Source organism: Oenanthe melanoleuca, chromosome 13 (genome assembly GCF_029582105.1).
Source record: "Oenanthe melanoleuca isolate GR-GAL-2019-014 chromosome 13, OMel1.0, whole genome shotgun sequence".
In the NCBI taxonomy this organism is placed as follows: domain Eukaryota; kingdom Metazoa; phylum Chordata; class Aves; order Passeriformes; family Muscicapidae; genus Oenanthe; species Oenanthe melanoleuca.
This window is the reverse complement of record NC_079347.1, coordinates 3,186,505-3,255,534: the sequence shown is the minus strand read 5'-3', so window position 1 is coordinate 3,255,534 and position 69,030 is coordinate 3,186,505. Positions and strand designations below refer to the sequence as shown.

Here is a 69,030-nt window from a genome sequence, read left to right as displayed (position 1 = left end):
CCCTTGGATCCCTGGCAGTGCCCAAGACTGGACACTGGGCTGGGAGCACCCTGGGACACTTGGAAGGGGATAGATCTGGGTGAGCTTTTCCAACCCAAACCATTCTGGGATTCTAGAATTTTAGTACAGTATCAGTCAATTATGATAGTAGAAAGCCCCCTCAAAATTAACTCTGTGCATATGAAATTTCAAAGCAGTGAGAAAAAGAACTGTGCTAAGCTGTTTCTGTTCAGTCCCTAAATTCACAGAGCCAAGAGAAATCATTTTCTTGTACTTGTAAAATCCTAATTTGCATCTTCAATAATAATTACTTTTAGACTTTACAGGTGCTGGGACCTGTCAGATTCAGAGCTGGCTGAAAACAAACCTGAGATTGCTCTTGGAGTCTATGTATTCAAAAGCTGTTAATTAATTTAGAGGTAAAGGCAGGATTCACCCTCCTTTCCCCCATGAAGCCATTGATAATTAATTCTTGCCCTAACTGAAGTTCCTGTCATTGTGGACACTGCTAAAGGCCTAGGCAAAATCTGCCAGGTCTTTTTTCTCAAGTTCTAAGTATTTTTCTCAGGCAGTGAAACTTTCTCAGCTCCAGCCAAGATTTTTCCCAAGCTACAGCCTTTTCCTTTACTGTAAACATAACAAAAAAAAAATCATAACAAAGATAAACACCTGCATGGTCCATGGAAAAACCTAAGACAAAAGGTGTCTCTTTTCTCTGACTAATGATCTGTCTGTATTTTGTTTTGCACTAACTGCCTTATTTAAGGCAATGGCTCCTTTCAATAAATTGCTCTTTCAACAGCAAGCAGAGTGTGGCTGTTGTTTCGCAGCTCTGTGACCCTTTTCCCTGTGACACTCCAGCTCCACAGAGCCAGAGCAGAGGGAGCTGCTGTCAGTGACCCCCGGGAGCAGGGGCAGCCCAGCAGGGCACTTACTGCAGGGAGAAGAGGATGGCGAAGGAGGAGAGCAGGATCATGGGCAGCAGGCAGTAGCCCAGCACGCTGGCCACGCAGCCGAAGGACACGCCCGTCACACTCATCAGGTTCAGCAGGCAGAACATGGCCAGGCAGCCGATGGCGCTGATCCCGTACACGTACCCGAACTGCATCTTGCCAGCCTGGGCAGGGAGGGTGGGGGCAGGCATGGGGCAGGCATGGGGCAGGGCATGGGGCAGGGATGGGGCAGGGCATGGGGCAGGAGGGATGGCATGGGGCAGGGCATGGGGCAGGGCATGGGGCAGGAGGGATGGGGCAGGCATGGGGCAGGGCATGGGGCAGGGCATGGGGCAGGGCATGGGGCAGCAGGGATGGATGGGGCAGGGCATGGGGCAGGGCATGGGGCAGGGCATGGGGCAGCAGGGATGGGATGGGGCAGCAGGGAGGGATGGGGCAGGAGGGATGGAGCAGGGGCAGCAGGGATGGGGCAGGATGGGATGGGGCAGGGGCAGCAGGGATGGGGCAGGAGGGATGGATGGGGCAGGATGGGATGGGGCAGGGGCAGGAAGGGAGGGATGGAGCAGGGGCAGCAGGGATGGGGCAGGATGGGATGGGGCAGGGGCAGCAGGGATGGTTCAGGAGGGATGGGGCAGCATGGCACAGGTCAGGGGGGGACCAGAAAGAGATGGGGCAGGATGGGATGGGGTCAGGATGGATAGGGAAGGATGGATGGGCAGGATGGGATGGGGCAGGATGGGATGGGGTCAGCATGGTACAGGTCAGGGGGGCAGGATGGGATGGGGCAGGGGGGGCAGGAGACAGGGGGCACACAGACATTGTCCCCCAGCCCCAGCTCCCTCACTCCCACCCCACAGGGAGTGTTTCCCCCCAGAGTCCCAGGACATCTCATGCTCCTGGAGCCTGGAATTCCTCCTGACTGTGGATGTTAATGAACAGGTGCTGATCTGATTCTCTCTGATCTCAGCCCAGGAACTGTTTAGGGTTCAATCAAGGACTTCTCATGCTAATTGGTCACTTGCACTAATGACCTTCACAGAACTGGTGTGTAAAGACAACAAAACTCTAATTCAGGAACTTCTTGACAAACCCAGAGCTGAAGTTCTTTAATTTGTGATAGAGTGCATGAAGTTATGGCACAAGGAAGATTATTTTCAAAATCCCAGGAACAGCTGAGGCTGAGCTGTTGTCCCTCTTCAACAACCTGGATGTGCTTAGATCCAAGCAGCACAGGAAACAATCATGCTGTGACCTCTGTGCCAGGCTCAGCCCACTTCCTTTCACACATTCCATGGATTTTTTTCAAAAGCACACAGGAGAAATTGATTTTTAGGAAAATAAAATTCAACTGTATCTATTACAAAGATGTTAATTAATTTGACTGGCCTACTTTCCATAAATAAAAGTTACTTACTAAAGTAGGCTTGAAGTCCCCTTGGTACCAAAGTGTGTTTTAACTGTCACAGCAATGTGAAATTTGAGGCAGAAATGAAAAGCAGTGCCTGAAGCACTTAAAGCTGAGACAGACTAAAATCCTGAAGCTTTCAATGCCAAGGAACACTGCTTGCTGTCATCTCCTCACTGCCACCCATGAGTCACTACATCACAGTCCTGTTCCAGCTAAGCTCAGTTCAAAGCTGCCCAGGCTGCAGCAGTGCCAGGCCCAGGGAGCAGTGCACACAGGGGGAAAGCAGGTTTGTTCCACAGAGAGCTGCAATCCCACCGATGTACAGCTCACCCCTCCCATCAGAGCCCAGTGCCTCTTCCATTCACACACCAGTTTCTGTCCTGTCCCTGGGGGTTCCCTGCCACTCAGGACACCCCATGAGAAGGATGAGCTGTCCTGGGCTCTGTGCCCCTCCCAGCTGCCCAGCAGCCCCAGTGCCTCACCAGCAGCAGGGTGGCCCCAAAGGCCAGGCAGAACACCATGGGCCCAGCCAGGTCTGTCTCGTTCATGATGTTGCCATCAGCCACCTTCAGGGGGTGCAGCACCGTTAGTGTTTTCTGCCAGATGTGGTCAAAATTGATCCCCAATTCTGCAAGTGAACACAACATGGACTTCATTTCTTCCCTTCCTGGCTGCTCCACCCTTTGTCTTCCCTTCTCCACCTCCCATCTCCCCCAGATCCATGATGGGCACCAGGGAACTGAGCCCTCCCCTCTTCCCTCCTGCTCCCCCACACATTCCAGGTGCTGGGAAGTGCCCAGGTGGTTTCTGAAGGATCCAAGCACAGAGTTCTGGGTTCATAAAGGTCCCTTCAGCCCAGTTCCCTAATCCTGTTTTATAGCTGTAAATAAAGTAATATTTTTAATAAAAAAGCCCAGGGGGTAGAAGGTATCATGCCTGGGGACAGGTGACAGATTCCTGTCTCTCCACCCAGTAACAGTGAGGTTTATTCAGTTGTGAATAATAAAAGAAACTGAAAAATAACAGAAGTAAGCTGGAAACTGATCCCAGCAAGCCAGACTTGGGTAAATATCCAGCCTGGCACTCTGCACAGGCTGTACTCCACACAGGCATTTCTGCAGAGTTTAGCATTCCTTGTGAGCAATGAAACATTCCTGTTCTAACCAAGAACAACTCAAAGGACCTGCAGCTACTTATTTCACAAAATGGGCAGTCCCAATTATTATTTGCAACAAGAGCAATATCAAGTGTTTTGTCACAAAGTCAGGTCTCCCACTGAACTGATTTAATCTGCCACAGAGCAGCTGGTGTGAAGCAAGAAAACACAAACTTCCAACTGCAGCAGTTCAAACAGGAACAGGGATTTCACATGCCAAAATAGAGGTTTAAAAAAAAATCAATGAGAATTTGAAACAGACTGAGCACTCCCAGCAGCAGGGAATCCACACTGCTACCAACTTATCCCCAAACTAGGAGGAGTTCTGGATTAAGGCCACAGCAAAGTTTTACCTTCTAGTAGTGGAGGCTCATCCTCAAAGTTGCTTCCATAAAAAGACTGTGCAGAGGCTGGAGTGTAGCCCTGGGTGGGCTGGTAGATCTGCCCTGTGTAGGGCTGCTGCTGCTGCATCATGTCAGGGGGCACAAAGCCAGCCTGCTGGGGGTACTCATAGCCCCCATAGTGCCTGCAAAGCACAACTCTGGGTTAGGGCACAGCCAGAGCTGTGCTGAAACCCCTCCTGCAGGCAGAGCTGCCTCCAGCCAGGACACCACAGCAAACCCTTCCTTCTCCTTACGGTCCCACAGATTGTCCACAAAATCCCCAAGCAAAGCCACCCTCTGCCCTAAACAAACTCTTCAGGTATTCTTGCCATTAATCTAACCCATGTCTAACCACAGAGATTTCCATAAACATTTCCAGAATCTTTAGCTATGGAAACAGAAAGGAGGAAAATGCAGAACTCCTGGTGTTAGCAGAGCCCAGCCCCAGCACAGCCCTGTGCTCCTGTTCAGGTCACAAATGGCACTGACCTGCTCCATCCATCTCAGGGAGCACACAGAGGGACCAAAGCCCTCAGCCCGAGGCTGGGTGTTCACACAGGGCTGCCAGGATCCCCCCTGGCCCAGGAACACCCCCACACCTCCCTGCTGCAGCCTGGCAGTCACCAGGACATCACAGGCTCACTTAGGTGACACTAATTTCTAGTTCCCAAGGGAGTGACTGGAGATGCAGCTGCAGAAGAACTGTATTTCTTCTCCCAAGGACATGCAGATCACTCATATAATTAAGATAATTCATATAACCTGTCCTTCAATCTTCTAACACTTGCTCTGAAATCTACCAGGCAGAGAACTCAACACAAAAATTCCTCCAGATCTCCATTTACAGAGAGTTCAGCTCTCCATCATACAGAGCAACCAGGACTCATTTCCAGAAACCAGCAGCTGGCTGGAGTGCCAAAGCCTTCCTGGAGACACAGACTGTCCCAGAAGTGCCCTAAGCAAACCCAGAGCTGGAGAGGGACTTTGAACAAGGGCCCGGAGGGGCAGGACACAGGGAATGGCTCCCAGTGCCAGAGGGCAGGGCTGGATGGGATACTGGGATGGAATTGTTCCCTGGGAGGTGGGCAGGGCTGGCACAGGGGCCCAGAGCAGCTGTGGCTGCCCCTGGATCCCTGCAGTGCCCCGGCCAGGCCGGACAAGCTTGGGCACCGTGGGACAGTGGGAGGTGTCCCTGCCATGGAGGGGTGGGACGGGCGGAGATCTGGGGCTCCACACGAGTTACTTGCTGTACGGCTGCCTGCTGTAGTCGTAGGGCTGCGCCTGGTCCTCGATGCTGTAACTGGTCTGGAAGAAGTCGGTGTTGAAGCCGTCGAACCCGGACATGGCCCCTGTGCGAGAGAACAGCGAGGCGGGTCCGCACCGCTCCCGAGGCCGCTCTGCCGCTGGCCCTGCGGCCTCTCGGCCCCGCTCGGCCCCGCCGGGGGCTCGGCCCGGCCCTTCCCCCGTAACCGGGGCCGAGTGTGCCCCGGGATCACGGCCGCTCCCTCCCCATGACCCCGCTCCCTCCCCATGACCCCGCTCCCTCCCCGGGATCCCGCTCCATCCCCATGATCCCGCTCTCTCCCCGGGATCCCGCTCCATCCCCATGATCCCGCTCTCTCCCCGGGATCCCGCTCTCTCCCCGGGATCCCGCTCCATCCCCATAACCCCGCTCTATCCCCGGGCCCGGCCCCACCTGCGGCCCCGGCCCGGCCCCGCTCCCGCCGCCGCGGCCCCTGCGACGTGTCACGGCCGCGCCTCCACTTCCGGGACAGCGCGCGCCGCTGCGCGCATGCGCAGGACGGGAAGGGGCGGCCCCGGCTCCGGCCCCGGCTCCTCCCTCGGCTCCTCCCTCAGCCCTCCCTCAGTCCCTCCCTCAGGCCCCCCTCAGCCCTCCCTCAGTCCCTCCTCAGCCCGTCCCTCAGCCCCGGCCCCGGCTCCTCCCTCAGCCCTCCCTCAGTCCCTCCCTCAGGCTCCCCTCAGCCTGTCCCTCCCTCAGTCCCCCCTCAGCCCTCCCTCAGTCCCTCCCTCAGTCCCTCCTCAGCCCGTCCCTCAGCCCTGGCTCCGGCTCCTCCCTCAGCCCGTCCCTCAGTCCCTTCCCTCCCTCAGTCCCTCCTCAGCCCGTCCCTCAGCCCCGGCTCCGGCTCCTCCCTCAGCCCGTCCCTCAGTCCCTCCCTCAGGCCCCCCTCAGCCCCGGCTCCGGCTCCTCCCTCAGCCCGTCCCTCAGTCCCTTCCCTCCCTCAGTCCCCCCTCAGCCCGTCCCTCAACCCCAGCTCCGGCTCCGCCCTCAGTCCCTCCTCAGCCCGTCCCTCCTCACTTTGTTCCCTCCCTCATCCCCGGCCCCTCCTCAGCCCTTCCCTCCCTCAGCCCGTCCCTCAGTCCCTCCTCAGCCCTTCCCTCCCTCAGCCCGTCCCTCTCTCGAGGCCAGCTTTAGCCACACGGTGTCGGTGTGGCTCCAGTGCAGCCCATTCACTCCCTTTCACACATCCACAATAAATATTTTCCTGTGGCCGCACGAAAGCTTTGCTGGAGCTGTGAATCTTCTTGTCGTTCTTACAGCCCGGCTGTTGGCCCGCCCCTCCCAAGTTAGCTGCAGAATTACCTGGGGATACGGGGGAAGTGAGGAAAACATGACTGGCACTGCGAAGACACTCATGTGAAGAAGCTTTTAGTGTCACTCACTGCTTACCCCAGGGCTGGGGAAAAGGATTTTAGCAGCCTTTAGAAGCCTGTTAGCTAGAATTTGATTTTATTTACTCTCTCATGTCCCAGAGCTGAACACCATGCTTTGCTTTGGGTTTTGAGGCGACAGGGAAAACCCCGGCTGAGGAATTGTAGCTGAAACTCCGGAATGACCGAGTCAGGACTGCTGCTTTCTCCTGTTTTACACCCCGCTGAAGGGATGTGATCAGGTTCAGGATTACAGCAGAACCCATTTCCATCCCCTGCATGGTGTACTCTGAGCTCTGCAGCCTCCTGGAACCCAGCACCAGCCGTGGGGGCGCAGGAGATTCTGCATGTGTGGGTTTCTCCTTTCTTTCTTTTAATTATTTTGGCTCAGGACACAGCACACTCATTTTGTGACAAACTGGTGTATGTAATATTCTGCTGGTGAAATGGCTGTATTTAAATCCCAGCCCTGTTCCAAGCTCACCTGCAAAGCAGATCTGACGTGCAGAGCCCACCGTACGAGATGTGCCACTTTGCAGAGCTGAAGGGAGCAGCAGTGGAGAATTACAGCCTGGGTAACAGAGATCAGTCCCTGTGCCCTGAGCTGCTTCATGCAAATCTGCACTTCAGGAGAATTAGTGTTTGAAGGCTGAGAAGGTGCCGGCGTTCAGGCAAGACCTGCACAGTGTGCGGGCTGCACCTGCTGAGCTGCAGCTCACTGGGCAGGGACAGGAGCCCCAGAGCCCGGGCACCGGGCTGTGCAGTTGGGATCTGCTCTTTGCAATTGGGATTTCTCTCTTTGGTGAGAAATCTGTTTGGGTTTGTTTAGATTCTCAGGATTTCCTGAGCTTAGGTCGAGCTTTCATTGATGAGCTCTCCCATCTCAGCCCTGCTGTAGGGAATCGTGTGGGATGGATTCCCACCCTCCGGGGTGCTCTGGCACTGCCCGTGGGCTCGAGGGGAGGGCACACACTGCAGCTGCTCCTTCCTGACGTTTGGGAAGGGCTGCAGCCTGCAAAGCACCAAACTGCAGCTGCACTGGGGGCTAGGGCACAATGCCAGAATCCCACACTGCTTTGGGGTGGAAAGCACCTTGAAACTCAACCCATCCACAGCCCAGATTGCTCCAGGCCCCACCTGGCCTTGAACACCACCTGGACAAGGAATTTGTGTTTGCAAGAGACCTTGAAGTGGCTCCAGCCTGGGAAGAGTAAGAGTACTCACAAAAGTACTCACATAGTACACGGGTTACACAGTGCTGGTGGCATGATAATGCTGCCAAAGCTTTGTTTTAGCTGTAATGTTAAAAAACACGCTATAATTACACCAGTGTTAATAACAGGATCATTTGAATCAGGCTGAGAGTAAAAGTATTACTCAAAGAACTTTGGAGGAATGGGAGGATGAGGAAAGGCAGAGGAGGAAGATATCTGCTGAAAAGGGCCTTGTTATGGCAGAACTCTAAAGGGAGGAAGGAAGTACCTTGCAGAGGGGAGACTGAAAACAATTTTTATTTGGTTTTAATCCTTGGCTACTGATGTATCCATGAGGTCTCTCTTGCAGGTCAGGGCTGTTTGTGCAGCAGATTGCTTTGTTGAACAGTGGCCATGGAATTCCAAAGGAGTTGTCAGCACACACATATCAATCATTCTCCAGAATGTTCTCTGCTGTGCAGTGGCTGTATGGAGATCACTGGAACATGATTCCCTGGCACTGTCAGCTTTTGGAAGGCTCAGACCCTGTGTGTGGGTTTGGTGTTCACCAGAAGGAACAAAGGGTTCCTGTGCAGGAGCTGTGAGCCCTCTCTGTGACACATGATGGCAAAAAGCCATGTGGTGTCTCCACTGGAGCCTTGCCCCGAGCCTGTACTCATCCTGAGCAGCTGGGAAACAGCTCTTCCCCTTTGCTTGTTTGGGATGAAAATACACTATGCACTGGAGTTATGAATAAAAGATCAAGGGCAAATCTGTGTAATGCTTTACTGTGTGAATAAACTCGCCTTCATGGCACTGACACTCTTTGCTGGAAGATCCTTTTTCAGGGACACTCAGCCATTTAGTGCTGCTTTACGCTTTTTCTTCAAAGTGAAAGATTTGTTAGGGCTTCCCATTCACACAGGAATGGATTGGAGCAGATGAGAATTTCCCTGTGTGTAATTCACATTGCTGGATCAGGGGATAATCTCTGATTTAGCTCGGTATCACTTTTTCTTGCCTGGCTCCCCTTGCAGGGAGCTCATGTCTGGGTGAGGGAGAGGTGTCTGGGTCAGAGGGAATTGCAGGGGTTGGCTCATCCCAGGCTCTGTTCCTGCCGTGGGTTGGTTCACAGTCCTGTCTGTGAGCACCAGTGCAGGACAGTTTCTGCCCCTCTGGGGAACCACTGCCCTCCTCTAGACCCAGTCAGACATTCCCTTGTCCCTCTGCCATGCCACCTTTGCAGACTCTGCCCTGAGGGAGCCCTGGGCTCAGCACTCGGACAGGAGCCTGCTGAGAAGCACAGAATGTTACAGGGAGCAGGGCTGGAGGATCCTTGGGTGGCACCTTGAACTTGTTCCTGAATCAAAGTGCAAGCCTGGAACTGGAAGTGCTGTTCTTCTTTCTTCCTTTCTTATTTTAACTATTGTGTGTAAAGATCACACAGAGAGATGAAAGTTCTCATGTGGCTTTTAGGTGGAATCTTCTGTCTGAAATCCAACTTGGATGTATTTTTTCCTCAGAATTACTACTTCAGTTTCTGCTACCTTCAGTTGCTCCTTCTCCAAGCACCTGAAAGCTCTTGTGTGGTTGCTGATAAACAAATTCCACGTTTCTCACTATGTGTGGGTGACTTGATTCGAATTTGCAGCCTGTGTGTTTCCTCTGGAGATGGGAGGTGATGCACACACACAGAAACACACACACTGCTATTCCAGCACAGGTAACACTGCTCTTCCTTTCCAGCACTCATTGCTGCTGCTTGTCAGACACCTATTTCCAGCACCCACCAAATTCCATAAAGTCACTTGTTCCCTGAGTTCCTGAAATGCTGATTTAGCACTTTGTCATGAGGAACGACCTCAAACCTGTGAATGATGTCACAGCATTCATGGACTGGCTTTCAGCACAGCTATGCTGGGACTTTGGAACACACACTTTAATCTCAGGGTTAATTTTGGCTTGCCTGTGCTGAAGGTTATGAAGGCATCTGTCAGAAGTGAGAAGTGCTTCATTCTCCTCCCTTTGATGGATGCTGCTTTTCTCTTCCATCAGAACTGTAGTTGCTCCTTGGTGTGGTCCTGACACATATTTTCCGTTTAGGTCACCATGTATTTGGCCCAGATTTTAAGTTTCACTCTCTCAGGCTGCATTTTGATGGATTTGGCCCATGGTTTGTATTTAGCTGGGGAGCAGTACGTGATGCTTTTACTACTGAAGTCATTTCATCAAAGGAAATTGTGTTACAGTGAAATGATTGGAATGTCCCGTGTAAAGAAATAAAAGCAGGTGCTGAATCGCTTTCATTATTATTTGAAAAGTGCAGATGCATTTCTAAAGCTGTTGTGATTAAAATTCTAAGGTTTTTGTTCTTTTCAAAGGGCAATTCTGATGATGATGTTTCAAAAAGACTCCGAGCTTAGAGCTGTCTGTACCGGCTAATCACACGGAATCCGTGCCTGGTGCTCGGCAGAGCTTGTCAGGAGTCCCAGGTGTGGGTGGAGAGCTCTGTCCCTGCTCACTGAGCACCTGCACACCCTCTGGGGTGTCCTGGCCCCCAGAGCTGGGCTGGGCTCCACCCCCAGTGTCCCCTTTGGCTGTGGTCACGGGGACACCACCAGCGCTCCCGTGCTGGTTTGACACCGTCAGTCCTTACTGGGGAGCCAAGCCAATATGGCAGCCCTGCCTTCGTGGAAATGGATTTTAATTAGATTGCAGCGTTCAGCTAGCATGGACAACTGAAACATTTGCAAAAGCTGATGCAATTCTGCCTGCCTGGAGCAGGGACAGCGCTGTCGCTCCCAGAGGCAGCTGCCGTTCCCTCTGGCTGCTGTGCACATGTTAAATCCTGTCTGCACCGACCGCACCAGCCTCTTAAAAAAGTAATGAAGACATTTAAGTGAGCATGATCTCACATCCCACCTTTAAATCCTCTGAGCAGGGGTTATGGAGCACTCGACCTGCACTGCTTCAGCTGCTCTGCAGAGCCACAAGGGCAGGACCCAGGACCTGGGCTTTTCTCTGAGGCACAGCCAGCACACCCAGATTCTGCTGCTTTGAAAGGAAGGATCCTGAAGTGAGAGACAGACTCTGTTCAGGAGTGTGGCAGTTGCTTCAGAATAAATGAATTAAGGAAAAAAATCAAGGCTTTGATTAACTCAGCTCTCAGACTTAATTTGTAAATTCTGTAGGTACACAAATAATGATTTTCTGTCTTAGCCTTGAAAATTATTCTTTTTGGCTATTTTGTTTTAAATTATAGCCATGTTTTCAGAACAATCTCGCTGAAGTACCTGCAGCCTCAGCTGCAGAGCATGGTGCTAATACACCAAGGTTGTGGATTCAATCCGTGTGTGGTCTGTGCTGGACTCCCTGATCCTTGACCCTTCCAGCTCAGAATATTCTGTGAATCTGTGAGCTTAAGTACAGTAAGCAAAATCTACCCTGCATGGTGACTCCATCACAGAGACTTCACTCTAAAGCTTTTGGTCAACGTTGGAGTAAAAGGCTTTCTTTCCTCATATGTTTATCATTCCGAGTAGAGTATTTTTGCCCAGAAGAGGTGTGAGCTGGCACAGGGTGTTCCTGCTGTGCTCCAGGGCCCCGCTCCCGCCGCTCCTCCGCTGGGTTTGGGGTACGGGCGGGATCCCGGCTCCGCTCTGGGTGCCGAGCAGCGGGGACGGACACGAGGTGGCGGTGCCGGCCCGCCCGCGGCTCCCCCTTTACAAACCCACAAGTAGAGCGGGTCCTCCGCACCGCCGGAGCCGCCCCCGGACCCTCCTCCTTCCTCCTCCTCCTCCTCCTCCCTGCCGGCTCCGGGGAGATGAGGAGCGGCGGCGGCGGGAGCGAGACCCGGGAGGAGCCGCGGAGCCGGGACAGGCACGTTGGGGGCGGGCAGCGGACGGGGAGGGAGGGAGTGCGGGCGGTGGGCAGAGGGCAGTGGGCACAGATCGGTGAGCAGAGAGCAGCGGGCAGCGGTCGGTGAACAACGGGCGGTGAGCAGTGGGCAGTGAACAGCGGGCGGTGAGCAGCGGGCAGTGAACAGCGGGCAGCGAGCAGCGGGCAGCGGGCAGCGGTCGGTGAACAGCGGGCAGAGAGCAGCGGGCAGCGAGCAGCGGGCAGAGAGCAGCGGGCAGAGAGCAGCGGGCAGCGAGCAGCGGGCAGTGAGCAGCGGGCAGAGGGCAGTGGGCAGAGAGCAGCGGGCAGAGAGCAGCGGGCAGTGAGCAGCGGGCAGTGAGCAGCGGGCAGAGAGCAGCGGGCAGAGAGCAGCGGGCAGTGAGCAGCGGGCAGAGAGCAGCGGGCAGAGGGCAGTGGGCAGAGATCGGTGAGCAGAGAGCAGCGGGCAGAGAGCAGCGGGCAGTGAGCAGCGGGCAGAGAGCAGCGGGCAGAGAGCAGCGGTCTGCGGCGCTGCCCGGGCCGCGGAGCCGGAGAGGCGGCGACCGGCGCTGCCCGCGGTGCTGCCGCTGCCCGCGGTGCTGCCGCTGCCCGCGGTGCTGCCGCTGCCCGCGGTGCTGCCGCTGCCCGCGGTGCTGCCGCTGCCCGCGGTGCTGCCGCTGCCCGCGGTGCTGCCGCTGCCCGCGGTGCTGCCGCTGCCCGCGGTGCTGCCGCTGCCCGGAGCTCTCCGTGTGCGCCGGTGCTCGTGTCCCCCTGCGCTGTGCCCTGCTGTGCCCTGCTTTGCCCGTGTCCGGCCGTGCCCGAGTCTGGCTGTGCCCTGCTGTGTCCTGCTGTGTCCTGCTGTGTCCAGCTGTGCCCAGCTGTGCCCAGCTGTGCCGGTGTCCAGCGGTGCCCGGCCGTGCCCGTGTCCAGCTGTACCAGTGCCCAGCCATGCCCGTGTCTGCCTGTACCAGTGTCCAGCCGTGCCCGCTCGCGGCGCTGCCCGGTGCCAGAGGCGGGACACGGGCGCCCATCCCGGCCCGACTCCTTTAAGATGATGCAATCGGCATCGCCGCCCGCGCTGCCGGCCCCGCGCCGCTGAGCGGAGCCCGGAGCGCGGAGCCCGGAGCTCAGAGCCCGGAGCACGGAGAGCAGCGGGGCGGAGCGCAGAGCGCGGAGCTCAGAGCCCGGAGCGCAGAGCGCGGAGCTCGGAGCGCAGCGGGGCGGAGCGCAGAGCGCGGAGCCCGGAGCGCAGAGCGCGGAGCTCAGAGCCCGGAGCGCAGAGCGCGGAGCTCGGAGCGCAGAGCGCGAAGCCCGGAGTGCAGAGCGCGGAGCTCGGAGCGCAGAGCGCGAAGCCCGGAGTGCAGAGCGCGGAGCTCGGAGCGCAGAGCGCGGAGCCCGGAGCCCGGGGCGCAGAGCGCGGAGCTCGGAGCCCGGAGCCGGGGCGCAGCGGGGCGGAGCGCAGAGCGCGAAGCCCGGAGCGCAGAGCGCGGAGCCCGGAGCGCAGAGCGCGGAGCCCGGAGCCCGGAGCCCGGAGCCCGGAGCCCGGGGCGCAGCGGGGCGGAGCGCAGAGCGCGGCGGGGCGGCCCCGCGGTGCCCGCGCTCCCTGGGGCCATGGGGGAGCCACCGGAGCCCGGCAGTGCCTAGCGCAGGCTGCGGGCTTTCTGCAAGTCATCGGGGCTGGCGGATGCGCCCTATGAGCCCTCCCGCTCCCCTGGCCCAGCGCATCCACTCGGGAATTATTTTATTTATTTATCTATGTGTTTATTTATTTATTTATTTTCCTGCACCGTGCTGTATGTACTGGTTTCCTCGTCACCCTCCACGGTTAACTTCCCTGTGACTCGGTTTAACACTTGAGACCTCCGTGGATGCTGCTAAGAGCACTTCTCTTGCCTTTGCTGTCCCTTGCTGGGATCGGATTCACACTACCCGGACCCTGTGTGCCTGTTTGTGTGTTCTGAGTGTCTTGACATTTCGGTTTTCTTTACAAGAGCTGTGCATTAATTGTAACCAAGGTAAGACTTCTTGTTCCCTCATGTGCATGTCTAATTTAGATGTTTCTTTAGAGATAAAGTACTCAGTTTCTTTTAAACAGTGAAGTCATATGTAGCCCTTTCATTGATGAATACTTGTGAACTAGAAGAGTAGAATTTGCCAAAAACAAAAAAAAAAAAAAAAAAAAAAAAAAAATAAAAAAAGAGACCTATTTAGCAGATTAGCTTCGTTCTACAAACTGCTCTGCTTTCCTCTGTTGCAGCAGCTGTGGTGCTTAGAAGAGTAATTCGTGCCTTGTTTTGTTTCCCTTTTCTCAGACCTGTGAATGACCATAGGCTTGGCTTGACCTTGATTTTGATGGCTTTGTTGGAAGATCTGATGATGTGATTGCATGACATGAGGTGATTGCTCTCCAGCCTCCTTGGCTCAGCGTATAAACCACTTCTGCCACACTGTCACTCATGGACAATTCAGATTTTTCTTTTAAACAATCCAACAATCCTTTTGGCTATTTTTATTTTCTCACTTCTCCTTTCCCCCTTGTTTCTCCTTAATGTTGGGAGCCTTATTCTTCCCTCCCATGTGATTGATAGTCCTGCTTCTCCACGGTGCCGATTTCCAGTTTAAACTACAATGGCTCTTAGTGGCAACTGCAGGACTTACCTTCCTGCTCGGGAGCAGGGCACGGGGCTGCACTCCTTCCCCGAGGTGGTGGAGCTCAACGTGGGCGGCCAGGTTTACTTCACTCGCCACTCCACCTTGGTTGGCACCCCCCACTCCCTGCTCTGGAAAATGTTCACCCCAAAGAGAGACACAGCCAACGATCTGGCCAAGGACTCCAAGGGAAGATTCTTCATCGACAGAGATGGTTTCCTTTTCCGCTACATTCTGGACTATCTCAGGGACAAGCAAGTGGTTCTGCCCGACCACTTCCCAGAGAAGGGAAGGCTCAAGAGGGAGGCTGAGTACTTCCAGCTCCCGGACTTGGTCAAGCTCCTGACTCCCGACGACAGCAAGCAAAGCCCCGACGATTATTGCCACAGCGACTACGAAGAGGTGTCCCAGGGCAGTGACACCAGAATCTGCGCGCCCTCGCTCCTGCCGCCGGACCGCAAGTGGGGATTCATCACCATCGGCTACCGCGGCTCCTGCACTATCGGCAGGGAGAGCCAAGCAGATGCCAAATTCAGGAGGGTCCCGAGGATTTTGGTTTGTGGAAGGATTTCTTTGGTCAAAGAGGTTTTTGGAGAAAGTTTGAATGAAAGCAGAGACCCGGACAGGGCTCCAGAAAGGTACACCTCCAGGTTTTATCTCAAGTTCAAGCACCTGGAGAGGGCTTTTGACATGTTGTCCGAGTGTGGATTCCACATGGTGGCCTGTAACTCCTCGGTGACGGCTTCCTTCGTCAACCAGTACACAGACGACAAGGTCTGGTCCAGCTACACCGAATACGTCTTCTACCGTAAGTACGAGCGGCGCAGGGGCAGCGGAGCCCCGAGCTGCGGCTGCCGCCGTGACCGGGCGGGCCGGGCCGGGTTCCGAGCTGGGGGACCCGTTTCTGTGAGAGCTGAGCCGGGCTGAGCTCGGGGCCGGGCCGGGCTAGGTGGCAGCACAGACTGCCGAAAGCGCCGTGCCCGCAGGACGCGCCTCGCCCGCTCCCCGGGACGTGCGGGACACAACCCGAGGGTGCAAACCCTGGGAAATGCATCACAGAAAACCTTCCGCCGGGGTTCGCTTTGCAAAGGTAATAGCGGCTCGCTAATCGCCAGGCGCAGCGGCCGAGCCATCTGTCGGCAGCCCTGACACGCTGCCACGCAGGGAGGGGAAAGCACAGCTCCGTCCCTCTGGCCGCGTTTCAGCTGCTGCGCTCCGGAACGAGGGCTCGGGGCAGAGAGGGGCCCTGTTACACAACACGGCCGTGCAAGGGCGGTGTTCTCTCCAGGAGAGTGTGCCCCGCTCCCCGCGGTCACATCGCGGCCGCGCTGCTCCGCCGCTCCGAGCCGCCGGCGCTCCGGGGCTCGTTAACTCGGGAGGATGGCCAGGTACGGCCTGGGTACCCACGGTAACACCGGGTAATCCGGATCCTGGCAGTCTGGGTCAGGAAATCACTCCAACTGCTGTGCCAAAACCTCGGAGAGGTTCACGGGGCTGCTTGCCTCCATTTTCATTTGAGGAGGATGAAGGATGGAACAATTGCTCCATCCATCAGTGCAGCCAGCTGCTGGTGGCCTGGGGACAGACGGACAGAGGGACAGAGGGATACAGGGACAGAGGGATAACGCCAAGCTGCTGCCCTGGGTGTGGTGCTCACAGTGAGCAGGCTCCCGGTGTGGGGAGCTGACAAAAGTTTCCCATGGAAGGTGCATCAGGAAGTGAAGAGTTTGGGTGTAATTCCGTGGATCCAGCACCATCTACTCTTGTGTGGGGCTCAACAGGCAGCCCTAATCTGCTTATGCAATGAAGCTTAAGTTAGCATCCTGAAAAGCCATCTGGGTTTTTGACATCTGTAGATTTACTTAAAATTAGTTTTCTAGCTGGATTTCATAGCAAAACAGTTCTAAGGTCATGGATCCGCTTATATTCCAACAGGGATAGATGATTTGTGTCATTAAGAAGCTTCTGCATGAAATTACAGTGCCTTGTACATGTTCTAGGAGGAGAATTAATGTAGGTAAAGGAATGGATTAGAGCAAATTGTAATGGCATTTATACCTAAAATAAGGAAAAATGTAAGTTCTTTATAGGCACAATGGTCCCTGCTAATTGAAGAGAGGAGGAACACAGGTTTTCCCTCAATTAAAAAACACAGACTCCTGATTTTCACATTCTCAAATTTTTACCTCCAAGGATTGCTCACTGCTCCCACATCACTATAGCCAGGGTGGGGCCCAAGAGGGGAGGAATCATGGAAACTTTGGTGAATGAAAGTCTATAGCAAGTCACAAAATCTCTTCTCAGTTAAATCCAAGTTCCTGGAAAGATTTCTGTGCAGTTCAGAGCTTTGGATTTGGCTCTGATGGGTTTTGTGGGGTTTTGAGACTGGCACAGTTCCAGAGGTGGATTTTTCAGATGGTCCCTCCCCAGGCAGAATCCAAAGCCATGGCTGTGGTGCCAGATGAGCCTTTCTTGTCCCAGCCCGAGTTCTGCCAGTGCTGCTCCTGCCATGGAGCTCTGGCTGCAGATCCCCCCTGGCCCCACACTCAGGGCTGGCTGCAGCTGATGCACCTGACAGCAGCTCCAGAGTGCACCTGGAGCAAAGCAATTCACTCTCCAAATCTCCTGAAATTATTTCATTCCAAGTGCCCCAAAGCCATTTCATCTGAAACTTTGAGGACAGATAAAATTGACATCTGGCTTTGCAGTGGAACACGGCATCTCCTCTGCAGCTGCTTTGCCATAATTATTTATTTAGATGCTGCCAACTGTGTCTGTGTAAGCATTAATCCATCAGGCTGCTGTGAGCAGGTTAATGGGCCTGAACCTGGGAGGTGTCTCACAGCTGGGGAGGCAGAGGCAGAGCTGGTCCTGCAGGGCTGCTCAGGAACTCCTGTTGGAGGAAATCTTCCTGGCTGGAAAAGGATGATTAGTTCCAAAGAAGGAGCAGTACAGGCAGCAATGGTGCTTCAATACACCCAAGACATTGTAAACTCCAAATTCCACTGGGAAGGTAAATGCCTGTGGCTGGCACCAAGATAAAGAACATTTTTCATGTGCAAATCCATCTGAAAGTGGCTGAGATGGAGCGGAGGGGGTGGGAGCTGAGCAGCTGTACGGGTACAGCGTGTGCTGGCTGAGCACTGCCCATCAGTATTGCACAGCCCCACCAGTATCACACAGCCCCACCAGTATGGCACAGCCCCACCAGTATGGCACACCCCACCAGTATCACACAGCCCCACCAGTATTGCACAGCCCCACCAGTATGGCACAGCCCCACCAGTATCACACAGCCCCATCACTATCACACAGCCCCACCAGTATGGCACAGCCCCACCAGTATCACACAGCCCCACCAGTATCACACAGCCCCACCAGTATCACACAGCCCCACCAGTATCACACAGCCCCACCAATATTGCACAGCCCCACCAGTATGGCACAGCCCCACCAGTATGGCACAGCCCCATCAGTATCGCACAGCCCCACCAGTATCGCACAGCCCCACCAGTATCACACAGCCCCACCAGTATCACACACCCCACCAGTATCACACAGCCCCACCAATATTGCACAGCCCCACCAGTATGGCACAGCCCCACCAGTATGGCACAGCCCCACCAATATCCCACAGCCCCACCAGTATCACACAGCCCCACCAGTATCACACAGCCCCACCAGTATCCCACAGCCCCACCAGTATCACACAGCCCCACCAGTATCACACAGCCCCACCAGTATCACACAGCCCCACCACTATCACACAGCCCCACCAGTATCCCACAGCCCCATCAATATCACACAGCCCCACCAGTATCACACAGCCCCATCAATATCACACAGCCCCATCACTATCACACAGCCCCACCAGTATCACACAGCCCCATCACTATCGCACAGCCCCACCAGTATTGCACAGCCCCACCAATATTGCACAGCCCCACCAGTATCACAGGGTGATATTCAGCACAGGGATGGCACAGGGATGGCACAGGGTGACACAGGGTGGCACAGAGGTGACACAGGGTGGCACAGGGTGGCACAGGGTGGCACAGGGGTGGGGATGTGCAGCAGGAAGGAGCAATGTCTCTGATATTCCCTGGTGCCTGTCCACTGGGTTCCCTGGGATATTCCTGGTGTCTGTTTTACAAGAGGATCCATTTGGGGTTGCTGCAGCCAGCTGGGCCTGTCACTGTGCACGTGTGGCTGAGCTAAGGGATCCCACACTGATGTGCCCACCTCTGACTCAGGAATTCATTGTGTGGCAGCAATTTGACTCACAAAACGGAGCAGTGCTTGCACAGTGACACCCACAGCTGTGCTGTCAAACGGGCACCATGTGGGAGAGGAACATCACCCAGTTCTCTTTAAACCAGCACTGTCACATGGTCCAGGAGCTGCTGCTGGCTGCTTTTAAATCAGTGAAGATCAAAATGACCCCAAAGCCAGCAAAATGAAGTCTAATCCAATGAATAATGCAAGATTCCTCCCCGCTGACAGGAGATGTTTCTGTTCCCAGGTAATTATTGTCATCATTTGCCAAAGCAAACTCTCACCAGGTGATCACCTGCAGGTGCTGGGGCTGCAGCCAGGTCTGCTCACGGCTGAAGGACCTTGCTCCGAGCTCTCTGCTCCCCCAGTTTGTCAGGGCAGCCTGAAAAACCAGCAGAGCTGTTGGTTAGAGTTACTCCATAGATGGGAAACGCTGTTATTCACTGGGAACCAGTAATGTCAAATCTCACTGTCAGATCAGGCCAAGGATCTGCTGCTGAGCAGGCAAAGCAAAACTTGCTGGAAGAGTTGGTTGGATTTAGAGCTCAGAGTTTGTTCTAACAGCCTGTGGAGCGATGCTGAGGGAGCAGAGGGGGCTCTCTCTGCACAGTAGCCACTGCCTGCTGTCCCCCGTCCCTCTGTCCCCTTGTCCCTCTGTCCCTCTGTTCGCCTGTCCCTCTGTCCCCTTGTCCCTCTGTCCCTCTGTCCCCTTGTCCTTCTGTCCCCTTGTCCCCTTGTCCCTCTGTCCCTCTGTTCCCCTGTCCCCTTGTCCCCTGTCACTCTGTCCCCTTGTTCCTCTGTCCCCCTTGTGTCCCTCTGTCCCCCTGTCCCTCTTTCCCCTGTCCCCTGTCCCCTGTCCCTCTGTCCCCTGTCCCCTGTCCCTCTCCCGGTCCCCTGTCCCCTGTCCCTCAGTGACTCTGGGGGAGGCAGGGCTTTGTGCCTGAGATTGCCCAGCTCAGCTCAGCTCGGCCCAGCCCGGCCCAGCCCAGCCCAGCCCAGCCCAGCCCAGCCCGGCCCAGCCCAGCTCAGCTCGGCCCAGCCCAGCCCAGCCCAGCCCAGCCCAGCCCAGCCCAGCCCAGCCCAGCCCAGCCCAGCCCAGCCCGGCCCAGCCCTGCCCAGCCCGGCCCAGCCCAGCTCAGCTCGGCCCAGCCCGGCCCAGCCCGGCCCAGCCCAGCCCAGCCCAGCCCGGCCCAGCCCAGCTCAGCTCGGCCCAGCCCAGCCCAGCTCGGCCCAGCCCAGCCCAGCCCAGCCCAGCCCAGCCCAGCCCGGCCCAGCTCAGCCCAGCCCGGCCCAGCCCAGCCCAGCCCGGCCCAGCCCAGCCCGGCCCAGCCCAGCCCAGCCCGGCCCAGCCCAGCCCAGCCCAGCTCAGCCCAGCCCAGCCCAGCCCAGCCCAGCCCAGCCCAGCCCAGCTCAGCCCAGCCCGGCCCAGCCCAGCCCAGCAGGGAGGGGCTGCAGGCACTGGCAGTGCTGCTGCTGCTCTGTGATCCAGAAAAATTGACTAAAATGACTAAAGCATTAACCAAGGACAGCTGGCATTTCGGGGGTGTGCTGCTTTTGTGTCAGAAGAAGAAAGAGTAATCTAAAAATCTTATTCTGAATTTCTTATTTTCTCTCTGTTATTAATAAATTTCTTCTCTATACCGTATTAAGTTTTAAACCTACCTTGTTTTTGCTCCTAAATCCTACCTCAAAGAAAAATTAGGTACAATAAAATTAACAAACCAAATCAAACCAAAACAGGGAGGAAAAAAAAAATCCATGTATTTGGAAGTGCAACCTTGATGTGGGTGTGTGCCCCTCCCTGCAGCTCCCTCAGCCTGGAGCCCCCAGAGTTTGTGAGGTGTTGCTGTGGTTCAGGAATTCCCAGAGTTTGTGAGGTGTTGCTGTGGGTTCAGGAATTCCCAGAGTTTGTGAGGTGTTGCTGTGGGTTCAGGAATTCCCAGAGTTTGTGAGGTGTTGCTGTGTGCTCAGGAGAACAGGATCACAAAGAGAGAAGGAGTGTAAATAAAAAACACAACCCAAGATTTGCCATTCAATAAATACCACAACATATTGTGCACACAGACAAACACTTCTTGCAGCAGGTTGGGATTTTTCTACCCAGCCATCCTGGATTTGTTTAATTTTGTAACCACAATATTTTCTCAGTTTCTCCTTTTTTTTTTTTTCCGGCTTTTCAAGTTCAAGGCTAACATACAATAAATATGGGACACAAAGCAAGATCTAAATTACATCTTTGCACACAGAGAGAAAACCCTTTATACTTCAAGCTTCCTGGCTCAAAATTGTATTTTTTGTGAAGGAAGGAAATAGATTAAGGTGCTTTAGGCTTGGTGAAATCACTTCAATTGTCACTGAGGTGTAATGCTGCTTGTGTCCCTTGTGTCCATTGTGTCCCTGTGTCCCTGTGCCCTCTGCCTGTGTCCCTGTGTCCTGTGCCCTGTGTCCCTGTGTCCCTGTGTCCCTTTGTCCCTGTGTCCCTCTGTCCCTCTGTCCCTCTGTCCCTGTGTCCCTGTGTCCATTCCTGGCTCACTGCAGGGTCCTGCTGCTGTCCCAGCTCATGGACCTGGCTGAGCCTTCCCAGCACCTCAGGACTTTGGAGAGGGAATTTTTCCAGTGACATTGAAGTATTTCCAACCCAACCCATGCCATGTTCCATGTTGCATGTTCCATGTTCCATGTTCCATGTCCCATGTTCCATGTCCCATGTTCCATGACCTCTGGAGGGAATGCTCCTCGGAGTTCTTGTCCCTGGGCTTTGTCTCTGCTGCAGGGCTGAGGGAGTGAAGCAGAACTGCCCAGCAGAGCCTGGCTGGGCCCTTTCCCTCGCTGTGCCCAGAGCAGCTCGCTGAGCAGCTGTGGGACAGTGCTGGGAGGAGAGGGAGAGCCAGGAGCTGCTGAATTGCTCTGCACCCAGCAGCTGCTCCAAGCTGAGTGAAATGCCCACCAATGCAAACTGGTCACTGTGACCCCCCTCCATCCACTCCCAGCCGTGCCCTCCCCCAGGAGCTGCTCCTCCATCACTTGTGCTGCAGATTCCCTGCACTGCCCCTGGATCTCCTCAGGAGTGATTCACCATTTCCAGGAGCTCCTTGATTTGCTGTTAGGGCAGCTGAAAAATTCCTCTTCAGAACCAAAGTGGGGAGAGCTGTGGCCATGCTGGGAGTCCTGCTGCTGGGAACTGAGCAAACATCCCCAAACTCTGCATTCCAAGCTGAGCTCTGGGGAGGGTTCCTGGAGCTGAGGGACACCCCCAGCCTGGCTCTGAGCAGGGAGCAGCCCCAGCACTGCCCTCCTGCCTTCAGGCCATGCCAGGCCCTCAAAGTCAAGTTTAGAGAAAGAAAAAACCACTCTGCATATTTTGGAGGAGACTCATTTCAGGACTTCAGATTGAATTTCCATCAAACTGAATCAGAGTGTATTTTTACAGCAGAATTAAATCAGGCTGAAATAGAACCCAGTGGAACATGCTGATTTTGACTGAATTTTGCACTTTGAATATTTTCAAAGCCAAAAACTCTGAGCAAATCTCGAGTGAGGAAAGACCACACCAGCAGGGAGCTTGGGAAGGTGTTTGTGCTCCTGCAGAGGGAATGGCTCTGGATTTCTCCCAGCTCAGAACTTTCACTGGTGTGGGCAGGCCCAGCCCTGCTCCCATGAAGGATCTGAGATGATCCCAAGGCTGGAGGTGAAAATGGCTTATTGCAAACCTGCCCCTTGATGGTCCTATAAAATGGGAATTTTGATCACCACTTCCACCAAATCTACCAGCAGGAGCCATGATGGGGCTTTCAAAAGAGCTGGAAGGGAATTTTCCTTCAGAGTGCCTCAGTGTGCTGTGGTGTGGCAGGAGAGCACAGGGAAACACTGAAAATCTCAAACCCCTGGTTCTAACGTGCCAAAATCGATATTGAGGAATTGGAGGAGTTACTGCTTGTTCTAAAAGTGTGCTGGCTCAGGTTTTCTTTGGTTTTCTGTCCTGACCATCAGTCAGTGCAGGGAACTGGGCCTCCAGAGGCCGCCTGGTGCTTTTTCCTTTGGCTTGATGCTGCAGCATAATTGTGGGGAAAATAAATGACCTCCTGTGGAATTGCAGAGGGAATTCTGTTTCTGAATTAATGGTCCATTGGTGGTCAGTGGTAACATAATCTTTATGCATAAATAATGCCATTTATTCTATTATGGATGCTCTATTTGCTGGTGCTGTGTTTGCAGGCAGAGGAGCAGCCCTGAGGAGCTGAGCTGAGCCCAGCAGAGCTGAGCAGCTGCCCCGGGGCAGGGCTGGCCCAGCTGTGTGCAGCTGTGCTCTCTGCCTGCCACTGCTGCTGCCTGGGAGGAGAGGCTGCCATGGCAGAGCTCTGCTTGTGACTCAGGGAAAGTGTTTAATGTGCTCTGGGGAGCTGCAGCTCGGGAGGTCACAGTCCCTGTCCTTCCCTGGAGGTCCCTGTCCCTGTCCTTCCCTGGGAGGTCACAGTCCTTCCCTGGGAGGTCACTGTCCCTGTCCTTCACTGGGAGGTCACTGTCCCTGTCCTTCCCTGGGAGGTCACAGTCCTTCCCTGGGAGGTCACTGTCCCTGTCCTTCCCTGGAGGTCCCTGTCCCTGTCCTTCCCTGGGAGGTCACTGTCCTTCCCTGGGAGGTCACTGTCCCTGTCCTTCCCTGGGAGGTCCCTGTCCTTCCCTGGAGGTCACTGTCCCTGTCCTTCACTGGGAGGTCACTGTCCTGTCCTTCCCTGGAGGTCACTGTCCTGTCCTTCACTGGAGGTCACAGTCCCTGTCCTTCCCTGGGAGGTCACTGTCCTGTCCTTGCCTGGGAGGTCACTGTCCTTCCCTGGAGGTCACTGTCCCTGTCCTTCACTGGGAGGTCACTGTCCTGTCCTTCCCTGGAGGTCACTGTCCTGTCCTTCACTGGGAGGTCACTGTCCTTCACTGGAGGTCACTGTCCCTGTCCTTCCCTGGAGGTCCCTGTCCTTCACTGGAGGTCACTGTCCCTGTCCTTCCCTTGGAGGTCACTGTCCTGTCCTTCCCTGGAGGTCACTGTCCTTCCCTGGAGGTCACTGTCCCTGTCCTTCCCTGGAGGTCACTGTCCCTGTCCTTCCCTGGAGGTCACAGTCCTTCCCTGGGAGGTCACTGTCCCTGTCCTTGCCTGGGAGGTCACTGTTCCTGTCCTTCCCTGGGAGGTCACTGTCCTTCCCTGGAGGTCACTGTCCCTGTCCTTCCCTGGGAGGTCACTGCCACAAAAACGCTGCTGAAAACTCCTTGGAAGCCGAGTTCCCTCTGCCTCAGGGGTTTGGCTGTGGCACACGGGGTCAGTGGGGCTGGAAAAGCCCCCCAGTCCCAGCTGTGCCTGATCCCCACCCTGTCCCCAGCCCAGAGCTCTCAGTGCCACCTCCAGGTGCCACCTCCAGGGATGGGGACCCGACCCTCCCTGGGCAGTTCAATCCCTGACCCCCCTTTCCATGGGGAATTCCTGCTGTGCCCACCCTGATCTCCCCTGCCCAGCCTGAGGCTGTTCCCTCTCCTCCTGCCCCTGTTCCTGGAGCAGAGCCCCCCCATCTGTCCCCTCCTGGCAGGGAGCTCTGCAGAGCCAGAAATTCCCCCTGAGCCTCCTTTTCTCCTTCTGAGCCCCTTCCCAGCTCCTCAGGGATTCTCCAGCCCCTCCCCAGCTCAGGGACAGGCACTGCCCTGCCCCTGCCCTGGGCTCTCTGACCCCTCTGCCAGCCCTGCACGATGATTTTGTCTCAATCCTGATGTCACCTCTGGAGCCACAGCCCCTCAGAGCCAGGCCCTGGGAAGTTCCCTGGGGCTCTGTTTAACCCAGCCCAGGGGTGGCTTCACTCTCCTGGCAGAGCCACAATTACCAGGATGCAAAACCTCTCCTTTCCAGCTGGGAGAAGAGCAGTTCCCAGGTACCCTTGATTTCATTAATTTGTGAGCATTCAGGAGAACAAACCCTCCATTCTCTCAAGTCAATGCACTTGTATTATGTGAGGATTAAATCATTCCCTTCCCTCAGAGCAGGGGCTGCAGAGAGAAACCTTCTGTGCTTCCCTTCCAGAGACAAAGGATAGTTAAATAGGGATGCTGATAAAAATGCTTTCACTGGGAAAGACTTGATTAAAGTCTCTGCTGCTTTAGAGCCCTGGAGGTGAAGGCAGAAGCCAAGAGGTGCCATTTTGTGCAGGGGGATTGAAAAGTTCATTTCAGTTTGGTCTGTGGGAAGAGTTTTCACAACTCAGTGACATCTCCAGCGCTGGGGAGAGCCCAGGTTCCAGTCTAGTGGAGGTCACTGCTGGGGAGGATCAACCCTGCTCCATCTTATTTCCATTTCTAAATCTTCAAAAGACTTGAATTCACCTAGGAAGCATCAGTGCTCACTCTGTACAGGTTGTCTGGTTGAAGAACCAGATAATCTCTGCAGTGCTGGAGCTGGAGCTGCTCCATCTGCAATGTCAGTAGCTGCATCCCTCCCCAGCAGCAGCCCACGGGGCCCTGGCAGCTGCAGCCAGGCAGGTGGCACTGGGGGAGGGTGGCAGCTCTGCCAGCCCTCCTGGGCACCAGCAGCTGAACAGGGCACCAGGGCTGCCTGAGGCTGCCCTGCTCCTGTCCTGGGACGGTTCCCATCCCTGGGAATGCCAGCTGAGGGCTGTGCCAGGCCAGGGAAATGCACTGGGGCACAGGGCCTGCGGGGGGATCCACAGGAGCAGGCTTGGGGTCAAAGCAAACCTGGCTGTGAGCAAGAGGAGCCCTGGCAGCACAGAATCCCTGATCTCACAGCATCCCTGACCCTGCAGCATCCCACAGAATCCCTGACCCTGCAGCATCCCACAGAATCCCTGACCCTGCAGCATCCCACAGAATCCCTGGTCCCACAGCATCCCACAGAATCTCACAGAATCCCTGCCCCACAGCATCCCTGGTCCCACAGCATCCCTGATCCCACAGCACCCTGCAGCATCCCACAGCATCCCTGGTCCCACAGCATCCCACAGAATCTCACAGAATCCCTGCCCCACAGCATCCCTGGTCCCACAGCATCCCTGGCTGGCAGCACAGCAGCCTGGGCTTTAGCAGAGCTCAGCTTTAGCTGCTTTTGCTGCTTTAGCTGCTTTTGCTGCTCTTGCTGCTCCTGCTGCTCTTGCCCGTGGCTTTGGCACAAACAGCAGCAGAGCTCCAGCCTGGAGCAGAGGAGCTTTGGGGTGACCCAGCACTGCCATGGCAGGGTGGCACTGGGTGCTTTAAGGGCCCCTCCAGCCCAAACCACCCACGGCTCTGTGACCCCACGAGACTGAAAACATCCCAGATTTTCTGTGAAGACAGCCAAGCCCCAGGCAGCGAGGGCAGAGCAGCCCCCAGAGCCTCTGGAGCAGCCTGTGCTGATGGAAATGCAGCAGAAATCCAACGTTCTCCCGAGGAGAGCTAAAAGCTGCATGGCAGACAGTAAATAAATAACTGCAGGGAAACATTGCACATGGATTTTTTAGGGAACAGAACTTAATTAAATTTTGTGAACATGCCTACATAGTTCCATTGATCAGGAAAAAATGGGAATGGGCTGTGTCTGTAAGATTTACTTGCTTGGTTGTGCTCTGCCTTTCTTCCCTCCCTCAGCTTCATTCACTTGATATCCTGCAGTGGTGAGGGAGAACATTTCTGGTTTTCCTCCGTGAAGAAATTGATTCTGAGCAGCACAGAACATGATGTATGGTTTGTAACTCTACAATATTGCTAAGCCAAAAAAAAATCACTGAAGAAGGCCATGCAGATATTATATTAATTTCCATTTTAAAATTGATTTCTTCCCACTAGGACCAATAAAAAATATGCAAAGAGTTTCAACAACCTCTCTAGTAATGATTAATTAAAAGATGGGGTAAATCTTGCTGGGCTAATTTAGCAAAGTAGGTTTTCCTAGACACTTCACAGGACATTTTTTGCCATTGAATGCAAACTTATACTTGATTTCACAGGGCTGATCCCTCTCTGGAATGGCTGATCCCCTCTGGAATGGCTGATCCCCTCTGGAAGGGCTGATCCCTCTGGAAGGGCTGATCCCCCTCTGGAAGGGCTGATCCCCTCTGGAATGGCTGATCCCCTCTGGAATGGCTGATCCCCTCTGGAAGGGCTGATCCCCTCTGGAAGGGCTGATCCCCTCTGGAAGGGTTGATCCCCTCTGGAAGGGCTGATCCCCTCTGGAAGGGCTGATCCCTCTCTGGAATGGCTGATCCCCCTCTGGAATGGCTGATCCCTCTCTGGAAGGGCTGATCCCTCTGGAAGGGCTGATCCCCCTCTGGAATGGCTGATCCCCCTCTGGAATGGCTGATCCCTCTCTGGAATGGCTGATCCCTCTCTGGAAGGGCTGATCCCCTCTGGAATGGCTGATCCCCTCTGGAATTACTGATCCCCTCTGGAATGGCTGATCCCCTCTGGAATGGCTGATCCCCCTCTGGAATGGCTGATCCCTCTCTGGAATGGCTGATCCCTCTCTGGAAGGGCTGATCCCCTCTGGAATGGCTGATCCCCTCTGGAATTACTGATCCCCCTCTGGAATGGCTGATCCCTCTCTGGAAGGGCTGATCCCCTCTGGAAGGGCTGATCCCCTCTGGAAGGGCTGATCCCTCTCTGGAAGGGCTGATCCCTCTCTGGAAGGGCTGATCCCTCTCTGGAATGGCTGATCCCCTCTGGAAGGGCTGATCCCCCTCTGGAATGGCTGATCCCTCTCTGGAAGGGCTGATCCCCCTCTGGAATTACTGATCCCCTCTGGAAGGCCCCACAAGCTGCTGACTCTGCAGGATGGCAATTGGGTGGAGCACAAACGATATTCCATGAGAGCCCAGAGGATTTTTTCTGTTCATATTTTGCTGTTCAGGTGCCCAGCAGGGCTGTGAGGGCTCCCAGGGCGCTGCAGGTGCTCTGGGGCTGTTTCCCCACCCCGGGAGGAGCAGCCCCTGCTTTGTGTGCCCTGGGTGGCCCCAGGCTGCCCTCCCAGTGGAGCTGCTGAGGGAGGGGCACTGGCCCTGCTGCAGGACTGGGGCTGGCATGTGCTGAGGCAGTCAAACTCCAGTGGAGCAGATGGTGTCAGGATTTCAGCTTGTGCTCATGAGATGCAGATGGTCCGAGGAGTGAACTTGTTCCCCAGTTATTTTTGTTTTGAACAGGTTGAGAACAAATTACTCTCTGTCTATTGTTGCTCCTGCTCTGCTTTGCATCTTTCCCTGAGTGTGTTCGTGTTGTGCACTCGTACAAGTCTCAGAGTCTCTTTTCCATGGAATGAGAGACTGAAACAGCCAAATTTCTCCCTAAAACTCCTCTGTCTATGTTTAATTTACCGTTCCCATGTGCTCAGCCCAAGCTCCTCAGGTAAAACTGTCCCTGTGCCCAGGCAGGTGGGTGCTGCAGGCTCGTGGGGAGCAGCTCTGGCTGCCAGCCCTGCCCTGACTGCACCCCGAGGCAGGCTGCACATCTGGGGGTGAGGGTGGCAGGGCTGCACATCTGGGGCAGTGATGGTGTCAGGGCTGCACATCTGGGGAGTGCAGTGAGGGTGGCAGGGCTGCACATCTGGGGAGGGCAGTGAGGGTGGCAGGGCTGCACATCTGGGGCAGTGAGGGTGGCAGGGCTGCACATCTGGGGCAGGTTTCTGCTCCTGGTTGCACTGGAATAAACCCAGGTCGACCCCCCTCCTACACCAGCCAAGATGTGATTATCTAACCCTTCATGAAACACAGGCTTGTATTTTTGTCATAATTTATAAGCTCGTTTAATATTTTATAGGAAGAAAATACATGTACTGCTACAAATTATTAATGTCCACCTGAATATTTTACACCCAGCACACGGCACTAATTGTGGTGCCAAGGCCCCTGTGTTTGGCACAAAGCACCCGTGTCCCAGGGAGGACCCAGGATCTCCATTCCTGCCCCATCCCCTGTGCAGCCTGGGCTGTGCTGGGCTCTGTCCCTGCTGGGCTGAGGCTGGTGGCACCTCTGGGAGGGCTGGGTGTGACCTGGCACAGGAGCTGCCCCTGGCAGGAGGCTGGTGAGCGCAGCTGGGCACGGGCAGCAGGTGCCAGCTGCTGCTGGGGTTTAGTTTAGAGCCCAACCAGGATCAGCAGAGTCCCAGAGCTCTCCGCGGGTGGAACAAGCTGGAGGTGTTTGAGATCTGTGGATGGGGAAACAACATTTCCCAGGGGTTAGAGCACTGGGGAGTGTCTGCCCAGCTCACTGCAGGAACCACCGAGCTCTGGCTGTCATCGAGGGCCTGCCCAGCAAAAATCACTCTGTGCCTGTTCCCTGTCCCTGTCCCATCCCCCGTGCCGTCCTGCAGGGCAGGTCCCCGACCCCCGGGGCAGGGCAGGGCAGGGCAGGAGCGGGGACGGGGCTCAGCCCCTCCTGCCCCAGCTCATCGCTCATCCCCCGCGAACGAGCCCCCAGCTGAGCCGGGAGCTGGGCTGGCTCTGCCCCCTCCCCTCCAGCGCAGCCGGGCCGGGGCACACACCCCCACCCCTCTCAGGACCCTCCCTTGCCGGTTTCCTGCTTCTGCTGGGGCTCAGAAGGTTTTGGAGGAGCGGGCCCGGCTGGGGCTGCGGGAGGCTCAGGATGCTGCCCCCCATCTCCGGAGGCTGCAGGTCCTGTCCCCTCGGGCTGGGACAGCCGCTGGGGTGGGCCGGGCTCTGGGGATCCCCTGGAGCACAAACATCACCCTCCCACCTATTTCTGCTAATGAGCGTTTTCCATCATTGTCCCGGATACGGTGACATTGGCCGAGAAGGCCGGGCCGTAGCCAGAGGTGTCGGAGCTAATTTGGGCAGGGCGGGGGCGGGGAGCGGCCAGCAGCGCCTGCGGGGCCGGGGTGGTGAGGAATATCCACGGCAAACACCGCAGGGCTGGGAGGGCGGGGTGGGGCAGGGCAGGGTGGGGCAGGGTGGGGCAGTTTGGGGTGGGGCAGTTTGGGGTGGGGCAGTTTGGGGTGGGGCAGGGTGGGGTCGGGCAGGGCGGGGCTCCACCCTCCCAAGCCATTCCCACCTTCCCTCTGCACACACTCCACCCTCCTGCCCTCTCCCTGCCGGCCCTGCTGAGGGATTCTTGTCCCACTCAGCTCTCCCACACATCACTGATCTCCATCTCTATCACCTCCATCACCTCCATCATCTCCCTCATCTCCATCACCTCCATCAGCCCTCTCCCCTCCATCACCTCCATCACCTCCATCACCTCCATCATCTCCATCCCCTCCATCCCCTCCATCCCCTCCATCACCTCCATCACCTCCATCATCTCCATCACCTCCATCACCTCCATCATCTCCATCATCTCCATCATCTCCATCACCTCCATCACCTCCATCACCTCCATCACCTCCATCATCTCCATCACCTCCATCACCTCCATCACCTCCATCATCTCCATCCCCTCCATCACCTCCATCACCTCCATCACCTCCATCACCTCCATCACCTCCATCCCCTCCATCATCTCCCTCATCTCCACCATCTCCATCATCTCCCTCATCTCCATCATCTCCATCATCTCCATCACCTCCCTCATCTCCATAACCCCCATCACGTCCATCATTCCATCTCCATCTCCATTATGTCCATCTCCATGCCTTGGAATCAAACCAGGTCTGAAATCTGCCCATAATCTGCCAAAGGAACCAGAACTGAATCCCAGGTGTCCCCTGTGCTGCTTGGTGACATGGGCCATCACCTTGGGGCCAGGGTGAATTTCCTGTGCCCAAATTTCCTGCACCTGACCCTGCCAGGTTTCTCCACTGCAAGGAATAATGATCAGTGTGTTTTGGTGAGTCAAGTAAATGGAATAATAAGTGGAATATCAGAGCCACAGGGAAGTGTTTGCTCAGCTGGAGTGACAGCCTCAGTCCCATACTATTTTATGTTTGCAGATGCAGCTTTTGTAGACAATGTCTATAGGACAGATTAAATATTGTTTGAAAAAGTGATCAGAGATTTTGTTTGCAACTGTGCTGTAGCTCTTCTCCAAATATTGGAAGGAATTTAAATTGGTTTGTATTGATAATGGCAGTGTAATGCCTTTCCTTGCTTGTACAGATCATCAGTGGTTTAATGTGCTTATTCCCAAGGGATGCAGTGACTGAAAAGAAGAGATTAAGATAAACCTTAAAGAATGTTTTGTGGGAGAAAATTATATTTCCTTTGAGCAGGCTTTGTGTGAGGCCTTGGCTGGAATTTGTCAGTGCTGCTGTGAGCAGTGGCACGGCCAGCACCGGTGACCCCTGAGTGCCACAGGGCAGGGGGAGCATCCAAGCCCAAGGGATGTGCCAAGAGCCTTCCAGAAAAGGGGCTCACCCTGTGCCCTGTCCCTGGGGCTGAGGGGTGTGCCCCAAAGTCCCTGTGCCCCAAAGTCCCTGTCCCTGTTCCTGTCCCTGTTCCTGTCCCTGTCCCTGTGCTGTCCCTGTGCTGGGCTGGAGGGGTGTGCCCCAAAGTCCCTGTGCCCCAAAATCCCTGTTCCTGTCCCTGTCCCTGTCCCTGTCCCTGTACTGTCCCTGTGCTGGGCTGGAGGGGTGTGCCCCAAAGTCCCTGTGCTGTCCCTGTGCTGTCCCTGTCCCTGTCCCTGTCCCTGTCCCTGTCCCTGTCCCTGTCCCTGTCCCTGTACTGTCCCTGTGCTGGGCTGGAGGGGTGTGCCCCAAAGTCCCTGTGCTGTCCCTGTCCCTGTCTGTGTCTCTGTCCCTGTCCCTGTCCCTGTGCTGTCCCTGCATTCCCGCAGGGCTGTGAGGGAGCTGGGCTGGGGGGGCTCTGGGGCTGCATCTCCCCAAAACATTCCCTCCCTGCTGGGAATGCAGAGAGGGAGGTCTGGGCTGTGCTCAGTGCCCTGTCCTGGGTGTGATCAATGCCCTGCTCTGTGTGTGTGTCCCCTGCTCTGGGTGTGCTCAATGCCCTGCCCTGCTCTGGGTGTGCTCAGTGCCCTGCCCTGCTCTGGGTGTGCTCAGTGCCCTGCTCTGGGCTGGCACTGCCAGCTCTGCCCTGCTCTGGGTGTGATCAATGCCCTGCTCTGGGCTGGCACTGCCAGCCCTGCCCTGCTCTGGGTGTGCTCAGTGCCCTGCCCTGCTCTGGGTGTGCTCAGTGCCTGCTCTGGGCTGGCACTGCCAGCCCTGCCCTGCTCTGTGCCAGCCAGCTCTGGGACACGGCCCCTCCAGACTCACCCACCTGATAAATGCAGAGTGACACCGTTTGCCAGGAGCTGTTTGGATGTACAGCAGTCACATCTTTACTGAGCTGTTCTGAACACGTCCACCTGGATAGAGGCTCAGGCAGAGCAGGCTCTGTCTGCAGGACAGGGACACGTCCCATCTGTCCCCATGGGAGCTGAACCCACGTGAGGGGCCTGGCTCAGGGCCTTGGAGCTGAGGGAGAAGGGATGAACCTGGCTGGGGCAGCAGGACCAGCACTGCTGAGCCATCCACCACTGGGGCTAAAACCATTTCAGGGAGGCCTTTGTCAGGTTTTCAGCCTCCACAGCTGAAGTTTGGCTTGGTGTGTTGCACACCCTGAGAACAAGGTGCCAAATATCTCCTGTGTCACTGTGCCCACCCACAGCCAGCAGAGCTGCTCTGATTTCCACTGCAGGGGAAAGTCTCCTTGGCTTGGAGCTGCTGGTGAGCACAGGGTGACACGAAGCTGTTCTGTCACTGTGCTTTGGGCAGCTGGATGGGACAAAGCTCAGGCCAGGCTCAGGAGCAGCCCAGGAACTGGCAGTGCCATGTGGATGTGACACTGGCTTTGTTTAGTGCAGTAAAAACACGACAAAACCCCCACAAAACCAATATTTCAGCTGATCAGAACTGGTTTATTTGTCGGTTTTTATTGATGCTCTGATCTCTGGTGAGAAAATAATTGGCTTAAGCAGCAGAACCTATTGCATGCACAGCCCCTGACAGCTCTGTGCAGTGACAGCAGTGGGTGACCCTGCTCTGAGTAAACAAACAAACACTCTCACTTATCTGCCAATTATGTGTTATGGAATGGAGGCTGTGGAGTGCCCACTCTGCTGTGCTCTGGTTATTGTGCTGCCTCCCTGCAAACGCCTCCCCTTGGCTAATAGCAGTTTTTAAACTCTGCATTGCCCTGGGGGCTGGGGGCTGGTCAGAGCTCGGCAGGAGGGTGGCTGGACATATTTCAGTGTTTCATGATGATTTTCTATGTGTACATTTAGCCCTGGCATTGGCAGAGCACGGTGCCAGGGCTGTGGGTTCCATCCCCCCCAAGGACTGGACCTGTGATCCCTGTGGGTCACTGTGAGCTCAGAATATTCTGTCCTTCTCTCATTTATCAAAGGATGATCTTTCCAGCCTTACTGGGTCACAGGGCTGCAGCTGAGCCTGCAGAGCCCTGGGCAGGGAGGGCTCAGCCCCTGAGCTGTGCTCAGCCATCCCAGGGCTCCCTTCAAGCACAGCTGCAGTGAGACAGATGTTAGAGCCGAGTCTAACAAGGCTGGGCTGTCTCACAGAAGCAGTTTTGTTGGACTTGTATTTCATCTCTCATTCCCCCTCCAGTGTGAACGTTCCTCAGATAACACAGCTCACATGAAAAGACTTCTTCAAATTCTTTAAGTGCACATTAAAATGCAAATCGGCCTCCTTATTAAAGAGTTCTGCAAGTTCTCTGACAACACATTTAAATGCAAATCAGTGAAACGTAGACTCAATATTAGAATCCAAACAATTACTTGATCCACATGCTGGAATTGAAGTGGGACCACAGTGTATGTCTCCAGGAAAGCAGTGACCTTTCCAGCAGCTCTGTCTGGGCTGCCCTGCCTTTCCTGGGGAGGGGACACTGAGCTCTGCTGTCCCACCAGGGATGTCACAGGCTCAGAGCTGTCCCTGTGACACTCCAGGCTGGGTGTGCACTGGTGGCATTTCCAGTGAGCCTCCCTGAGGGAGCCAGCTCCTCTTGGCACAGCCTGGATGTCACAAAGGGCAGAGGAGGAAGGCAGAGCTCCTGGTGCAGGTGTGGGCTCATCAGTACCCAGCAGATAAATGGAGTGTGAGGCAGCAGCACAGGCCATTAAAATCCCCTTAATAAGTCAGAAGCCATAGCTGGCTTTTGAATTTTTCCTCCAATGATGCAGTCTGAGGTTAGAGCTCTACCCAGCCAAAGTGCTGGTAATTATTTGATGGAGTTTTAGTGGGCAGGGGCTGAGGCCAGTCCTGAAAGCTCGGGGTGTCAGGGGAGGCAGCTCAGATCTGCTTTATTTCAGAGTGATAGTCCATTAGGAACAGCAGCCTTTAACTGTCTTTAGACCTGAATGAGGCTTTTGCTTTGCTGTGCAGGGCTGTGAGCTCTGAAGGGAGCCAAGCTGCTTTCCCAGCTCTCTGCCCCCTCCCTGCAGTAACTGGGCTCTCATTTGGGGGTGGGCACGGTGTGCCAGGGCAGCTCTGCTGCAGAGGGCTGAGAGCACTGCCCACGCCTCAGGGAACGTTTCCGTGCTGGGGCTTCCTCCTGCTCCTCCCAGACTTTCCTTTTGGGATGTGACGGTTTGTCTGAAAACACCGTGTCTCGTTTCCCAGCTGTGCTGTCTGGAGGGCACTGCAGGTGTTGGGGCGCCCCAGGAACGTGGGATGATGAGTCTGGGGAGGGAACAGCCCCTGGTGGCTCCCGGGCTGGTGCTGGAATTATTGACAGGGTCACCTTGAGGGGACAGGGGCACTGCAGGGTCACTCCTCTCACTCGGCCATAGCAGGTTTTATTGCTGTGTGCAGCCACATCTGGGGCTTCTCCAAGAGAAAAAGGGGATTCTTTCCTCTCATCAATTGGAGATCCCACAAACAAGCTTTGCCAACACCAACGTTTTATTTATTTGGGATGTTTGAGGGATCTGAAGCTCTGCTTTTGTTTGGATCTTTTATGTCATTTCATGTGCTAATCAGGGCTTTTTAACTTGGCTCTGTCACTCAAAAGCTTCTTGATGATGATGAGCAAAATTAAGCTGTTTCACTGCTGAGTGTGTATCATCAGTGAATTTTAATTTTAAAGGAAAAAGTGAGAATTTTTCCTTTTTTAAAAGTATGACTGTTTTAAAAAGGACTCAGAGTGGTTTTAGTTAATCTTCTAAGTAAAATGGAATCCAAAGTACAAAATGGATCTGGTTCCCTCTCCTCCACATACCATGTATTACATGAAAATAAATGTCACACCCAAGGAGATGTGAGTGATGCACCAGGCCAGGGTGTAGCTGGGATTCATCACCATTTCAAAAATGGAAAGACTGGGAAGTGTTTCAGCTGGGGATGTCCGTGGGTTCCTTGTCTCTGCCCCACCCTTGACTGTGCTGGGGAAAATTGAAGATCAGGTCACGAACTGTGAATGAAAATGAATTTGATATGTGAGTGGGTGGGGGCCTTGGGAAAAACGGGAGGAATCGCTGAGGTTGGAAAATCCCCCCCAGCCCATCGGGGCCCCCCTGTCCCCAGCCCAGAGCTCCGAGTGCCGCCTCCAGCGATGCCAGGATGGGATCCAACCCTCCCTGGGCAGCGCCTGCCGGAGCTCCCGGAGCGAGCAGAGAAATTCGGAATTCCTCCCGTGTCTCCACACGCCCTGCTCTGCCGGGGGAGAGCAGCAGGACCGAGGGGAAGGGCTGGGGAGGCAGAACCCCCCAGGAGGAGCTGTGGGTGCTCCTGGGGCCGGGCAGGGCTGCTTCCATCCCCACTCGGGGGTTTCTGCTCCCACGGGAAGCAGCCAGGCAGAATTCCTCCAGGATTCCTGCCCCTCGTCCCCCTGGCGGGGCTGGCCCGAGGTTTGGGAGGAAGAAATAGGAACGGCCTGCAGATAGGATCGCCCAGCAAAAGATGGTAAGGATGTAGAAAGTGAAGGTGAGATAGAAATGAAAGCAGTGATCACTGAGCGGCTGAGAGCAGCCGTGTGGCTGCCTGAAGATCTCCCTTTGTTAGGGCAATCCAGCTGCTGCCAATCCCAAACGGCAGCAGAGACCCCCTTGGGTATGACAGGAAGGGTCAAGACAAGGTTTAGAGATAAGAAAGTGGTAAAACATGGTAATTCCTATCGGTTGTACGTAAATGTAGAGAATTTGTATCTTGTACTAGATTGGTTAGTGGAAGAGTAGAATATTCAACACAGAAGGAGATTTAAGACTTTTTAAAAGGAGACCAGGCTCCCTTGCTCTGTCCCTGCACCCTCACCCCTCCTTTACCCCCTGTGTCACCTCACCCCTCCGGGCAGCGCTGCCAGCTCCCAGCTGAGCCCTTTTCACCCACACCCGATGGAATAAACTGCAAAAAAACCACCAGAATACAGAGAGCGCCGGAGCCTGTCCTGCCCACTCCTGCAGGGGACGGTTCCTCCTGTCCTGTGTCCCCAGGGCACCGAGCCCGGTCCGTTCAGCATCCCCAGGATCCGCAATCGGGGCTCGCAGAGTGAGCAGGACCCGCCCGCGGGTCTGCGGCTCTGAAATCCCCGACACGTGCTCGTCATTATGGGGTAAGCACCCGGAAAATCAGAGTTTCTGCAATCCCCAGCACAGTGCTGCTCCTGCGGCCGCGGTGCGGATCAGGCTGGGAAAGCGCGTTAGTGCGGAGCTCTTTGTCCACGGGCTGTGCTGCTCAGCTGTGCTTTCTCAGTCAGGAGACAGAAATGCGAAGTGCCCGCGTCCCGTGGGTGAGGAGAGCAGCTGCTTCCCACCCCGAGCGCCTCCTCAGCCCTGCTCGCTCCCTGCTCAGCGCAGCCCCCGGATTTGTACCGGCACAGGGAGTGGGTTTGGTGCTGGGGATGTGCAGCAGTCCCTGGGAAGAGAGAGCCCCATTTTGGGGTGCAGGCACTGCCGGGGCTCGGCCACCGCACCCCGCTCAGGGACCGGGGCTCTGCACGGCCAGAGCCGCTCTCTGCAGCTCCGAGCTCAGCTCCTCTTCTCCCGCAGCGCATCCCTCGTGTCCTTCTGCCTCGTGCCTCTCCTGCTGCTCTGGGAGAGCTCTTGGAGTATTTCCACTGCGGGTGTGCTCGCAGTGCTGCCCCGAGCATCCCCCGGTGTACTCTGAGCATCCCCGGTGTGCCCTGAGCAACCCCCGGTGTGCCTGCAGGGATTCCCCGTGTGCCCTGAGCATCCCCCGGTGTGCCCCGAGCATCCCCCGTGTGCCCTGAGCATCCCCCGTGTGCCCTGAGCATCCCCCGGTGTGCCCTGAGCATCTCCTGTGTGCCCTGAGCATCCCCTGTGTGCCCTGAACATCCCCTGTGTGCCCTGAGCATCTCCTGTCCCTGCTCTGAGCATCCCCTGTGTGCCCTGAGCATCCCCGGTGTGCCCTGAGCATCTCCTGTCCCTACTCTGAGCATCCCCGGTGTGCCCTGAGCATCCCCCTGTGTGCCCTGAGCATCCCCTGTGTGCCCTGAGCATCCCCTGTGTGCCCTGAGCATCTCCTGTTTGCTCTGAGCATCTCCTGTGTGCCCTGAGCATCCCTGTGTGCCCCGAGCATCCCCCGTGTGCCCTGAGCATCTCCTGTCCCTGCCCTGAGCATCCCCCGTGTGCCCTGAGCATCTCCTGTTTGCTCTGAGCATCCCCCGGTGTTCCCACTTGGATCCCCGAGCATCCCCCGGTGTTCCCGGTCCCGTCCCGTCCCGTGCAGCTGCTCAGAGCCCAGCAGGGCTCTCCGGGCTCTGCCTGCCTCATTCCTGCTGGTTTCTCATTTCCCTTCCTCTCTCTGTGACCTCTTTGTCCCAAAGTCACCTCTCCACGTGCCCGCTCCCCCTCCCCTTGCCCTGCTCTCGCTTCCCCCGCGGTGCAGTGAGAGATATTTCCATTTTCCTATTGAATTTCCACTCTCTGCTTGACCCAGCTTAGCAAGCCGCTGTCCTTGGGCAGTGCTGGAGGTTTCTGGGGAGGAAAAGCGCAGCACGGACCGCACGGGGCCCGGCTCCCCTCCCCGCCGCCTTCCTCCCGACAGAAACTGCCCTGCAAAACACAACCCGAACACGTTTTCCTTAATGATCCCGGAGCAGCAGTCAATATTTAACAGTAGCTCTTTCAAGCTGCTTTCTGGGCCCCGAGGAGAATTCCTAAAGAAACAGTTTGTAGGAAATGTATCGGAAAATTAACTTTGTGTTCATCAGCACATCGTTAAGGGCTCCCTGGCTCCGGCAGTCCGATGTCCCTGATTGTTCCCGGTGCGGGAGGTGAAGGCAGCCCCGCAATCTGTTCTCCGCCGGTTGCTGCTGGCAGCGCCGCTCCCGGGGGGCTGCGGGCTCCTGCCGGGGGCGTGCAGGGAAAGGCATCTGCTGTCATCCCGAGCCTGTTTACAGCACCGAGCCCAAATCTCTACGGGCTGGAAGTGATGGATTTTTTTTTTTAATTTGTTTTTACAAGAAACAGGCATCATTCATGATTCCCTTTTCCCGTTCTCAGTTTTCCTTGCTTCTCCTTCCCAGTCTCCTCAGCCAGCCAGTGCAGCTTTTCATCTCCTCCTGTGTTTTCTGGCATCTCCTCATTCCGTGGCAGCCTCCTCTGCCGCACCAAGAAGATGATTTTTTATTCTGTTTAGTTTTGGATGCTGGTCCCCAACTGTATGATTCGCTAAAGGAGCCAAAGTTTAGTTTTTCTTTTCCCTGCATGGCATCAGTGTGAATTCAAGCCGCCCCCACCACCCCCACAGGATTTTTTTGAGTCATGAGTTGCCTTGGAGCCTGCGAGCTCTCTCCATCGCTCCCCGGTGGTGACAGCCAGCACTGTGGGCTGGCTTGGCTGGTGGTCCCCGAGCCGGGCTCTGGGGGCTGGCAGGGCTGCCGGGCTGGGGAGGGGGGTCTGGAGCTCCTGTAGCACCCAGGCACTGCCTCGGCTGTGAGCAGCAGGGCAGGGCCGGCCACCCTTCCACAGGGACACAGCAGGGACATCCCAGCCCTGCAGAGCCCAGGGCAGCCGAGCAGCCGGGGCACAGGGAGGTGTCCCTGCCCTGGGGGCAGAGGGAGGTGTCCCTGCCCTGGGGGGCACAGGAAGGTGTCCCTGCCCTGGGGGGCACAGGGAGGTGTCCCTGTCCTGGGGGGCAGAGGGAGGTGTCCCTGTCCGGGGGGGCACTGGGAGGTGTCCCTGCCATGGTGGGGCAGAGGGAGGTGTCCCTGTCCTGGGGGGCACAGGGAGGTGTCCCTGTCCTGGGGTGCACTGGGAGGTGTCCCTGTCCTGGGGGGCAGAGGGAGGTGTCCCTGTCCTGGGGGGCACAGGGAGGTGTCCCTGCCATGGTGGGGCAGAGGGAGGTGTCCCTGCCCTGGGGGGCACAGGGAGGTGTCCCTGTCCTGGGGGCACAGGGAGGTGTCCCTGCCCTGGGGGGCACAGGGAGGTGTCCCTGTCCTGGGGGGCACAGGGAGGTGTCCCTGTCCTGGGGGGCACAGGAAGGTGTCCCTGTCCTGGGGGCAGAGGGAGGTGTCCCTGTCCTGGGGGGGCAGAGGAAGGTGTCCCTGCCCTGGGGGGCACAGGGAGGTGTCCCTGTCCTGGGGGGCACAGGAAGGTGTCCCTGTCCTGGGGGCAGAGGGAGGTGTCCCTGTCCTGGGGGGGCAGAGGAAGGTGTCCCTGCCCTGGGGGGCACAGGGAGGTGTCCCTGTCCTGGGGGGCACAGGAAGGTGTCCCTGTCCTGGGGGCAGAGGGAGGTGTCCCTGTCCTGGGGGGGCAGAGGAAGGTGTCCCTGCCCTGGGGGGCACAGGGAGGTGTCCCTGTCCTGGGGGGCACAGGAAGGTGTCCCTGTCCTGGGGGCAGAGGGAGGTGTCCCTGTCCTGGGGGGGCAGAGGAAGGTGTCCCTGCCCTGGGGGGCACAGGGAGGTGTCCCTGTCCTGGGGGGCACAGGAAGGTGTCCCTGTCCTGGGGGCAGAGGGAGGTGTCCCTGCCCTGGGGGGCACAGGGAGGTGTCCCTGTCCTGGGGGGCACAGGGAGGTGTCCCTGTCCTGGGGGGGCAGAGGGAGGTGTCCCTGTCCTGGGGGGCACAGGGAGGTGTCCCTGTCCTGGGGACACAGGGAGGTGTCCCTGTCCTGGGGGGCACTGGGAGGTGTCCCTGTCCTGGGGGGCACAGGGAGGTGTCCCTGTCCTGGGGACACAGGGAGGTGTCCCTGTCCTGGTGGGGCACTGGGAGGTGTCCCTGTCCTGGGGGGGCTGTAATGGGATGAAGTCTGAGGTCCCCTCTGACCCAAACCACACTGGGCTCTGTGCTCACCCCATTTCAGCAGAGAGGAAGGGGGTGAAGCAGTTGTGGTTGTGAGGAAGAGGAGGCAGAGGAGGAGGCTGCAGGGAGACACTGAGGTGACACCCGGGGCTGTGACCATTCCCAGAACTTCTGGCAGGAAGGGGGAGCAGCCAAAGAGAAGAATTTAATAATTGTGGAGACGGGGGTTTGTTTTCCAGGAAATAGCAGAGAGGGTGTCTTCAATCCAAGGAACTGCACAGGGTGGGTGCAGCCAGCCCAGCCCGGTGAGGATGATGCCAAACCACAGCACTGAGTTATTTGTGTGAGCAGGATCTTGACACCAGCGATGGAGAGAAATGTGTGGGGAACGTGGAGAGAGAGAGGGGCAGGACAGCCCTCCCCAGGGCTGGGAGGGTGCCTGCACTCGGGGCTGGAGCTGAAGGAGAGGTGTCAGGAGCTGGAAGATGCATCTGTGAGTCATCAGCACAGAACTGTTAATTAAAGATGTGTTGAGGGATGGAATTACGCAGAAAGGAATGAGAAGCAAAGACAAACAAGGCAGTTTGAGAGCTGCACAGAGAGCTGAGGAAGCTGTGGGATGATGGATTGCAGGAGGGATTTGGTGTCAGGATGTGCAGTTTGGGGGAGAGGAGCTGGAGGGGTGCCTGAGCTGCCTCCCCCGTGGCACAGGAGAGGCTCCAGCAGCGTGGGGTGCCCAGCACTGGGACTGGGAGCTTGGGGTGGGAGGGAAAAAGGGAAATGCCACAAATGAGACACCCTCTGCCAGCTTTAGTGGCCTTGGAGAAGGCAGGGGCAGGGCAGAGCAGGGACACTGCTCCCTGGGCAGTGGGGCCGGGTGGGATGGAGGCAGCAGAGGAGTGCAGGCTCAGCCTGGCATGGGGCTGCTCTGGGGTCCTGAGCTGGGCTGAGCAGCTGCTGCCAGCCTGGTGCTCATTTCCATTTTAACTGCGTTCTCCCTCGAGGGAGAGCACACCAGGTAATCTCCTGTTTTGCTTATTCTGACATTAGAAAGGGAATAACAATAGGGTTACAAAAAAAAAGGAAAGATTAATTTTCAAAGAGTAATTGCCTTTCTGTTGATAGCACTGACAACTCCCAGGCACCTTCCAATTACAGAATTCATGTCTCCCTTGCCTCAGCCTGTGGCTGGAACAGGAGCTGCAGCTCCTCACTCCTGCTCTGGGTCAGGGGTGTCCAGCTCCATGTCCAGCTCCATGTCCAGCTCCATGTCCAGCCCCGTGTCCAGCCCCGTGTCCAGCTGCATGTCCAGCTCCATGTCCAGCTCCATGTCCAGCCCCGTGTCCAGCCCCGTGTCCAGCCCCGTGTCCAGCTCCATGTCCAGCCCCGTGTCCAGCCCCGTGTCCAGCTGCATGTCCAGCCCCGTGTCCAGCCCCGTGTCCAGCTCCATGTCCAGCTCCGTGTCCAGCCCCGTGTCCAGCCCCGTGTCCAGCCCCGTGTCCAGCCCCGTGTCCAGCTCCGTGTCCAGCCCCGTGTCCAGCCCCGTGTCCAGCTCCATGTCCAGCCCCGTGTCCAGCCCCGTGTCCAGCCCCGTGTCCAGCTCCATGTCCAGCCCCGTGTCCAGCTCCATGTCCAGCCCCATGTCCAGCCCCATGTCCAGCTCCATGTCCAGCCCCGTGTCCAGCCCCGTGTCTAGCCCCATGTCCAGCCCCGTGTCCAGCCCCATGTCCAGCCCCGTGTCCAGCCCCGTGTCCAGCTCCGTGTCCAGCTCCATGTCCAGCCCCGTGTCCAGCCCCGTGTCCAGCTCCGTGTCCAGCTGCATGTCCAGCCCCGTGTCCAGCCCCGTGTCCAGCCCCGTGTCCAGCTGCATGTCCAGCCCCGTGTCCAGCCCCGTGTCCAGCCCCGTGTCCAGCCCCATGTCCAGCCCCGTGTCCATCTCCATGTCCAGCTGCATGTCCAGCCCCGTGTCCAGCCCCGTGTCCAGCTCCATGTCCAGCTCCATGTCCAGCCCCGTGTCCATCTCCATGTCCAGCTGCATGTCCAGCCCCGTGTCCAGCCCCGTGTCCAGCTCCATGTCCAGCTCCATGTCCAGCCCCGTGTCCATCTCCATGTCCAGCTGCATGTCCAGCCCCGTGTCCAGCCCCGTGTCCATCTCCATGTCCAGCTGCATGTCCAGCCCCGTGTCCAGCCCCGTGTCCAGCTCCATGTCCAGCTCCATGTCCAGCTCCATGTCCAGCTCCGTGTCCAGCTGCATGTCCAGCTCCATGTCCAGCTGCAGGAATCCCCAGTGCTGGCTCTGACCACCCAAGGCTGATGCTGAGCTGGGCAGGGATGTTCTCTCTGGCCTCTCTGGAGTTGCTGGACACGCTGGACACCAGGAGGAATTTCTCCCTGGAGGATTGCTGGGCTCTGGAGCTGTGCCCACCCTGTGCCTGTCCCTTCCCTGAGCTCACACCAGATTCGCCTGGCCCTGAGCAGGGGCTCTGCAGCTGCAGCTCTGCCCCTGCAGACATTCCCAGTACTTCTCCAGTTTTATTTCCCCTCATTTCCAGCAGATTTTCAGTGTTGCCCCTTCCTGCTCAGAGGGGGAAAATCTCTTTGCAGGGAAGCAGAGGGGATGGAGGGCTGGTGTGCATTTGCTGACTCCCTTTATTCCCTTTTCACAAAGAAGGAGGTGTGAGCAGGCTGCAGTGACGGGATGAGCAGAGCCCGAGGCTGCTGGCGCTGCGTTCTGGGAGCAGGGAGGGCTGGGCTGGGGAGAGCAGCGCTGCACCAGTGGCTGCACAGCCAGGACAGGCTGGGGAGAGCTGCCCCGGGGGAGCGGGGCTGGGGCTGCGGTCACCCCTGTGCTGCGGAGGGTGTGCTGGGATCACAGCAATGTGGGCAGCGTGGGTCTGGGGTCAGCCGTGTGCAGGGAAACCCTCAGGGAGCGCATCCAGCTGTGCCTGGTGGTCTCAGCACTGAGCTCTCTGCTCCCTGCCCTCCCCACAGCCCCTGCTTGCTGTGACTTCTCTTTTCCACGTCCTTCCTCACAGCCCTTGCTCACCAGGGTTCCCAGCCCAGGGATGGTGAAATGCCATTGCTGCCACTCCTGTCCAGCCCTGGCACCCACGGGAAGGGAGATTCCCTGGGAAACTGCCTCAGCCTCTCACTGAACTTTAATTTTGCACTTCTCTACCTGTCCCTTCTGAGTTTTGCTCTTTTCTTTCAAGCTGAGATCAGTGTCCCAGCTTCTGAGGGAGACACGAGGGCGGCACCTCAGCTCTCTCCTGCCTTTTGCAGGAGCTTGGGAAGCTCAGCTCTGGCACAGGAGTCAAGGCGGTGGAACTGCAGTGGTGGGGGATGAGCTGTGATGTGTTCTGTGACAAACAGGAAACAAACAATGATTTGGGAAGGATTTAATTAACATGAATGAATTTAGTTAAAAGTTTTGCCCAGAGTATTTGCTGCCTCATTTTTTCATTTCCATGTAAAAAGGTCCCTTGCTGTGTTTCTGCACGTTACCTTGAGGTTTTGATTAACTTCAGTGTTTTCATTAGCTGCCTGTAATTAAATATTTATGGACAGTATGTCCATTGACAGCAGAGGGGCAGTGGGCTCAGGAGCTGGAGAGGGGCTGGGTTTGTGCTGGGTTTGGGTTTGTGCTGGGTTTGAGCTGGGTTTGAGCTGGGTTTGTGCTGGGTTTGAGCTGGGTTTGTGCTGGGTTTGAGCTGGGTTTGGGTTTGAGCTGGGTTTGAGCTGGGTTTGGGTTTGTGCTGGGTTTGAGCTGGGTTTGAGCTGGGTTTGTGCTGGGTTTGTGCTGGGTTTGAGCTGGGTTTGTGCTGGGTTTGAGCTGGGTTTGGGTTTGAGCTGGGTTTGTGCTGGGTTTGGGTTTGAGCTGGGTTTGAGCTGGGTTTGAGCTGGGTTTGTGCTGGGTTTGAGCTGGGTTTGTGCTGGGTTTGAGCTGGGTTTGTGCTGGGTTTGTGCTGGGTTTGGGTTTGAGCTGGGTTTGAGCTGGGTTTGTGCTGGGTTTGTGCTGGGTTTGAGCTGGGTTTGGGTTTGAGCTGGGTTTGAGCTGGGTTTGTGCTGGGTTTGTGCTGGGTTTGAGCTGGGTTTGGGTTTGAGCTGGGTTTGAGCTGGGTTTGTGCTGGGTTTGTGCTGGGTTTGTTCTGGGTTTGAGCTGGGTTTGTGCTGGGTTTGTGCTGGGTTTGAGCTGGGTTTGTTCTGGGTTTGAGCTGGGTTTGAGCTGGGTTTGTGCTGGGTTTGAGCTGTGCTGGGTTTGGGTTTTTGCTGTGCTGAGTTTGGGTTTTTGCTGTACTGGGTTTATGCTGTGCTGGGTTTGTGCTGTTCTGGGTCTGAGCTGGGTTTGAGCTGTGCTGGGTTTGAGCTGTGCTGGGTTTGGGTTTGTTCTGGGTCTGAGCTGGGTTTGAGCTGTTCTGGGTTTGAGTTTGAGCTGTTCTGGGTTTGGGTTTGAGCTGTTCTGGGTTTATACTGGTGTTTGTCAGCCTTTGTTTCTGCTCCATCTGTGTGGGAAGCCTGGCCAGCACCAGCAGAGGTTTCTGTGCCCTGTGCCTCCTCTCAGGCTGTGCAGGGCTCATCAGGAGCAGGGAGAATTCACCACATCCTCCTAAATCACTTGTCAGAGTTTGTAATTTGGGCTCACAAAACTGGCAGGAATTACTTGTGTGGGAGACCTCGGGGGCCATAAAAACTGGGAGCTTTAGTTAGATTTAATTAGTGACAAAAAGGAGTTTTGTCAGACCCTTTCCTGACAGATCCCTGGCTGGCAGCCCCCGTGGGCCTGGGAGGGATTCCTGCAGCTCAGGAGCTCAGGCTCCTGACTCAGACCCCACACTTGGGTTTGAAAGGGGCTTCTTGAGAAAGGGAGGGGGAAATGTGCTGGAGCTGCCCAGGGAGGTTTGGGTTGGGCAGGAGGAGGATTCCTCCAGGCAGAGATTGCTCAGGGCAGGGCTGGAGCCCCCAGAAGTGATGAATGATCAATGATCACAGAGGGTATCCCAGCCATGAGCAGCCTGTGAGTGCAGCAGGAACAGCACCCCCAGCCCAGTTTGGGTAAATCAGGATTTTGGGATCTCTGTCAGGACAAGGCACAGCACCCCCAGCCCAGTTTGGGTAAATCAGGATTTTGGGATCTCTGTCAGGACAAGGCACAGCACCCAGAGCCCAGTTTGGGTAAATCAGGATTTTGGGATCTCTGTCAGCCCAGGAGCTCAGGAGCTGCTCCAGCTCTGTGTTTGAACAAGGACAGTGTTCCTGCTGAGGGCCAGGGCAGCTCAGAGAATTTGCTGCTGTTCAGGGTGGGGTTAGCAGCTCTGAATGGGTTTAACTTCATTGACTTCCCAGAAATGAACCAATTCTTCTCAGCTACAAATCTGCTTCCATGGGGCTTAACCGATTTTCAAGCTGACATATTTACCAGGAACACCATTTAGAGCTCAGCTGACACTCATCAAGTGTTTGCTCATGGTGCCCCTCCATCCTGCCTGGCTAAACAAGGTCACTGTGGGTGGAAATCTGCCAAACAGACCCAAATCTGGGTTTTGTGTTTATGATTAACCAGCAGCATGGGTTTAACCCTGAGGAGAGCTGTGGTGGCACTGAGTGCCAGCCCATCCCCAGGCCAGGATTGTCACTGTCACCTGCAATGAGTGCACCCAGCTCCAGCTATGGGATGTCCCTCTAGGCCCCCAAGCAGTCTGGTGGGTTTGGTGAACTCAGGCACCAAAGAGAACTGCAGAATCCACAATTCAGCCCTGCAGAACCTCTGCACATCTGTGCACACCTGTTTATATCATTAAATATTAACTATGCAGCAGGAGCTGCTGCCAGGGCTGCTGTCCTGCCTGGCCACAGCTCACTGAGCAGTGTCACTGCAGTGCCACTGACACCTCAGCCCTGGCTGCAGACACGGTGGCAGATGTCAAACTCTGCCCCTGGCACCAGGAATGGTTCTGTGGGTAACTGCACCCTGCTCTTCAAACCTGTTTGACAAGGAGCAATGTGTGTGAGCCGTGGGCAGCTGGCAATCCCTGGATTTCCAGGGGGTCACAGGGACAGGGCTGTGGGTGGATCCTGGGGCAGGGATGTGCTCCTTTCCCAGGGGAGATGGAGCTGCAGGGAGCTGAGCCTGGCCTGGAAACTGCATCCCCCAGGGGTCCCAGGGGTGGGGGCTTTGGATCCCTGGCTCTGACAAGTTTTTTAACTTTATCATTTTGCCTCCAGCTGAGCCACAGGAGCAGGGCCTGTGCTGGGTGACCCCACCCTACAAAGTGCCCCAGGGTGGAAAATTTCCCCTGCAAATCCTGGTTACAGCTCCTGCCTGTCCATCACTGCCAGCACAGGCAGCAGTGAGGAGTCTCCAGGGCTGCTGTTTGCTGCCAGCTCGGGATCCATGCAGGGATAACCAACCCAGGTGGTGGCAGGGATTGTCTCCCCTTTCATTCCCGCTGTATTAAACGCTGCTCCTCTAGAAACAAATGTGTTGTGCACTAATTTGGTGCAGAGCCAGGAGCAGCATCTGCATTTGCATTCTGTGAATTAGAAAGCAATCTGTTGCTAGAGGGGAGCTGCTGGAGTCATTTCTAGCTCCGGAGATATTTCACCAAAAATACTCCGTGGCTGAGGCTCTGCTGCTCCTGTCTCAGATAAAAATGGCCACACAGGTGCTCTCAGAAAAGAACCATTCACAGCTATTTGTGTCACTTACCTCATGTTGCTCCAGAGAAACAACCACCCTGCTTCCAAGGAAGGCAGGTCTATTTTTTTCCATGAAGCTTTTTTTGGTAAAATGAGATGCTTGGGTGGTTTTACCTTTCTGCTCAGGAAATGGCAGAATTCCACCTGCAGGAGGGGGATTTGGGGGTGATGCTGACACGCAGCTCCTGCATCACCTGGATTCCTGAGTGCCTGGAAATGCCATGAGCCCTCCCAGGCACCTCTGGAACGTGCTCTGGATGTGATGTTGAACAACAAAGTAAAATTGATGAGTTCTGGGGAGAGTGAGGGATTGCAGTGAAAGCAAGGAAAGATTCACATGCACTTTGTTCAGGGCTGGGATGGAAAAGAGATGGAAAAGGGATGGAGCAGGGATGGAACAAAGGGATGGAAAAGGGGATGGAAAAGGGATGGAGCAGGGATGGAGCTGGGATGGAGCTGGGATGGAGCTGGGATGGAGCTGGGATGGAACAGGGATGGAACAGGGATGGAGCTGGGATGGAGCTGGGATGGAACAGGGATGGAGCAGGGATGGAGCTGGGATGGAGCTGGGATGGAACAGGGATGGAGCTGGGATGGAACAGGGATGGAGCAGGGATGGAGCTGGGATGGAGCAGGGATGGAGCTGGGATGGAGCTGGGATGGAACAGGGATGGAGCTGGGATGGAGCTGGGATGGAGCTGGGATGGAGCAGGGATGGAGCTGGGATGGAGCTGGGATGGAGCAGGGATGGAGCTGGGATGGAGCTGGGATGGAGCAGGGATGGAGCTGGGATGGAGCTGGGATGGAACAGGGATGGAGCAGGGATGGAGCAGGGATGGAGCTGGGATGGAGCAGGGATGGAGCAGGGATGGAGCTGGGATGGAGCTGGGATGGAGCTGGGATGGAGCTGGGATGGAGCTGGGATGGAGCTGGGATGGAGCAGGGATGGAGCTGGGATGGAGCTGGGATGGAGCTGGGATGGAGCAGGGATGGAGCAGGGATGGAGCTGGGATGGAGCTGGGATGGAGCTGGGATGGAGCTGGGATGGAGCTGGGATGGAGCAGGGATGGAGCAGGGATGGAGCTGGGATGGAGCAGGGATGGAACAGGGATGGAACAGGGATGGAGCAGGGATGGAGCTGGGATGCAGCACGGATGCAGCAGGGATGCAGCAGAGATGCAGCAGGGATGCAGCAGAGATGCAGCAGGGATGCAGCACGGATGCAGCAGGGATGCAGCAGAGATGCAGCAGGGGTGCAGCAGGGGATGCAGCAGGGATGCAGCAGGGATGCAGCAGGGATGGAGCTGGGATGCAGCACGGATGCAGCAGGGATGCAGCAGAGATGCAGCAGGGATGCAGCAGAGATGCAGCAGGGATGCAGCACGGATGCAGCAGGGATGCAGCAGAGATGCAGCAGGGATGCAGCAGAGATGCAGCAGGGATGCAGCAGGGATGGAGCTGGGATGCAGCACGGATGCAGCAGGGATGCAGCAGAGATGCAGCAGGGATGCAGCAGAGATGCAGCACGGATGCAGCAGGGATGCAGCACGGATGCAGCAGGGATGCAGCAGGGATGCAGCAGGGATGGAGCAGGGATGGAGCAGGGATGCAGCTGGGATGCAGCAGGGATGGAGCACGGATGCAGCAGGGATGGAACAGGGATGCAGCAGGGATGCAGCAGGGATGGAACAGGGATGCAGCAGGGATGCAGCACGGATGCAGCAGGGATGCAGCAGGGATGCAGCAGGGATGGAACAGGGATGCAGCAGGGATAGAACAGGGATGCAGCAGGGATGCAGCAGGGATGCAGCAGGGATGCAGCAGGATGCAGCAGGGGTGCATCAGGGATGCAGCAGTCTCTCTGGCCAGGCTGTCTCTCGGCAGTTCCGAGCAGCCCTGATTGAAGCAGCGGAGCCCGGGAGCTGCTCCGCCTGACGTGCCCCGGCCGCGGGCGTGTTCCCGGAGCAGCTTTTCCTCCCTCTTTCAGCCAGCGCTAACCCAGGGTGACGGGCTGAGCTCAGGAGCGAGAGGAGAGCGAGCAGAGGCAGCGGGAGCAGCCCGGGGCAGGGGCCCCTTGGAGCTCCTGCTGCTCCGGCTCTGGGCTGGGCCCGCAGATGAAAGATTCCATCGGCTCGGGCTGAGGAATCGGAAATCTGTGTCCCCTGCTGTGCCATGGGCAGGGACAGGGATGTCCTGGGACCACCCAGAGCAGGGACAGGGATGTCCTGGGACCCTCGAGGTGTTTCTGTCCCTGCTGTGCCAGGGGCAGGGACAGGGATGTCCTGGGACCACCCAGAGCTCTGTACCCCCTCCTGTGCCAGGGACAGGGATGCTCTGGGACCCTCGAGGTGTTTCTGTCCCTCTGTGCCATGGACAGGGATGTCCTGGGACCCTCGAGGTGTTTCTGTCCCTCTGTGCCATGGACAGGGATGTCCTGGGACCCTCGAGGTGTTTCTGTCCCTCCTGTGCCAGGGTCAGGGATGCTCTGGGACCCTCGAGATGTTTCTGTCCCTCCTGTGCCAGGGGCAGGGATGCTCTGGGACCCTCGAGGTGTTTCTGTCCCTGCTGTGCCAGGGTCAGGGATGTCCTGGGACCCTCGAGGTGTTTCTGTCCCTGCTGTGCCATGGACAGGGATGTCCTGAGACCCTAGAGGTGTTTCTGTCCCTCTGTGCCATGGACAGAGACAGGGATGCTCTGGGACCCTCGAGGTGTTTCTGTCCCTGCTGTGCCAGGGTCAGGGATGTCCTGGGACCCTCGAGGTGTTTCTGTCCCTCCTGTGCCAGGGGCAGGGATGCTCTGGGACCCTCGAGGTGTTTCTGTCCCTGCTGTGCCAGGGTCAGGGATGTCCTGGGACCCTCGAGGTGTTTCTGTCCCTGCTGTGCCATGGACAGGGATGTCCTGAGACCCTCGAGGTGTTTCTGTCCCTGCTGTGCCAGGGGCAGGGTGGGCTCGGCTCTCAGGGTGAATTTGGCCCTGCAGAGGGGCTCTGGTCCGTCCCTGCCCCTTTGGGAACACCCAGAACGAGCAGAGCCGGTGGGAGGAGTTCAGCAAACTCTGCATCTGCTCCTCCTTTCCCGAGGGTTGCGGATCCCGGGTTCGGTGCCTGTTTCTCACGTCCCTCGGGGTTTGGTTTCCTTGAGCTGCTCTTGCTGCGGGCGGCGCTGCCTCGTTGGGCTGAATCCTCGGCGAGGCGCTGGAGCTAAAAACGAAATGCAAATGCACAGGAGCTATTCCTGTTTTCTTCAGCTGCAGAAAGCAGGAATCGGGAGGATAAATTACCATAGTTCCCTTTAAGCACACATTGCTGGGAAGCAAACACTGAAACATCAAAATAAAGCCTTTTTTCTTTGCTCCTTCCCTCTTTTTACGGCACGAACATAATTCCTGCGGTGGCTCTCACCGGAGCAGAGATCAAAGCCGCTCCCAGCGCTCGGGGCTCCCCGTGGCTCGGGTGCCCTGCAGGAGCAGCCCTGGCACCCAGGGGGGCTCTGTGGCATGGGCAGCCTGTCCGGGCACCCCGAGCCCCCCGAGCCCCCAGCCCAGGGGGTCCTGGCTCAGCCCTGGTGGGCCAGGCTGGGACGGGAGCTGCCCGCAGGCTGCTGGGGAGCAGCGTCCGTGTCTGCCTGGCTTATTCTCGTTTAGCATAAAATTCTCTCTCCAGAGCTCAGGGAGGCCTCAAATCAACTCCCCCGAGTCCCACTTTGCAGGACAAATTGGATGCTGAGCACTGCCAGCCCTCAGTCTGGAGCTGGCCCCGGCACTGGGTCATTTCCCCAGCACAGCCAGCAGATTGTGCAGAGATAAGACCATCCATCATTTTTAACACAGGCAGGCTTGGCCAAAAAAAAAAAAAAAAAAAAAAAAATAGAGAGACATTTCAAGACTGAAAGCAATTTCTATTTCCCCACAGAAACGTTCCCCTCAGCGTTTCTTCTGGGTCAGAGCACACTCAGCCCAATTTCCCATGTCTGGTGGGTTCCCACCTCACAGTGGGAAACCTTCCACTGCTCTGGCTCTGAGCACTTTGTGATGCTCAGAGCCCTGCTGGGAATGCAGCTGGGTATGTATGTATGTATTTATTTATTTAATTCTATTTATTTATTTAATTCTATTTATTTATTTATTTATTTATTTATTTATTTATTTATTTACTTGCAGAGGGACCTGAACAGTCGTTCAGATTTTCTGCTTTCCTATGGAGAAATTTGATAGAAACCTCTAATATCCCCCCCGGACTTCTTGCATCCTCCCTTTAAAAAAATAATAAAGAAAATATCCAATGATTTGTTAGATTTGGCAGGAAAAAAGAATGTTTTCTTCTGGAACTGCAGGGCAGAGCTGCAGATCAGTTAACCCAAACCAGTTTATTTTCCCCAAAACTTTCCAATGCAGTGTGCTCATCTCACAAAAAATCAAATGAGCCTTGGGCTCATTAGGGAAATCTTTCAGGAGGGAAGAGAGAAATCCTGTAAGTGCCCAGCAAGCAGTTCTGAAACAATAAATAAATAGAGATGTTGGCATGTTTTATATAGATGCTGAAAACAGCCATGTGAAGGTTTGAGGCCTCTCCCTCTGTTTAGTTGATACCAAATGCCACAAACACCAAAGAACCAACAGAGATCCTGTCCCAAGCTGGCAGGAAAGGTCTGGAGATAAGGGTTACAGATAGGAAAGCCAGAAAACATGGGAATTTAGTGATTCCTATAGGTTGCATGCAAATATTAGGAAATTAGTGTATTGTATTAGATTGGTTATTGGAAATTAGAATATTCATCATAGAAGAATAATTATTGTATTGTAAATGGGAAATCTCTCTTACCTCTGATCTCTGATCCCCCCCTTGCTCTTATCTCTCACTCTCCATGCTCCACACCCTCATAATAACCTGAAGAACAGAAATCAGAGAGCTCCTGAGTCTGTCCAGCCACTGTCCAACAACAAACCTCCTCCCACATCCCTCTGTGAATCCAGAATTCAGCAATGGGACCCCTGAGCCTGGGCTGGATCCTCTGTTCTTTCAGCCTTGCAGGAGCAGAACTGGTGGTTTTGGGTGATGCTGCCCGAGCTCTGGGGACCCTCCTGACCCTCCTCACCCCCTCCAACCCTCCACAGAGGGAAAAGCTCCTGATCCCAGAGCATTTGGGATTGCCCAGGCATGGCTGAGCTAATTGGCCTTGAAAGCAGAGCTGGAAATGTTTGGAGTGAAGGTCTGGAGGGTCTCCCACTGCCTGCCTTCATTTGATGCAAAAGTGCTTTGCTCAAGATGCTAAATCAGATAAACCAAACCATTCATTTCTGAAAGTTCAATTCACCACTCAGAGGATAGAAAATAAACCAAGCTAAGCCCCAGCAGCACTGAGCAGAGAGATACAGGGTTTAAGGCAAAGCCCACTGTGCCTGGGAATGTTTCTCACATAAATCAAATTTATCTCTGTACAGCAGGAGCCCAGTTTATGAGGTTCAGACAGGGAAAAAAATAAGAAAACTTCCAGAGAGGGTGTCTTAAATAGCTGAGAAACCCGAGCATCTGCCCCAAAGGAAAGGGATCTCTGGTAGTCCCAGGGCAGTGGCAGCCCTGGCACAGAGCTGGGGCACTGTGGTGCTGCAGAGGATCAGAACCAGAGCACTGCAGGGCCCTGTGTGCCTGAGCCTGAGCCTGAGCCCCTGCTGCTCTGGCAGGGACAGGCAGGGGCAGGGCAGGGACAGGAGGGACAGGGACAGGGCAGGGACAGGGACAGGAGGAGGGACAGGGACAGGGCAGGGACAGGCAGGGGCAGGGCAGGGACAGGAGGGACAGGGACAGGGCAGGGACAGGTCAGGGACAGGGGCAGGAACAGGGCAGGGACAGGGCAGGGACAGGGACAAGGACAGGGCAGGGACGGGGACAGGGACAGGGACAGGGAAAGGACTGGCTGGGGATCCCTCATTCCTGGGGATCCCTCATTCCTGGGGAATGAGTAAAGCAGAAAAGTAAAGCAGACTTTAGCGGGGTTATTAACCCCGAGGAGAAGGAGAACAGGGCTGCAGAGCCCGGGAGGGCTCGCAAGGAGCCGCTGGGAGCAGCTCCTGGGAAAGGGAGATTTTGGGAACAGCGCGGACAAAGGGACAAGGGGAGGATGCTCCAGGAATAGCAAATCACTTGATACTGAGAGTCAGAGATGAGAGGGAAGGAACTGGAGCGAGGGCAGGAGCAGAGCACGGGAGAGGTGAGAGGGGAGAGCGTCCCGGTGGGATGGACACAGGGGAGCAGGGAGACACGGATTCACAAACACCGGGCAGGCGAGGACAGGGGGAATGAACGGGGGTCAGTCACCGGCAGGGAAAAGTGGACCTTGGTTCTCTAAAAGGAGAGCTGGGCCTGTTCCAGCCGCACCCGAAACGAAACGTCAGAGAAGACGGAGGAGCTGCGGCTGGTTAAAGCTCCCGCAGCCGCTGGCTGCGAGCAGAGCTCCTGATTTAATCCCAGCCCGGGATTTCCCTCTGAGCGCGGCTGGAATTGCCATCTCGGAGTGCCAGGGAGTGCCAGGGAGTGCCAGGGAGTGACAGAGAGTGACAGTGAGTGCAGTGAGTGCAGTGAGTGCCAGGGAGTGCACTGGGTGCCAGCCAGTGCCAGGGGGTGCCAGGGGGTGCCAGGGGGTGCCAGGCAGTGCCAGCCAGTGCCAGGGGGTGCCAGGCAGTGCCAGGGGGTGCCAGGCGGTGCCAGGGAGTGCCAGTCAGTGCCAGGGGGTGCCAGGCAGTGCCAGTCAGTGCCAGCCAGTGCCAGGGGGTGCCAGCCAGTGCCAGGGGGTGCCAGTGGGTGCCAGCCAGTGCCAGTCAGTGCCAGGGGTTGCCAGGCGGTGCCAGGCAGTGCCAGTCAGTGCCAGCCGGTGCCAGTCAGCGCCAGGCGGTGCCAGGCGGTGCCAGGGGGTGCCAGGCAGTGCCAGGCAGTGCCAGGTGGTGCCAGTGAGTGCCAGGGGGTGCCAGGCAGTGCCAGGCGGTGCCAGGGGGTGCCAGGCGGTGCCAGGCGGTGCCAGGGGGTGCCAGGCGGTGCCAGGCGGTGCCAGCCTGCTGTCCCTGAGCCCCAGCCCGGCCCAGCCCCTCTCCCCTCCCGCAGCTCCAGCCCTGGCTCTGCCCTGCCGGGGCACGGGGGAACCTGGAGCTGCTCCTGCTCCTCCTCTCCCCTCTGTCCCTGCGATTTCTCTGCGCAGATGTTCGTGCTGGGGGCAAAGGGGAACGTGCAATTTATTCTCCATTATGTTCAGAGTAATGACAAGTCTTAAAATAGCTCTCAATTAGCCATTGATTGCGATTAATTGGAACAACTCAGGCTGCCACCAGAGCTCCGGACCTCCAGAGCATTTTTGAGTTCATGAGCTCTAATTTCCAAAACTTCAGGAATTCTGGCTCCCACTTCACCACAACCATCTGCCAGCAGTTCCCACCCAGGCCTGGGAGAAGCAGGAGCCATAAACACTTTGCTAATTAAAGCAGGTGCCCAAAGAGGGGCTGGTGTGTGAGCTGGGGGTGCCAGGCGGGTGTGGGAATATCCAGGTGTGTCCCTGAGCCCCGGCAGCCCCAGGTGATGTCTGTCAGTCTGTCTGGGGTCCCTGAGCTCCTGCCCCAGGTGATGTCTGTCAGTCTGTCCGGGGTCCCTGAGCTGCTGCCCCAGGTGATGTCTGTGAGTCTGTCCGGGGTCCCTGAGCTGCAGCCCCAGGTGATGTCTGTCAGTCTGTCCGGGGCCCCTGAGCTCGGGCAGCCCCAGGTGATGTCTGTGAGTCTGTCCGGGGTCCCTGAGCTGCAGCCCCAGGTGATGTCTGTCAGTCTGTCCGGGGCCCCTGAGCTGCAGCCCCAGGTGATGTCTGTCAGTCTGTCCGGGGTCCCTGAGCCCCCCAGGCTGGGAGCAGCCCCCCCCGTGCCTCCCCTGCTGCTCACACTGCCGGCTGCTCCCTCCCCTCCCCTCCCGATCCTCAGCCTCTCTGAGAAGATCCTATATAAATATTTTGGCTCATTTAATGTGCCTTCTGGTATTTTAACACCAGGTCTCTTTTTCTCCACCATTTGGGGAACTTATTTTTGTTCTCAAACAAACCGGGTGCTCTCACAGAAGTTCACTTCCAGAACCAAGTGTTTTGGGGAGGATTGCAGCAGTGCTGCTAAAATGGCAAAGTGCTGGGAGCCTCCTGATGGAGTGTGTGCTGCTGGGGCCGCCTGAAAATCACCGTGCACAAACAAGGCAGAGCAGGGAACAGTTCTGGGGCTTGGGTTGGCTTGGCAGGTTCAGGATATTTAAATTGCAAACACTTTTGAAGCAGAAATTTTAAATTTTAATTTAAATTTCAATTGAATTACAATCAGATGGCAGCACCCAGGTGTCCCCAGCTGACCCCAGAAGGGTAAGAAATGGTGTGAGCTTCCTAAAGGGGCTGGAACAGCCACAGGGTCTGCCTGCTCCCCTCCCTCCTTGGTTTCCTTTTCCACAGATCCCTTCCATCTCCCCGGATCCCTTCCTTCTCCCTAGATCCTTTCCCTTTCCCCACATCCCCCCTTCTCCCCAAATCCCTTCCATCTCCCCAGTTCCCTTCCCTCTCCCCAGATCCCTTCCATCTCCCCAAATCTCCTCCTCCCCAGATCCTTTCCCTTTCCCCAGTTCCCTTCCCTTTCCCCAGTTCCTTTCCCTTTCCCCAGTTCCCTTCCCTTTCCCCAGTTCCTTTCCCTTTCCCCAGTTCCTTTCCCTCTCCCCAGTTCCTTTCCCTTTCCCCAGTTCCTTTCCCTTTCCCCAGTTCCTTTCCCCAGATCCTTTCCCTTTCCCCAGTTCCCTTCCCTTTCCCCAGTTCCTTTCCCTTTCCCCAGATCCTTTCCCTTTCCCCAGTTCCCTTCCCTTTCCCCAGATCCTTTCCCTTTCCCCAGTTCCCTTCCCTTTCCCCAGATCCTTTCCCTTTCCCCAGTTCCTTTCCCTCTCCCCAGATCCTTTCCCTTTCCCAGTTCCCTCCCTCCTCCCAGTTCCCTCCTCTCCCCCACTCCCTGCTGCCTTTGAACATATGGGAGGGTTCCAACCAACGCTGCTGCTGCCAAATCTTCCCAGGTTTGTCTCTCACTGAGATTTTACTGCAGATTCTTGATCCTAAAAGCAAATAAACCCCGGGGTGCTGCTGCTGCTGCCAGGACAGATCCCAGAGCCCCTCTGCCTGGAATTCATCATTGTCCCTCAGCTTTCCTCGGGTGATTTTATTTAGACATTAGGGGCATTTGTGCTGATCAATCCGGCCCGTTACCACGTCAGGATGTGTTTATCAAACAGCAGTTGGAGCCTGGTCCCTCATCAATCTCATCCCTCCGTCCCACAGGGATGCAGAGCTGGGGGAGGCGCTGGGCACGGCCCAGGGTCACAGCAAATTGTCACCACAGTGGGACAAACCCCTGGGACTGACCCGGGGACAACAGCAAATTGTCACCACAGTGGGACAAACCCGCTGGGCACGCCCCAGGGTCACAGCAAATTGTCACCGCAGTGGGACAAACCCCTGGGACTGACCCGGGGACAACAGCAAATTGTCACCGCACTGGGACAAACCCGCTGGGACTGACCCGGGGACAACAGCAAATTGTCACCGCACGGGGACAAACCCCTGGGACTGAGCCAGGGTCACAGCAAATTGTCACTGCACGGGGACAAACCCCTGGGACTGACCCGGGGACAACAGCAAATTGTCACCGCACGGGGACAAACCCCTGGGACTGAGCCAGGGTCACAGCAAATTGTCACTGCACTGGGACAAACCCCTGGGACTGACCCGGGGACAACAGCAAATTGTCACCACAGTGGGACAAACCCGCTGGGCACGCCCCAGGGTCACAGCAAATTGTCACCGCAGTGGGACAAACCCCTGGGACTGACCCGGGGACAACAGCAAATTGTCACCGCACGGGGACAAACCCCTGGGACTGAGCCAGGGTCACAGCAAATTGTCACTGCACGGGGACAAACCCCTGGGACTGACCCGGGGACAACAGCAAATTGTCACCGCACGGGGACAAACCCCTGGGACTGACCCGGGGACAACAGCAAATTGTCACCGCACGGGGACAAACCCCTGGGACTGAGCCAGGGTCACAGCAAATTGTCACTGCACGGGGACAAACCCCTGGGACTGACCCGGGGACAACAGCAAATTGTCACCACAGTGGGACAAACCCGCTGGGCACGGCCCAGGGTCACAGCAAATTGTCACCGCACTGGGACAAACCCCTGGGACTGAGCCGGGGACACGGGGGACAGTCCTGGCGCTGGCAGGGCCGGGGAGCACAGGGGCTGCAGGGGTGAGGGTGGGAGCAGAGCAGGGGCACCACAGGGTCCCAGGGGATTGTCTGCAGGTGCTTTTGCTGAAGGGCTCTGGGAATCAGGGGCACAACCCCAAATCTGCCTCCCACGTGGATCCCAGTTTTATACCCTTCCCGTTATATAACTGTATATTAATTATTAATTATTATTGTTCTACTGCATACATTGATCTTATCCAAGCATGGATTCTTGTGATTTTCATCAGGACCCCCCAACATCCTTTCTGATGATTCTTATTACGATTACACAATAATTAATATTCAATCACCAAACAATCATTACATTTAACAATCATATCATTTATCAGATGATGATTATGCAGGTTCCCTTTCCCAGCCCTACCAGACCCAAGTTTCTTTCCACCCCCTGTATTGTGTACAATTCCCAGGATTTTAGAACCATTTTAAGCCCGTGTACCCCCTGTCCCTGGTGCTTATTTAGAGCCCAACCAGGAGCAGCTGCTGCCAGCAGCCCCAGCACAGCACAGAAAGGGAGGAGGCAGCAAAGCCCAGAGCAGAGGAGAGGTGAAAGTCACGGGACAGGAAGGAGAAAAGGAGCAAGAAACAGAAATAAATCAAACAGCAACAAAGGCCCAGAGCAGAAGGAGCAGGGCAGGAATAAAAGGTGAGAGGATGATGTGAATGGACTGGAGTGGATTGAGAGGAGGAGGAGGAGGATGGCTCCAGGGATGGTGCCAGGCTGGGAGCTGCTCCAGGCACTCGTGTGGAGGTGAAGGAGTGTCTGGGCACAGCAAAGTCCCTGTCTGCCCCAAACGGGCACAGATTGTCTGAGCTGCGGCCTGGGGCACTGTCCCTGCCATCCTGGTGACACTGTCCCTGCCGGCCTGGGGCACTGTCCCTGCCAGCCTGAGAACACTGTCCCTGCCAGCCTGGGGCCACTGTCCCTGCCAGCCTGGGGCACTGTCCCTGCCAGCCCGGGGCCACTGTCCCTGCCAGCCCGGGGCACTGTCCCTGCCAGCCTGGGGCACTGTCCCTGCCAGCCTGGTGACACTGTCCCTGCCAGCCTGGAGACACTGTCCCTGCCAGCCTGGTGACACTGTCCCTGCCAGCCTGAGAACACTGTCCCTGCCAGCCTGGGGCCACTGTCCCTGCCAGCCTGGGGCACTGTCCCTGCCAGCCTGAGAACACTGTCCCTGCCAGCCTGGGGCCACTGTCCCTGCCGGCCTGGGGCACTGTCCCTGCCAGCCTGGGGCACTGTCCCTGCCAGCCTGGTGACACTGTCCCTGCCAGCCTGGTGACACTGTCCCTGCCAGCCTGGGGCCACTGTCCCTGCCAGCCTGGGACACTGTCCCTGCCAGCCTGGGGACACTGTCCCTGCCAGCCTGGGACACTGTCCCTGCCAGCCTGGAGCCACTGTCCCTGCCAGCCTGGAGCCACTGTCCCTGCCAGCCTGGTGACACTGTCCCTGCCAGCCTGGGGCCACTGTCCCTGCCAGCCTGGGGCACTGTCCCTGCCAGCCTGAGAACACTGTCCCTGCCAGCCTGGGGCCACTGTCCCTGCCGGCCTGGGGCACTGTCCCTGCCAGCCTGGGGCACTGTCCCTGCCGGCCTGGTGACACTGTCCCTGCCAGCCTGAGAACACTGTCCCTGCCAGCCTGAGAACACTGTCCCTGCCAGCCTGGGGCACTGTCCCTGCCAGCCTGGGGCCACCCCACGAGCCTCAGGAAAGGCTGTGCCAGCTGCAAGCTGCACAAACAGAGCATCGCTCTGAGAGGGCAGAGCTGGGACTGCCAGCCACGCCCCGGGGAGTGCCAGGGAAATTCTGACAGGGGAGGTCCCGGTGCCCTCTCCCACCATGGAAATCTCTGGCTTGGTCAGCCCTGCCTTCTGCCCCAGCCCCTCACCCCTCCCCACTTTTCTCACAGCATCTCTCTCCTGCTCAGGGATTTCCCTTTCCCTCCCTGCAGCCTGGCAGGAGGGAGAGGAGAAGGGGAAAGCTGGGTGGCTGCTGGTTTGTGTGTCAATTATACATCAGAAGCTTTGCTGCTGCTTCAGAAGCTTCTAATAATAATTATTATAATTAGGGCACTGGGAGAGAAATGTGCTGAGATCAGGGAGGAAAGCAGGAAAGCCAGGCCAGAATTAATTAGCCACTTTTATCTAAGAATCTCAAAGCATTTAGACATTAATTAATGAGTGCTGTGCTAAGCCAGCCCCCCCTGGCCCAGCCCTGGGGGTGCTGCTGCTGCTGCAGGTGCTTCCCCAGAGCACAGAAATGTTCCTTTGATCCCTCTGGTGCTGCGTGGGGACAGATGTGGGGACAGATGTGGGGTGCTGCAGCTGTGCCAAGCCCAGCCCTGGCACAGGGGTCCCTGCTGACCCCAGCAATGGCACAGGGGTCCCTGCTGACCCCAGCAATGGCACAGGGGTCCCTGCTGACCCTGGCACAGGGGTCCCTGCTGACCCCAGCCCTGGCACAGGGGTCCCTGCTGACCCCAGCCTGGCACAGGGGTCCCTGCTGACCCCAGCCCTGGCACAGGGGTCCCTGCTGACCCCAGCCCTGGCACAGGGGTCCCTGCTGACCCTGGCACAGGGGGTCCCTGCTGACCCCAGCCCTGGCACAGGGGTCCCTGCTGACCCCAGCCTGGCACAGGGGGTCCCTGCTGACCCTGGCACAGGGGTCCCTGCTGACCCCAGCCTGGCACAGGGGTCCCTGCTGACCCCAGCCCTGGCACAGGGGGTCCCTGCTGACCCTGGCACAGGGGTCCCTGCTGACCCCAGCAATGGCACAGGGGTCTCTGCTGACCCCAGCCCTGGCACAGGGGGTCCCTGCTGACCCCAGCAATGGCACAGGAGTCCCTGCTGACCCCAGCAATGGCACAGGGGTCCCTGCTGACCCCCAGCCTGGCAAAGGGGTCCCTGCTGATCCCAGCAATGGCACAGGGGTCCCTGCTGACCCTGGCACAGGGGTCCCTGCTGATCCCAGCAATGGCAAAGGGGTCTCTGCTGACCCTGGCACAGGGGTCCCTGCTGATCCCAGCAATGGCACAGGGGTCCCTGCTGACCCCAGCCCAGCTCCCACCTTGTGCCTCTGACACCAGCCCTGGGCTCCCACAAACTCTTCATTCAGGACAAAGTCCTCTCTGTCTCCTGCTGTGCCCATAATTGGTGAATATTCATTAAGTGAAATTAGCATCTAATAGATTTTAACAGGCTCATAAAAGCCTTGTTTTGTGCTAATGAAGTCTGTGCTGTAGCTGGTGGGTCCCTCTGGCCCAGCTCCTCTGGGCTCAGCCGTGGGGATGTGCCTGCCCATCCCTGGAGAGCTCAGAGCAGCCTCATGGTGTCCCTCCGTGGGACGGGATTTGGGATGGGATAATGGGATAATGGGATGGGATTATGGGATGGGATATTGGGATGGGATGTGGGATTATGGGATGGGATTATAATGGGATGGGATAATGGGATGGGATAATGGGATGGGATTTGGGATGGGATGGAGGGGTTCCCACCAGCCCCAAACGCCCTGGCACACACATCTTGTGCCAGCCCCAGCCCCAGCTCGCTTGCAGAGCCCCTGTGCTGGTGCCAGCCGTGCCTGGGGGCAGGGAGGGGTTTGGGTGCCCAGCACAGCCCGAGCTCTGTGCTTGGCTGGGTGGGTGCCTGTCCCCTGCTGGGGCTGCAGGGAGCAGCTGGAGCCCACACAGCTGCTGGGACTGTCTCAGGGCACGTGGGGCAGCGTTTTACTGTTCACACTGCTCTGTGCAAGGATAGAAATTGATAAAAAATTTCAATTTAGCCAGTATTGACTGTTCTCAGAGCAGACGCAGGGCAGCTTTGAAGTGAGTCTGTAAACTGGAGGAGCCCTGCACTCCCAGACTGAGAGACTCCTTCATCATTGACCAGGAGCAGGAAGGAGGAGAGCAGGAGGTTTTTCCTGACCTCTGGTTCTCTGCCTGTTCCTGTAAATGGTGTGCACTGTGGGGAAGGATGGGGACCCAGGAGAGCAGGACAGTGCCAGGCAGGGGCTCTGTCCTGGGGCTCAGGGGCTCTGCACTGGCACAGGGTCTAGTTCTTCTTTTTTCTTTTTCCCATTTTTCTGTGGGGGTCTGGAGTGGGGGCAGAGCAGCACAAAGTCACCTCAGCCCATGGGACAGGAAGGTTCCCCAGCTGGCCCCAGCCAGGGAGGGACCCTCAGCCCAGCTGGGACACTGGGGAGCACTGGGGAGCACTGGGGACACTGGGGGCACTGGGGACACTGGGGGCACTGGGGACTCTGGGGGCACTGGGGACACTGGGGGCACTGGGAGCACTGGGGGCACTGGGGACACTGGGGACTCTGGGGAGCACTGGGGGCACTGGGAGCACTGGGGAGCACTGGGGACAATGGGGACACTGGGGACAATGGGGACACTGGGGACACTGGGGACTCTGGGGACACTGGGGGCACTGCAGGATCAGCAGCGGGCCCTGCCCTGGGCTGGGCTCAGGGGAACCAGGGGCCCGTGTCCCCACAGCCTCCGGGGTGGGTGTGCCAGCCCTGCGTGTGGGGAGGGAACGGGGTGCTGGGGGTGATGCCTGCCAGGGTGGGGGAGAGGCTGGAAATGCTGGAAATGCTGGAAATATTGGTAATGCTGGTAATTCTGGCAATGTTGGCAATGCTGGAAATATTGGTAATGCTGGAAATACTGGAAATATTGGTAATGCTGCCAATGATGGAAATATTGGTAATGCTGGCAATTCTGGAAATGCTGGCAGTATTGGCAGTGCTGGTAATTCTGGTGATGTTGGCAATGCTGGCAATTCCAGCAATTCTGCAAGGTTGGCAGTGCTGCCAATGCTGGTAATTCTGGCAGTGCTGGTAATTCTGGCAGTGCTGGTAATTCTGGCAACTCTGGCAGTTCTGGTCCAGCAGAGGTTCCAGCCCAGGCTGGCTGCTGAGCAGCACTTGAGGGGTGGCTGGCAGATCGTGGGACCAGCTGCTCTGGGCTCTGGGCTCTGGGCTCTGGGCTCTGGGCTGTCCGTGTGTGGCCGTGCCCAGGGAAGGTCCCAGCAGGATCCCCCGGCCCTGGCTGCCCTGGGGATCCCAGCAGAGGCTCCAGCCCAGGCTGGCTGCTGAGCAGCACTTGAGGGGTGGCTGGCAGATCGTGGGACCAGCTGCCCTGGGCTCTGGGCTCTGGGCTGTCCGTGTGTGGCCATGCCCAGGGAAGGTCCCAGCAGGATCCCCCGGCCCTGGCTGCCCTGGGGATCCCAGCAGAGGCTCCAGCCCAGGCTGGCTGCTGAGCAGCACTTGAGGGGTGGCTGGCAGATCGTGGGACCAGCTGCCCTGGGCTCTGGGCTCTGGGCTGTCCGTGTGTGGCCGTGCCCAGGCTCCCCTGCCCTGGCTGCCGGGGGGCTCGGCAGCCTGTGCGGGGCTGGGGGCTCTGCAGCTGCCCTGACCCGCTCTCTGTGCCCGCAGGCGAGCCCTCCCGCTGGTCCCCGTCGCACTGCGAGTGCTGCTGCAAGAACGGCAAGGGCGCCAAGGAGGGCGAGAGCGGCACGTCCTGCAACGAGCTGTCCACGTCCAGCTGCGACAGCCAGTCGGAGGCCAGCTCTCCCCAGGAGACTGTCATCTGCGGGCCCGTCACCCGGCAGCCCGCCTGCCACATCCAGACCCTGGACCGCGCCAGGAAGGGGCCGGTGCAGCTGCTGCAGCACGCCGAGAGCCGCAGGAAGAGCGACCTGCTGCGGACCCTCACCGCCGGCTCCCGCGAGTCCAACGCCGGCAAGAAGAAGGCGGCCAAGGAGAAGCTCTCCGTGGAGGAGGAGCTGGAGAAATGCATCCAGGATTTCCTCAAGATCAAAATCCCCGAGAGGTTTCCCGAGAGGAAGCACCCCTGGCAGTCGGAGCTGCTGCGGAAGTATCACCTGTAGGTGTGCGGCGGGGAGAGCGCACCCGGCTCGGATTCCCGACGGCAGCGATGGGTGAGGTCACCAAAGCCAAACCCACCCCTAGTGCCGCCTCACTGCCTCTTTCACCTTAACGTTTCTAGGCGTAGGGAAGGGTGTTTTTGCAGTCCTGGAAGCACAATGACAAAAGCTTTTGTTTGTAAACTTGGAGTCTTACACAAGCTGAAAACCTTAAGGGCACGGCCAGGCCCAGCCGAGGGACGTTTGTGTGGCCCCGGAGCAGGCAGGGGGGATGGGGATGGGGAGGGTCTGTGCCCTGCATCCTGCTGGGAGGAGCACAGCACAAAGCCCCAGAGTTTAAGCATGTGTATTTATATATGTGCATATATATATGTGTGTATATATATCTCTGTGTATATATATATATGTGTATATATATCAATATATATTGCTTAAAGATTTTCTGGCTCTCTCCTTGTAACTGCACTTTCTCAGAAAAGAGCATTTTTTTAGTCTGTGGGTGTCCCGTTCCTTCTCCAGGCCTTTGAGGGCTGGGCAGTAGAAATCCCTCTCCCTGTCCCTCTCCTGCTCCCCCTGCCAGCCCTTCCCCTCCCTGGGGCACTGTCAGCGTGCCCCAGTGGGGACCAGGCTGCCCCTGTGGCTTTGTGTGAGCATCAGGAAATTCTGTTTTTCTGGGGTGCTCCTGTCCCCCCGTGCCCCACAGCTCTGCTCGCCCAGGCTGTGTGTCTGTGGATGAAGGGGTGCTGCTCCCCAGAGCTGCAGGATGGCTCTGGGCTCGCGGGGGTGCTGGCAGGATGCTGCAGCTGCCAGGTGTGTGCCAGGAGTGGTGGGCACCGTGCCCCCTCTGCCCCAGAAACCACCCCAGCCCACCTGGGGCTGTGCTGTGAGGAGCAGGGCTGTGCCAGGGTCACTCTGGGGTCACTGGGATTGCAGCTGGGGTCACTGTGGGGTCACTGTGGGGTCACTCTGGGTCACTCTAGGGTTACCCTGGTGTCACTTGGGTCACTCTGGGGTCACTCTGGTGTCCCTCTGGTGTCACTCTAGGGTCATTCTGGTGTCCCTCTGGGGTCACTCTGGTGTCACTTGGGTCACTCTGGGGTCACTCTGGGGTCACCCTGGTGTCACTCTGGGGTCCCTCTGGGGTCCCTCTGGGGTCACCCTCTGGTGTCACTCTGGTGTCACTCTGGTGTCATTCTGAGGTCACTCTGGTGTCACTCTGGGGTCACTCTGGGGTCACTGTGCAGTGCTGTGGGTGCAGGAGGGGCTGTCCCTGGCAGGGCTGTCCCTGGCAGAGCTGTCCCTGGCAGGGCTGTCCCTGGCAGGGCTGTCCCCTCTGTCGGTGCCACAGGAGAGGCTCTGCCTGGGAAAGGCTCAGTGAACTCACTCAGCACTGCTGGGATGGTGCTTTAGAGCCAGCTCAGGGCTCAGGACAGTCCCTCCCACTGGAATTCTTGTGCCACCCTCTACCCCAGGCTCAAAAGGCCACAGAAATCAATGTTCTGTACCAGCTCCACAGATTTGGCCCTGCTTAGTTATTTCATGGTTATTTTATTGCATTTTTCTCTCCCTACTCAACATTTCCTGCAATTGGGGTTGCTGCTCCCTTGCTCTGGCACCAAGCAAGAGCTGGGAACAGATACCTGGGTTTCCAGCAGGCCCAGGGTTCACACAGGGCACTTTGCTCCTTGGCAGGAGCTGCAGCTAAAGCCTCGTGCTTTCCCCCAGATCCTCCCCTGCCTCTGTCACCATCCCAGCCCCTTGGGCTGTGAGCTGTGTGTGCAGAGGAGCAGCACAGTGTGTGAGAGTGTGTGTGTCTGTCTGTGTGTGTGTGTGTCTGTGTGTGTGTGTGTGTGTGTGTCTGTGTGTCAGTCTGTGTGTGTCTGTGTGTGTCAGTCTGTGTGTCAGTCTGTGTGTCAGTCTGTGTGTCAGTCTGTGTGTGTGTGTGTGTGTGTGTGTGTCTGTCTGTGTGTGTGTGTGTGTGTGTGTGTGTGTCTGTGTGTGTGTCTGTGTGTGTGTGTGTCTGTGTGTCTGTGTGTCTGTCTGTCTGTGTGTGTCTGTGTCTGTGTGTGTGTGTGTGTGTGTCTGTGTGTCAGTCTGTGTGTCTGTGTGTGTGTGTGTCTGTCTGTCTGTGTGTCAGTCTGTGTGTGTGTGTGTCTGTGTCTGTCTGTGTGTCAGTCTGTGTGTCTGTCTGTCTGTGTGTCAGTCTGTGTGTGTGTCTGTGTGTCAGTCTGTGTGTCAGTCTGTGTGTCTGTCTGTCTGTGTGTCAGTCTGTGTGTCTGTCTGTGTGTCTGTCTGTGTGTCTGTGTGTCCGTGTGTCAGTCTGTGTGTGTGTGCTCCCAGGCATTGCCAGGATTGCTCCATCATTAATAACTGGGCACACATTACACCACATGGACACATTGCTGTACGTGGCCTTCATGTCTCCAGCCTGAGATGGAATGGTTGTTACTGTCCAGTGCTACAGAAAAAAAAGTCTGAAAGTTCAGTGATGGCAGGCAGGCCCAGGCTGCTGGGCAGTGTCTGTGTGTGTCTGGTGGCTCCTGGGGCTCAGGGCAGCTGTCCTGGCAGTGCTCTGTGCTGGGCTGGGCTGTGCTGAGCTGCTCGGGGGGCTGGGGCTCTCCCAGGGGTCAGCAGCCCTGCCCAGAGCTGCCCCTCTCTCCTCCTCTCTCTGCAGCCTTGGGGCCCCTCCCTGGGACAGGGCAGGGACAGGGCAGGGACAGGGCAGGGACAGGGCAGGGGGGGCTGAGACGCTGCCCATGGCAGCCCCAGCGCTCAGGTGTGGGGCAGGAAGGAGCAGGAAACCTGCAGCACCTGCACAGTGCAGGAGAGTCACCTCCCAGCTGAGCCCTGGAGATCCCTCCAGCTCCAGTGCCATGAGAGAGGTGCAGAGCTGCAGGGGGACCCTGCACCGGGGGGACAGACTCACCTGGGGGACAGACAGGGGGACACACTCACCTGGACAGACTCACCTGGGGGACAGACTCACCTGGGGGACAGACAGGGGGACACACTCACCTGGGGGACAGACAGGGGGACAGACTCACCTGGGGGACAGACTCACTGGGGGACAGACAGGGGGACAGACTCACTGGGGGACAGACTCACCTGTTCAGACTCACCTGGACAGACTCACCTGGGGGACAGACAGGGGCTGTCCCTGTCCCAGGGCAGGACACCCTGCAGAGCCAGGGCCACCTGGGCAGGGGGACGTGGCCAGGGCTGGGCAGAAAGGAAAGTGCAATGGAATTGTCTGGGACACACCTGGGCAGGGGCTGGAAAACACATTCTGCTCCAATTCCACTTGGTTTCCATGAGAGAACTCTCGTGTCTCCCTCCCCAGGACAGGTTTTGTAGCAAGCCAAAATTAAACTCCACTCATGGAGTTCTTTATTCCTTCTGAAATGTCTGAAAACTGGACTTTGAGCCACTTCCCACCACCAAGAGCAGGTTGTGTTCCAATTAATTTGGAAGCTGCCTTGGCTGCAGTGGGGCTGAACTCAGAACTCCCAGCTCAACCCCCCGAGCCAGCTGAGCAGGACTCAGAGCTCTGGGGACACAAATGTCATTCCCGTGGGGACAAGGTTTGGGTCTGTCCCCAAACCTCCTGCACACACAGCACAGGGGGAGTGATTTGGGGCTCAGCTGGGTGTCCATTCATGAATTCCATCTGAGCTGTGGGCTGAAGGAGAGCACAGGGCTGGGTTCATCGGCCATGGCCACCACCTGCCCCAGCCCCCCAGCACAACTTGACTTTATGCACAAGGCCCCATGTGTATCATGGTACAAAATAATTGTCCAGTCTTATGGATAGTTTATACCCCAAGGGGGTTTTGTAGATTAATAGTAAAAGAATTAAAAAAAAAAAAAAAAAAAAAAAAAGGAAAAAAAAGAAAAAAGCACTTTTAAATTATTTATATTATAAAAAGACATTCTTTATTTTTCTTGGCGTTGATGTCACTTAGCTAAAAAATCGGTTTCTAAATAGGATCTTGCAGATTTTAAACTATAGCAATGCCGAAGCAAACACGACTCCAGAGCTGCGCAGAGCAAGGGAGCGAGGTGAGCAGGAGGGTGGGGCTGCAGGCGAGGGATGTCCCTGCTGTCCCCTCCGGCTGTGCCGGTGAATACCCGCAGCCCCGGCTCACAGGGCTCTGCCCCCCTCCCCTCCACACCTCGCTCAGCTCTGAGTGGCTTTGCTGGGGCTGAGTCAGCCCGTTGCACTCTGCTGTGGATGAGGTGGCGCCCACTCAATTACCTCTCGACTTTCCAACGTGGTTCACTTGTACATAAGTGTAATGTCAAACTGTTTACAGGTTCTTCTGTGCGTAATCGTGGAGAAATAAAAAATAAAAATAATTAAAAAAAAAAGTTTTAATTACGAATTTAAAGGAATCGATTTTACCGGAAGGTGTTTAAAAAAATGAATGTGCTTACTACAGTATAGACATCCTTGCTAATGGTCTCACCTGAATGCATGTATCGTGTCGTCAGTCCCACCAGTGAGGTCCTTGGCAATATTCTGCAGTCTGTGAATAGCAAATATGCATCAACTACTGTGACTCTGACAAATATAACTCGGTAACTGTTTCTACTGTGGTGTGTGACAAACCCTGGAGCTTTTAGCCTGCTGTATTTCCCTGGTGCCAGGAGCACCGGGAACGAGAGAGATCTGGGAGGACTGAGGCGGCAGCTGTGCCCCGAGCAGGGTGGCTGTCACGCAGCCCCGTGGGGTGCCCGAGCTACAGAAAACCCCAAAATGCCGTTTGCAGGGGCTGGCAGCTGGGACGGGAGGGGCTGCTGCTGCCCAGAGCACCCGGCAGCGCTGCTGGGGCAGGGCTGGCACCGGCTGGGGCTGGGGACTGCAGGGGAGCTCAGCCCTGCCCTGGGCACGCAGCAGGCACAGCTGCAGGGACAGCTCACCTGGGAGCAGGCAGGGCTGTGCCCCTGTTCTGGGTGTGCTGCATCCTGTACTGGGTGTGCTGAACCCTGTACTGGGTGTGCTGAACCTTGTACTGGGTGTATTGAACCCTGTACTGGGTGTGCTGCATCCTGTACTGGGTGTGCTACATCCTGTACTGGGTGTATTGAATCCTGCATTGGGTGTATTGAACCCTGTACTGGGTGTGCTGCATCCTGTACTGGGTGTGCTGAACCCTGTACTGGGTGTATTGAACCCTGTACTGAGTGTATTGAATCCTGTACTGGGTGTGCTACATCCTGTACTGGGTGTATTGAATCCTGCATTGGGTGTATTGAACCCTGTACTGGGTGTGCTGCATCCTGTACTGGGTGTGCTACATCCTGTACTGGGTGTATTGAATCCTGCATTGGGTGTATTGAACCCTGTACTGGGTGTGCTGCATCCTGTACTGGGTGTATTGCATCCTGCATTGGATTTACTGCATCCTGCATTGGGTGTATTGCATCCTGTATTGCATTTACTGCACCCTGTACTGAGTGTGCTACATCCTGCACAGGTGGGGACAGCTCACCTGGGAGCAGGCAGGGCTGTGCCCCTGTTCTGGGTGTGCTACATCCTGCATTGGGTGTATTGCATCCTGCATTGGATTTACTGCATCCTGCACGGGTGGGGACAGGAGCTGGGAGCAGACAGGGCTGTGCTCCCTGTACTGGGTTTGCTACATCCTGCATTGGATGTATTAAATCCTGCACTGGGTTTACTGCATCCTTCATTGGATTTACTGCATCCTGCATGGGGTGTATTAAATCCTGTATTGGATTTACTGCACCCTGCATTGGGTGTAGTGCATCCTGTATTGAGTGTAATGAATCCTGCATGGGGTGTATTAAATCCTGTATTGGATTTACTGCATCCTGTATTAGGTGTATTGAACCCTGTACTGGATATATTGAATCCTGTACTGGGTGTGTTACATCCTACACTGGGTGTACTGAATCCTGTATTGGGTGTATTGCACCCTGTACTGGATCTACTGCATCCTGTATTGGATGTATTGAATCCTGTACTGGGTGTGTTACATCCTGTACAGGGTGTATTGAGCCCTGTACTGGATGTATTGAATCCTGTATTGGGTATATTGAATCCTGTACTGGGGTGCTGGGGCTCACAGCTGCAGCCAGTTTGTGTTTGCCATCCCAGTGAATGCAAACTGGGAGATGGCTTTTGCCATCCCAGTAAAGCAGGAATACAAACTGGGATTTTGTGTTTGCCATCCCAGTAAAGCAGTGAATACAAACTGGTATTTAGTGTTTGCCATCCCAGTACAGCAGGAATACAAACTGGTATTTAGTGTTTGCCATCCCAGCACAGCAGGAATGCACACTGGGATTTTGTGTTTGCCATCCCAGTGAATACAAACCGGGATTTAGTGTTTGCCATCCCAGTACAGCAGGAATACAAACTGGGATTTAGTGTTTGCCATCCCAGTGAATACAAACTGGGATTTAGTGTTTGCCCTCCCAGCACAGCAGGAGTGCACACT

The 69,030-nt window shown here is 56.6% G+C and overlaps 2 protein-coding genes across 2 annotated transcripts in view; one reads left to right on the top strand and one right to left on the bottom strand.

Moving 5' to 3' along the window:
• The window catches only part of YIPF5 (Yip1 domain family member 5), a 6,915-nt gene extending 1,212 nt beyond the window's left edge, over positions 1-5,703 (bottom strand). Inside the window, exons 1-5 of the mRNA XM_056502582.1 lie at positions 5,597-5,703; positions 5,144-5,249; positions 3,871-4,043; positions 2,844-2,989; positions 936-1,117 (exon numbers count right to left, since the gene is read on the bottom strand). Coding sequence (XP_056358557.1) covers positions 936-1,117; positions 2,844-2,989; positions 3,871-4,043; positions 5,144-5,244 — 602 coding nt within the window. The 5' untranslated portion in view covers positions 5,245-5,249; positions 5,597-5,703. The remainder of the gene's footprint in view (positions 1-935; positions 1,118-2,843; positions 2,990-3,870; positions 4,044-5,143; positions 5,250-5,596) is intronic.
• A 7,794-nt stretch (positions 5,704-13,497) lies between these two features.
• KCTD16 (potassium channel tetramerization domain containing 16) lies at positions 13,498-67,145 on the top strand. The gene is made up of 3 exons (XM_056502360.1): positions 13,498-13,654; positions 13,952-15,096; positions 62,115-67,145. The coding sequence occupies exons 2-3, from the start codon at positions 14,268-14,270 to the stop codon at positions 62,567-62,569; spliced, it is 1,284 nt and encodes a 427-aa protein (XP_056358335.1). The 5' UTR covers positions 13,498-13,654; positions 13,952-14,267; the 3' UTR covers positions 62,570-67,145.
• The last annotated feature ends 1,885 nt before the right edge of the window (positions 67,146-69,030 follow it).

Bases quoted from the DNA above. Each gene is read 5' to 3' on its own strand.
- KCTD16 (XM_056502360.1), top strand. From the start codon at position 14,268: ATGGCTCTTAGTGGCAACTGCAGGACTTACCTTCCTGCTCGGGAGCAG. The intron at 15,097-62,114 runs GTAAGTACGAGC...CTGTGCCCGCAG, and splicing joins CACCGAATACGTCTTCTACC to GCGAGCCCTCCCGCTGGTCC.